Genomic DNA, 69150 nt, shown 5'->3' on the forward strand with positions numbered 1-69150 from the left:
TGTCCTCAAAGGATTTTTGTGTGTGACTTTGTGTGGATTTCAGTTAATTACAGCTCAAACCTTACTTTATGTAAGTATTTTTGCACCGTCTATCAGTAGTTATAACATTACACTCAAAAGATAATAGCTAAAATTTGGGAACACAGAAACATCACTAGGGCTGCAATTAAAGACTAATTTGTACTTGAGGCTTTGACTATTTTCTTGATTCAATACTCTTTCTATTAATTGCAGATTTTTTTATTGGTTATCACAATTTCTCTCACCCGTGACAAATGTTTACCACAAACCGAAGTAAGTATACAATAGGCCTTGATTTTCTCTTCAGGTAAAGTTTAGAGAGTTTGTTGTAACCTCAGAGATTTGTTACAAAAGACCTCAGAAATGACTTAAAAAAATGATGTTCAACGCTTTGAAAATAACATCCACGATACATTAAACCAGAATTACCCTTTAGAACATTAGAGTATGGTGGTCCCACTTTTTCTGTTGCCACTTGGACACCTTAAAGTTAAAGTATCCACATAAGATAGAAATAGTACACCCCAATAAAGACGGATTGTGCACATGCCATATCTTTCACAACCTCGCTCTGAAAATAATGGCATGCTTTGGGGGAAAGTAAAATGGCTGATGTGTTGGAAAGCTCAAGAAGAGATACTGTGCAACTCTGCACCGCACAACAAAATGGTCTCCCCAGAGGAATGCTGGAGACAACAGCAATCACTTCCTCCTCCTCTTTTTCCTCCCGTAATCATACTTCAGATCTGCCAACTGTTAAAAACACGCTGTGGGCTGTAATGGATGTCTTTTCATCGTCTTCTCCCTGCTAATTGGAACAGAATCTGTGAGGTAAATAGGTGCATTTGGTCAGGCTAGGGGTTTCCACTCCAGTTAATGCACAGGGCTGTTTGTCTGGACACATGATCTAGAGTTAGAGTGGAAATGTAGTCAAGAAGTGACTCAAGGGGAATGTCAGGTTGCTTCCATCATGGAGAGTGAGGATTTGGCTTAAGAAACAATTGCTTATAGTTTCCCTTTGCTTTGGGGATTTCTCACTTTTGTTCTAACTAGACTGCCAGAGGTGAAGAAAAACCCAGGGCATCGAATGTTTGGGAAGAGTTCTGGTGTTTTTTCACTGGAACCAAAAGTAAAAAAAATAAAAAATAACACATTTTCAGCTTTATGTATAACGTGTCAAACACTGATCATCAAGAATGTGATTCAAAAAACAGCACAATCTAATCCAGCAGCTCTGATGAGTGACATGAGATAACGGTACGAAATGAGTGTAGCCCTAGACAAATCTTTCCCCCCTTTTCTGTAGCAAAACACCAAGATTAATAAATAATGAATGGTGTCATGTGTAAAAGATTGTTTGTGCATTATTCACTACTTATAATAGTTCATTGCAGAGGTCCGATGTTAGTCGAGCACAAATAACAAATCCAGCTGATACATTTTCTATGAATTTTTAATAGGAGCTGAGCTGTGTCAATTATTCATGTTTATTGTAATGACATCCTGACATAAAATCCCGGACAGAGTGTGTAGAATCATTCAAGGTTCCATGAAGTTCAACTTAAAAAAATATATATCTTTTTAGTAAGAGTTGTACATCAAAATCAACACTAGCAGTGTAATAACAGATCCAACATAACCCTACAAGGAAGTAGTACTCAAAGCAGGTTTTAAATTTAAACCTGTAGGAATATATGTAGGATATGGTTAGTGATGTTCTTTAATTTCCGTATTATCGAAAAATCCCATTAAAAGACCAAAACCAACGATGAACATTTCCAACTAGACTATTATTAAAGCCTCTACACAGCCATGCTCCATCCACATAGGTGTTAACACTGAAGTTGCTTGATTGGACCTATTCTCAGAACTGCATGAGGATGTACAGTTGTGTTCAAAATAATAGCAGTGTGTTTAAAATTTTTTGTAAAGATCAAAATCCGTATCATAGCTTTTATTTCCATACACACAAATGCATTGGGGACATTGCACATTCTATTCCAACTCCAAATATGAAGAAACATTCGTTAAATGTTTCTATATCTTTACAGAAAGTGAAGAAAAAGGAATATTAGACTGTTAAAAAAAATAGCAGTGTCTGCATTTTTCTTTACAACTCAAACATTTAACTGAAACATGCATGAAGATTTAGCTTTCCTATGAATCACTGAACTAATAACCTCTGTTTCTGAGCATCTGTGTTGCAGGGAGCCGACCAACTTATGGCACCTGTGAACAGGTGTTTCAGCCCAGGACGATTGGACTACATTCCACAATTCCTCTGCATTTCTTGGTTTTGACTCAAAAACAGCATTTTTGATGTCAACACATAGGTTTTCTATTGGATTAAGGTCCAGGCATTGGGCTGGCCACTCCATAACGTTAATCTTGTTGGTCTGGAACCAAGATCTTGTTCGCTTACTGGTGTGTTTGGGGTCGTTGACTTGTTGGAACACCCATTTCAAGGGCATTTCCTCTTCAGCATAAGGCAACATGACCTCTTCAAGTTTTCTAATGTATCCAAACTGATCCATCATCCATGGTATGCGATAAATAGACCCGACACCATAGTATGAGAAATATCCCCATAACATGATGTCTGTGCCACCATGCTTCACTGTCTTCAAAGTGTACTGTGGCTAATAACAAGCAATTGAGTTGAAAAGAGAAAAGCTAATGTCAGACTGCGAATTGCATTTTACATTTCGGCAAAATGTGGTATTTCTGACGTCTCCTGCTGAAGTAAGTGTCAAAACGGGTAATATGACTGCAAAGCCTCCATTGCTTTCTGTTACATATCTAACACAGTTTAAGAAGTAAATGTAGGCTATTAACGTGGTGTGGCCGTAGGTGTAGCAATCTTGGAATAATTTGAGAATACCTCCGAATTGGATTAACAGTTTTTTTTAGATGAATAGGTTTTCCTGTTAAGAATCTGCCGACACTGCGTGAATGCAGCGTTAGGGGAGAACAACATACACCATTAATATTTATAATAATTACTTATACCTTTATCATTCAGTGACACACAATTTCCAGCGTTCTTCTCAAGCAACGTTTACCTCAATAGGGTCGAATCAGCCAGAATGGAGAATACCTCTGTCCTCAAGAATGCACCATTTTGTCCTGTTTGAGTATAATTTGATTAAAAAAATAAAAAAATAAATAAAAAACAGGTAGGCTAGTTGTGAAATACTGAGAGAGAAACAAGAGCATTGTTGGTAAAGGTCTTCCCTATGGATTTATTATTAATAATTCAAATTCATCCTTTAAGGACCTGTACACAACTCCTAAACCTGAGCGACTAGGACACAATCCTCTAGGTATTTATGTAAATCCATACGCTGAAAAGGCATATGTTATAAAAAGAGGACGCTGTGAAAAATAAATATGGTTCATGACACTTTTGTTTTCACAGTTTAGTCTCCAGTGAGTGTATTCTCTGGTCCTATTTCTGTCTGCGTCACAAAGTGCAATTTAGCCACATAGGGACCAGCTGAGAAAACACTGCCAATCCAAGGACATCCGTACAAGCTGCCGTTGTGGGGGGGGGGGGGGGGGGGGGGGGGGTTGATGAAATGGTTATGCGATGTAGTAGTGTGAATAATGTAACAGCATCCACACATAAGCTCCATATTCCATTTCCGGTAGAGAGAAAAAAAATACACATTTGAATGAGGAAGGGACACATGGCAGATGTGGAGCAGGGAATGGAATAATCTAAGCTCAGTGACCATGCAACCTTTCGAAAAAATAATAAGCTGACTTGAGTTGTAGGTAGGCGGGGAGGAGGGGGGGGCGGGGGGGAGTGAGATTTGCGAGATCTTATCACATAAGGGAAAAGGCATATTAATCATAGTCCGGGAACACATGAGCACAACGGTAAGGAAAGAGCTCGGGAAAGGTTAATGTGTGGAAACGGATGTAATAATGTGCGGCGTCTGAATACTGAAATGGTATACGTTCAGTATGCAGCAAAGCAATCACCACGTTTCGTCACTTGTCATTGTACGCAGAAGGCAAATGCAAAAGAAATGTGACGAACAAAAAATTTTTACATCATTTGCCAAACATCATGAAGTTAACAATAAAAAAAGGGGAATTGTTTGTGTGTGGGAAGCTCGGCTGGTTAAGGCCGTCCGTTTGAATCTGACTCAGCCTTTTTTCCTGCATGTCATACCCTCTCTACCATATTAACTGCATCTCTGTTCTGACAAATCATTTCAAACTTTCCCTTGATAAACATTTGTTACGACCCTGGTCGTATGCTCTTCGTTTTGTTTGAGAGTGGTGTGGGAGTGAGACCTCTTGTGTGTGTGAGTGAGCTTTTCTATGCAGGTGCAGGTGCGGGTGATTGGCTCCTAAGTGGTGGAAGGTGATTGGCCCACTATCAGCCTCCGGGCAGTCAAAGGCTCCTTCAGATTCACTCAGCGGGTGGCATGATTGGCAGCAGCAGCTCGCAGATTCCCGAACCACTTCCTTTGTTATTTACTATGTGTTAATTATTACTAGTGCAGTGCCCGTAGGAAGCAGGTAAACAAAGAAACATATTAGACAGTACAGTTGGCTGCTATCAGTGATGGCTAATTTTACACTGTTAAAGGTTATTATCAGTAAGTTACTTTGTAGAAGTTGGCTATAGAGTAGGGCAACATTCCTTAGTGTATTGTGTAAAGATAACCACAAACTAATTCCATGTGTTTTGTTAAGTGAAATGAAACAGAAAATGTGTTAATTAATTAAGTGTTGAATCCTAAAGAAGAATCGAGCTGTACAGGTGTTACCTATACAATCTGATATTATGGTACCTTGCAAACTGCCATCCATACTGCACAATGCACTCAAACTTACAATCAGTTGCCTATATAGTAAATGGCTGCACTGTGTATAAAAGGAGGCTATGCTGCACGCCATGACAACATTGTCAACCCCATTACCATTAGGCTACTGTTAGGTATTTGAAAGATAAGACAGAGTTTGGACAACTGTCAATTAACGTTACTGTGTCAGTAGCAGTCAGCTGTGTGTGTGTGTGTGTGTGTGTGTGTGTGTGTGTGGGGACTTGTGTCCGCACGCGGGCGTCCGCATCCGAGACCGTGCTGTCAATTAACGTTAACGTGTCAGTAGCAGGCAGCAGTGTGTGTGTGTTTGTGGGGGGGGGGGTGGGGGACTAGTGTGCGCGCACGCGCGCTCGGTGTGTGGGAGCGGACTTGTGTGCGCGCGGTCGCGCTCGGGCTTTTAGTTTAGATTTTAAACGAATATAAAACATTTTGTGGAAGCATCCGAGACCGTGCTGTATTATTACATTGAAAATAGCGTGAAGTGCAGTCTTTACCACTAAATCGGACAGGTGGAGCAGATGAGGAGTTGTTGAGGAAGTAAGGCTGTGTCGGTCTGCTGTGTGTGTGTGTGTGTGCGTGTCCCGCTCGTCAGAGGGAGGCGGGGTTTAGTCGGCTCTGTGCACAGTCTTTACCACTAAAGCGGACAGGTGGAGCAGATATAAATATGATAACTTCTACAACTTCAAAATGAAGGATGAAGGATGCACACCTTCGTGCTGTGTTTAAGCAATTTCCGGAAGCTCATGCCGATCTGACCAAAACTCAGAGAGATATGCGAGCCACAGACACACAGACACACAGACAGACGTTTCTTGCTTTATAAATAGATAGATAGATAGATATTCAGTTGTGTCCGGTAGGGGTGAGTTGCCATTTATTTTCCAGAGTTTGTCTCATTTGTTTATTCTATGTTAAGGTTAGGGTTTCGCTCGCTTTTTGTTTTAGGTTAGGTCTTTTTGGCAGTAACTCACCCTGAAGCTTTTGTTGCTCTCATTTGCGCACTGTTCAGTTTAAATACATTAATACCTATTTTGCTTTAGAAGTCTGTGCGTGGTGGTTTGGGGATCGGGGAGTGGGCATTTTTGTATTTGTGTTGTGTCTCTGGGTTCCCCTAGACCGGGGCATAACAACATTACAACCCAAACTTCAAGCACAAAAAATGTATCACTACACTTCTACCAGACGCAGACAGAAGTATAAACTATTTTCTGCATTTACAACCTTGATAATGACAATAAAGAGCCTCTGTGGGACAAAAGCAAAGCTGGCACCAAATAAATTCCATCTTGAGTGATTCAGCCCGGCTTCTTTCTGACAGTCCGGCGGGCTACAAGCTTTACATCTCTGTTTCAAATGCAAAAATCAAAGAGACTGGGTGTACTCATCAGCAGGCTACAGAGCCAGCCATCTCACTCATTGTCTCGAGGCATGGATTCCTTGGCAGCTGGCCCTGGTGCTCATGGTGCCATTGCTTTCCACTAATGAATGCAGACAAGAATTCAAAAGGCCATGTTGAAAAGTAGCAAACACAACTCGGGCATAGACTTTTCGAGCAGGACATTTTTTGCTGACGCAGTCGCAGCAGACAGACAAAAAAAAGGGTCCAGGAAGAGAGTTTGCGTGGAATAAGTACGTTTTCAACTCAAAAACGTATTATTTTCACAGCTTTTTCATTTCAATAGCACCTGCCGCGTGGCATCTTTATGTGATCAAGGGCGTTTAACACGGATGTAGAGAAAATGTTCGATCGGCGGGCTGTGAGCCTTATCCCTTTCACTTGATAAAGAATTTCATTCACCTTATGCTTTTTAAAGATGTTATTTTAGCTGAGTCATAAGAAGACTGGACCTTGACTGTTGCAGCTCCCACCATGGCTCCTCTAAAACCCTTCCAAAATCAACCAGGTTTGCGGCTTTTCAACTGACAACACTGGCTCAAATGTAACCACTAAAGCCCCTATCTCACTGGGCTGCGACAGTGTGCGACAAGTTGGAGACACAAAATTGCGACAAAATATGCGAATTAGCGACACATTTCACTTGCAGTCTCACTGAGTTGGTTCCTCACGACACGTTTGCGAATGTCCTGCCCAACACTTGCCAGGAGGTCGCATTTATGTCTCGCGAACGTCTCACGACCGTCTCATTTTTGTCTCAAATCAGTCGCAATTTAGTTTCATATGTCGCCAACCCCTCGCAAAGTTGTCTCACATTGCTCGCACTTTCTGACTCGCGGAAACTAAATTGAGAAGGGTTTGCGACGCGTGCGACACACCCGCGACCACTCTGAGACTATTTTGAGACAGATTTGTCGCACACTTTTTTTGAACATGTTCAAAATTCATGCGACAGGACTGCGCGGCTCTGCGACTCATGCGAGGAAATTGAGACCTCCGCGAACGTTTGGAGACAGTTTAGAGACTCGTTTGCGAATGAAGTCTCCAACTTGTCGCAAACAGTCGCAGCCCAGTGAGATAGGGGCTTTAGCAGGCTCTGAATCAAAGGGAGGGTTGTACACCCTGTCAGTCACAGTGCAGGTCCTGTTCCACATGAGGGAACTTATTCTCCAAATTAAAACAAGAACCATCCTATTATCTAAACTGCCCTGTTTTTCGGAATCATTACTTTAGACATGGTACATTTGCAAACAACTGCCTGAAAAGCTAAACATTTGAGACATTTGCCATCGATGCAAATCGGAGCCTTGCAAAAATCAGCCCTTTTCCCTTTTTTTTTTCTACGGTGGAACGTGTTGTAATAACCATGTCGCTGGCTCAGAATAACAATCCTAGCCTTCCAAAACAGTACCGTGCGACATAAATCAGGACGGTGGCTACTAATAGAGCTTCAGTGGCCATCAGAGAGGGACAGCCCACTGATAGATGAGGGAACACGGCACAAACAACCCCGAGCACACACACACAAAAACACAGCCATCCGTAATGATAATGACTTACGAGGGGCATTGATGGTCCACCCAAAACACTGAGAATCGCAGTTATGGACAATTTAGGAGAAATAAAAATGTGAGACAAAATAAGCAAACATCTTCTAAGTGATCTCACACTGAAAACATTGCTGTAATGTATTGGAAGGTAGTCTTTTTAATTAGACCCCTATTAATCACAATAATTGGTCCTTCCGCATCCCAGGAGTCTAGCTGGCCAATAGCTGTTAACCTAACGTCTCTATCTTCGCTGTTGTCCCCTTAACTATTAATATACTGGTGGGGCATCATTTTCAAATGGCTCCTGGGAAGATTTTTTTATTGGTTCGCAATGAGGGGTTGATTATCTTCATCTGTTTATTCATGCAAGGAGGATTGTTCCTCAAGAGTACTTTGAATTGGTATCTCACACAAACACACACGTTTTGTTTTTGCTGTGTGAACACAAGCGAGCATCTCAGGGATTACACTTTGCTTGCAGAACAAAAACACATCTAATATTATAAGAGAAATGTCAGCGAATAATTAGGTTGTTGCTGTGTGTTCTTTACCACCTTGTTTTGTCAGATTACTGCAACATTATATAAACTGTTCAGAACCGTGGAACACCCGCGCAATGGCCTTTGTCAAGTGCTATGCCCGGTGAAATTGGTTTTCATATTGCGGCGCCATGCAAGGCTTCACATTATTTGCAACTAAATATAGTGTGAATGTTAAATGAGAGATGCATGCGGGCCCAGTCTGTCTTTACATACAGCTGGTGCCCCCCCGCACAGACCGGGAAATGACTGGTACACCAGGCCATCTGTCAGGAAGCAAAGAGCAGACACACACCCAAAAGACCACCAAGGCCACAAGGGTCAACAGCAGGGAGAGAATCTGTGGCCAGGGATCAGTCCTAATGGTTCCTCCTATAAGGACACAATGCAGTTAGAGACCATGTTGTATTTCTGCTTTTAGGTTGAGCTCCGAAGAGACTAAAAGTTATATAAATTCTGATGACATGGCAATGAGGTATTGTATACTAGGCCGTCAGTCATATACGTCTTCAGTATGCCCTATTGTAACTTCTACCTCAGCCGAACATTGGATTTTAGAACATACTGTATTATCATGCAGGGAACACACCTCCAAATGAAACAAGAAAATAAACAGTTTTTAATTGCCTTTCAGCACAACAGATACAAGCTTTTTCTAATCTTAAGCCCCTATTGGAAGAGCGGCAGGATTTGTTAGAGCCTTCCAAAACAGTTCCCTGATGTGACACCACTGTAAGTTTGGTAGGGTTTAGGAAAACACAGTTATTTGGTAAAGGTGGGTTGGGGTTACAAAACAATCGAACTAATCTTGACTGTCGGCAGGAAACAACAATAAACAGCAATGTTTTGTTGACGGCATCCACCCGCTCCAGCCTTCTCCCTCTCCGGACTTTGAGGCTCCATAAGAAAGTCCCACTATCCTCATTTTTCTTCCGACATACAAGAGTCATAATAACTATATGGCCGCAAGAGGACTCTGTCACTAGCACATAAACATATGCTGTTGTTTTTGAGCATTTGTTGAAACAGCCAATGTTGTCATTTTTCATGGGTGGACAGTTTCAGTATGTTAGAATGAAATATTATGAGATCTATATTTTCATGTCACTGCCTTTGTATATTTGTCACTGAGTAGCAGCGCTGTTTGTGTCCCTGATTCCTTCCCATCCACTTCGTCATTCAGTCCTGTTAATTAGTTGTGTGAATATTCATTGCAAGAGCAAACGTCTGATATACATGTAACTGATGCATTATGAGTCAGATGTTTAGGGGTAAAGGGTACTAAAACAGCTTAATCAAGTGCTCTTGCTAAGGGCCATAATTGTACTCTGTCTGTTTATGTGCCACGGAGCTCTTCTCCCCCCCCCCCCCCCCCCCCCCCCCCTCCACTCCCCCTCAATCCCCTCACCACCCACACGAGTTCCTGTTATCTGAAGTATTTAAACTGCAGCATTGCTATGCGAGTGATTAATTACAACGCTGTCGCATTTTGCCCAAAACAACACAGACGTTGAGACGACTCGGCTGAAATTGATTTATAGAGCTCGGCTTTTGATGGCATACTTTTTGTGGGTTTGCTCTATGAAAAGCTGTGAAATATATATGATTATGTTATGCAGAAACACTTCACTCGTTACGGGTGAAAGTACATCTCAAACCACCGCGCCTTTCAAAATAATAAGCACAATTAGCAAAGCTGAACTAATTAATATTGCATATGCTGGTGTAAACAAACAGCATCAGCAAAAGCTAGAAAACTTGCCAAGTGTCTGTGCATTAAAAGGCATATCAATCCAGTTGAGCAGGATATAAGGATCCAGTCTTGTGTTATGGTTTTGGTGAGGAAGGACACCATTTTTATTTGTATTTTTTTTTTTACAGCATATTGTGCCTATAAGGGGAGAAAAAAGTCCTTTGATAGATTTTAGACGGCCAATTTGTAGAGTCGAACTTGTCACTCCCCCCAAGCACATAGCACTCTCACCACAGCAGCGATTAGAGGAGCCATGATAATAAACTTCTCCACCAATAAATGGATTAGATACTGAACCCAAAGCCATCTATTATAAGGACTCTGTGTGTGGATTGTCTTCTACCCATTGTATAAAACCTATTGCAAGCGGGGGAGAAAAAAACATGCCCATTATGCGTCAAAAGCCATGTTGAGCTTCCAATGAAGCCAGTATTACGGGGAAATAACTAGTGTGTGTGTGCCCGCTGTGTGCAAGACAACAGCCATGTTTCAAAGCAAAATATGAAAAAGGTACCCTCTACCAGAGAGCTGGTTTGAAGTAGGGAAAAAGGGAAAAAAAAGCCTCAGTAATGTCAGAAACCGTTCTAAACCCAGCAATTCATCTCATATGCAGAAGCTGAGTCTCGTCTGTCAGAAAAACGGAGCCCCATTATTTCCTTCAATGGGAAAACTGTTTTCAGCCCAACACATCGGTATGCGGCTCAGCTGTTAACCTGAGAATATAAAAATCACGCAAAAACATATATGATCTTTTATGAAAGAGATTGTTTGGCTCCAAAGGTACATCCATCGCCAGCACACAGGCAGTTTATGGTTTTTCGGATATGTAATCCAAATGATCAAGTGTTTGACAATCTAGGACTGCGTTGTGCTATCTATTTGTGTAATGTTGTTGTTTTCTGTATGACCTTGTTGTTTCTTTTTTACATGTTATATATATATAATAACTTAAATCAAATCCAATCCAATGAAATGTAGCAGAAAAAACATAAACCAGAGAAGAAATCAAGCTAAACAGTAACACGTGATTACGATGTGAACGCTCATAAAGTAACCACCCATCCTCCACGTTATAAACGCCTTGTACAACTTGGAATGAAGCCAGTATTACAGAGAAACAATTATGTGAAAAGCAGGGTGTGCAAGGCAACAGTCATGTTTACATCCCCACGGCAACACAAGCCTAGCCTCTATTAACAGGTGTACAATGAGGCAGCAGGGAGTCTCTGCAAGGATGACAACAACCTGCACAAGCTATCCAAGTTATGCTTCTCCCTTCCCAGGGTATCTGCAGGTTTCAGCATGTCAAATTTAAGACTTTTTAAGACCTTTTTAATACCACCTTGAATGAAATTTAAGACCTAAGAAACAATACATATAGGCGATAGTTGGGGGGTCCAGCTGTATTACAACCCAAGCATAGCTTGTGTGTCACTCAATGAGACTCATTCAAGTTTACTTTTTGTCTGTTTATTGAACATAAAGTGATACTCATTTATATCAGAAGCTAGGAAGAAAGTGGCCTCTCTCAGGGTATCTGCACATTTGAAGACCTCTAATGAACACCAATACCTTGGCAACATAAATCAACAAACTACACTACAGTATATGCTCTGTAGAGTTGTATTAAGTTTGAATATCAAATATTCAATGCACTTTAGCTAACAACTGCTGTCTAATTACAGAAAATAAAAAATGTTCAGCAGTCTGAATGAAGACAATGTCCCCCGCATTTACCATCAAATAAATATAAGATCACTGTAAAGGCAACGTGAAAACCCATCATTACCACCTTTTCAACCTATTATAGAGCTGTATCAATTGATTGACATTTTCTGATTAATCGAGTCACAAGAACAGTTTAATCAAGAAAATGTGTTAGCTGCAGCATTAGAATGAAATACAAAAACCTGGTAATTTATGGGGAAGAATGTCCTTCAAATTTTAATTAGCCTACTTATTCAATAAACAACAAACTTAGTCCATTAACTTTATTTTTCAGAACTTATGGCATAAACTATTTAAAAATTGGTTCCACAGGTGAATGTTTTTGCACTTTCAAAATCGGGAAATAGGCCACTGTAAAGTAGGCATAGCATACTGTATACAGGTTTGCATAACTGGGGGATGCCCACGGGACCAGCGGTAATTTGCGAAATGTTTTATTTTCTTCATATTGTTACAGGCAGCCAGGTTAATAAACTGCGGGTATTAGGGTTGTACCGAATGGTGATGGAAATGTAGGCTACTGTCTAAGATTGACGGGACGATCGGCAATAGTTCTTAACTAGCCGTCAGAGAGCGAGGGCAGAGTGGAGAGAAAGAAAGCGACAGACAGAGAGAGAAGCAGAGACTCGCGTCTCACTCTGTGGGCAACGCGACCCGAATGACCGTCTGATGAGCAGCTATTAATTAATAAATATAGATACATAAACATTTTTACTAAACACAATAAATCTGTTTGTTTCTGTGTGAGTTGCGTTTGGGTCAGTAGCCTACCTACATCGCCAGCGGGCGGGTGGTTGCACACCTACGGATAAGCGGCAGTGTGTGGTCACGGGGTGAAAAAAGCCAGCCATGATATTTGTCGTCCACCCTCCACCTCTCACTGAATTTATAATAGCAGGGCATGCATTTCGCTGGGTCGTTCTCATGGTCGTTCTCCCCTTTCTTGCTTTCACGCGACCGACTTCAAATTCGGAGGCAGGGGACACACATTCTTCTTCTACGCTACGTTTAAATGCGGATCACAGCCACACACGGCCGTACTGCCTCTAGCGTAGTGTCTGACTTTTATATGAGCAGTTCGTTTAAAGTAGCCTCTCTCCTTCTCGGAAAGTCGCGGAAGAAAAAAAAAAATGTAACATTGAATAGTCCTGCCCCGACAAATTTAAGACCTTTGAGTAATGGATTTAAGACCAGCATATCACATTTTTAATGAATTTAAGACTTTTTAAGGCCTTAATTTTAGATACTTGAATTTAAGACTTTTTAAGACTTTTAAGACTTCCGCGGACACCCTGCCTTCCTTTACAACAGCATTGAAAGTCACTATACACACGCCAATCAAAAACACCAAAATATGCTCGGCCACAAGAAGGACACAGTTGGCATTGATGGCAACATAGGAATAAATTGAAAACAGGAAACATTATACTGCAAGCTTGCAGAGAAATACAGAAAAGAAAGAGAGCTGATTGTAGCAGCATGGGGCACTTACCTTAGCCTGGCATTTCTTTGGAAAGAGTCAAGGTCGTGGTCCAAGAAACCCCCACTTGAGGTACATCATTGAGACAATTGATGAAAGACCACCACCAACACAATTATATCTCCACACAGCAGCCCTGTAGTGACATTTAACGGAACATTAGCGGGATAGCTTTCTTTTGAAATGAAAACAACAGTGTAGCAAACAAGTTGGCAGTGTTTTGACAGCTTACACCTACAATAACACATTTAGTTGTTGTTTTTGGCAAACATTTCTCAAGTTGATATTTAAAAATCAAAAACAACTTGTACAGTTTTTTTTACACATCCAGCAGTTAGAGCAACATTAGATATTAATTTAGAGTCAGTTTCTTCCTATGTTTTTGATCTCGAACAACTCCTGTGGGAAATACCTGGCTCTTTAGTGGCTCAGCTATATCACCAGGATAGAAGCTAACTCGTATCTTGTTGGTATCGTGGGGTTTGTATTTTTCTTTGAAAAGAACGGTCCGCAACGGCCTGAAATGGCGGCTATGAGAGCGATGAGAGTGAACCAAAACAGTAGAATAGGCAATTACCTTCTTTATAGGTCCATGGCAATTACCAGTTAATGAGCTCCGTGATGATGTGACACGTGTCACGTGTCTCCACAGGTGGTGTGCACCGACCGCGTACAGTCCATGGTATGGAACCCCCAATGGGACAAAAGCCAAAGGAGTTGAAATCCAGGTGTAAAATAATAATATTAGTGATTACTGACAAGGCATAGTGTATATCCCACATTGTGGTACATACATAAGTAAATAAATGGTTACATTAATACAGAGATGTACAGAAATTAATTAATACTGCAATAAATACACAAATAAATCAACAAAACAAAAATTTATAATAAATGATTTTTATTCTGTATTTATTGATTTATCTATATTTTTATTAATGTATTCCTGCCTGGAAATCTTTTTTTATTGTGTTCTGAATGAAGTAGTGTAGTAATTGTGTGGTTAAGTTAAATTAAGTTAGGTTATTTACTGTCAATTATCACAAGCAGATTTCGTTACAAATGACTTTGGTATGGGATTGTGATTTCATATTGTTTCAATATGTCCTCATAATGTGGAAAAGAAAATTAATATAGTATATATAGCCTATTTGCTGTTACAAATAGTAGGCCTGGGCTATATAAACTTAATTTGTCAAATTTGTTACAGGGTTGATCAGTCTTGAGAATTTTTTTTTTCAATTAATAAGTGTTACATAATATCATACATTTATAGCACCTTTCAGTATGTGTTATATGCAAAGTTTTTAGAAACTAAGTCAATTAAAACAGCAATGTATTCTGTTCAAGCCTCTGAGCATTTCCTTTACAATGTTTAAATACTGCTGTTCAATATATTTTCAGTGGCAATGTTCAGTGATGCTTTTTGTTCATGGTCATTGGTCACAATGAATGCAATTAGATTTATACAGAAACAACCAGAAACATAACAGATGTTTTCTCATCTAATGTAGCAGAGCCAAGGTAGTAGACGTAGCAGTTGCAGAGGGAAGTCGATTATTTTCTTTTTCTCTCTTTTCTGCTCCTCAACCTGAATTGTGGGTTTTATTACCCTCATAACTGAGAGAAGCTTAGCTCCCTCATTATAGCCCATAATCCAATCTGTGAGCACCCTGAGTTGGAGGTGCAAAGACACATCAATATTGTCCCTGGTAACGAGAGAAGGTGAAATAGTCACAAAGTGTCACAGAGGAAATGTTAACAAAACTACTGTGAGGGAAAGGGGAAAAAATAGACTTTTCTATCTGTAAGTGGCTGGTCCACTCCTGCATGAGCATTACCACTACCGCTATAGAACTGATATTAATTCTAAATACTTTGAATGCCATTAAGTAAAGCTGCTGCTGTTAGAAAAAGCTTTTAGTGCAAACTGAGCTCAAAAGAGCTGTAACGGGAGTCAAAAGTCTAACCGGCTACAATGGAAATGAATACGGATGAAACACTGTTGTTGTCATGTATATCTAGACAGCATGCAGCATGATTCACAGTTATCCTTAGGCTCCTTCTACAGAAACAGACCATGCATAAAGGAATATTAAAAGACAAATCATGATAACCAAGACACCATAGCGCCAGAGCCACTTGGAAATGACATGGAGATGTTCTGCCAGACTGCATCCGAAACATTAACCTTTTATTGTCCTGTGACATATTATTCTTGTATATTCATCTCATTTCCTCCTGACTGTCAGGAGCTTTGGAAAACATTTATCAGTTACCGGCAGCCCCTGTGTCCCCGCAGCAGGATCTAATATAATCTGTCTTGATGTGGAAAAAAAGACGTTTTGTGATGACATTTGTTATTAAGGTAACACTTTACAATAAGGTACACAAAAAAAGAGTAGTTTACCTTTTGAAAGGTAAACTAACCTTTTTAAAAGGTAAACTAACCCTTTTAAAAGGGTAACTACTCTTTTTTTGTGTACCTTATTGTAAAGTGTTACCGTTATTAAAAATATACAACTTTCGCATAATTTTCTTAATCTGGATCAAAAGATGCCAGATGTCACAGCTTTCAAATGCCTTATTAGCCCACAACAATTCAGGCATATTAAGACCCACACATATAGTCGCTCCCCTCAGCTGCCAACCAGTTAAATACAGTCAACCTTTATGATTAAGGGGGTCAATAATGGATTTTTCTTTTTATAGATATTGTTGATATAACTGATTATGTGTTCGACTGAAGTCTTCTTTCATCCTGATGGAATTTTCCTCTACTTTCAACATTGTTTGTTTTCTGAGTGTTTACTTGCTAATAGGTGATTTAATTGCTACAAACAAACAATATCTCTCTGAAACACATTTCGGCACTGCCCAGTGTCCACATCCTTGAACAATGACAAGCTTTCAGAGAGGACGGAATTAAAATTCAAAGGCTTGGCGGTTCATTTTAGTCCCAGGAACCGCTGGGTGGAAAAACACTTGACTGATTTTAATCACATTCTTATTTATTTCAGCTCAGAGCTCGGTATGACATTTCAGAAGCCAGTGGTGATTTTTCACCGTGGTCCCATAGTGCAACAGCACCATCTAGCAGGTCACTTTATGTACTAGTTTTGCTTGCAGAAGACATTAGATATTGACTTCAACAAAAAAAAAATGCCTTCACAGCACTGATGGAGAAGCAAGCATTTATTTGCAGAATAGATATTTTTTCTTTCACTACGAAATCTTTATCTCCTCGTCTGTTCTATTCTCCACTGACTCAGGGTTATTGTTGTCTAGGCTACATGTGTTATGCACTGTTCAGTTATACGCCTGTCAAACCAGGAGGAATGAGTCATGAGATATGATTGGTACTGGGTAAATGCCACAACATCTCTGTCTGAGAGTCATCGTGGCATTCTTCTCGGAAACAGAGGCAACAGAGTGTAAACAGAATTTGCATTAAAATAGCTGGCATCTTTTGAGAGTTATGACCTTGCACAGAGTCATAAAGCAGAGGCTTCCGCTGTCTGTAGTTCAATTAGTTTGCAATGAAACATTTGAAATTTAAAGGATAAGGAATAAATGTCAAACTAAAGAACGAATAATAAGACATGTTGGAAATTCAACTAGGCGTTATTACTGTCGAGCACTTGGATGAACTGGTCCTAAAGTACTGAGCACAATTAATCAAAGCTATAAAGCATAACTTTTTCATATAAATGAGTGTCAGTTACATTCAAGCCATCACCACAAGGTTGATTATGCCTATAAGCTCCACACAACTCTGTATTTCAGTGGTTGATTCTACTGCTAAGAAAAAACCTGGACACACAGCAGAAGGGAATAAAATCTGTGTATGAACACATGGGCTTACCTCATGATGTAGATGCGGTGACGGTGTTGTTGTTTTACTCAGATTTCCAAATGGGGTTGACAGAAGTTATGCACTTTATCTTTAATATTTCACACTTTAAAGATATTTTTGGGCATTTTCAAGCTTTATTTGACAATACGGAAAGAAACAGAGTTGAAATGGGGAGACAGTGAGAGGGGGTGAAGGTCCACGGGTCGGATTCGAACCCGCGACCACTGTGTCAAGGACTGAGTCCACATGGTATGCCCTCTGCCAACTACGCCACCGGAGGGCCCAATACTTCACACTTTAACCCAACTTTTCCGTCATAGAACACTACTTTTTCCTGAACCACATTTATTGGACAGCTGCAATGTATTTCACAGAAAATTATTTTGTGTGTGTGTGTGCAAAACATAGGATGCGGGTTAATCGTTTTTTAGCCTGTGGTCGTGTAGGATGCAATTTTTCTCCTTTACTCAAAAACAAGCTGCAGGTGTAAGCCTCAGTTCAGCTGTGACAGAAACAGCAGAGACAGGAGCCATTCCTCACAGCAGGTTCTTTTATTTTTTTTATATTCAAGTGCAGAGGCATCTCAGACGGAAACTGATGATTAAGGTGTTTGTTTGTTTTTCTGTGTCACACTACTCCCACAAAGATGAAGAAATAACGTATATGCTCAATAATATAGCATACTCATAGGATTCGCTGGATGTGCAAAAGAAAACCTGTGGTAGCAGCTACTATATTACAGAATAATAGCAAAAAAAGCATTTGATGCCAACTTCGTATAAAGGTCCAGGCACATTTGTGCATTTCTTTATTGACGTACAGTCCCACTTAAAGTTAAGATGTGGATGTTTTTGTGCCCTGCTTCAGCTTCTTTTAAACAGGGAAAAAAACAGCTAAGTCTGCACAGTGCACCTCTCTCCATGACATTAATAGGGCTGGGACTTTCTCTCCCTCACACTGCTCTAATGAAGCCATTTATACCAGTGACAAATGTGCTCATCTTCCTCTCTTTCTTCCTCCCTCTTTTATCCACTCCACTCACTGCTTGTTCTCAGTCTTTCTGTGTGTGTGTGTGTGTGTGTGTGTGTGTGTCGGCCTGACCATTAAAAATGTATAGCATCTCTCCAAACAGTGTCCAGACAAGCCGCTTGTGCTCATTGGATATCAGTCATTAAAATTTAGCGAAGAGGGCAACGCAGGGGCCTGGTTGGGTGTATCAGGTTACCTCATTTCGGGCTGTGGATGAATTTTTCAAAGTCCTATTGCCTCTACAGGCTCCACTGCTGATGTCTCAAGGCTGCGTGCTCCTGACACCGCAGTTGTCTGTCTCTGCCGGTATTGTAGCCGAGGCGTGACAAAAGCTGAATCAACAATAACAACATGAGCATCAGGGTGGCTACGCTGATGATTCATTTACTGCTACTTGTCGACAAGGCTGATCCTAAGAAAGGTGAGTTGCTATTTGTTACCTTGATGGAGCAAAAGCCCTTAACTTGGTGGGAGTGCTTCATCATATAGGGGAAATATTCACCGGTCAATTCTTCACTGTCAGCAGCTGGTAATACATTTTCAGAGGTTGTATCAGGTTGCTAGAAGAAAACAGGTCACATCAATAAATAAGCAAGGGAAGAGCCATAACCTTAACTCAGTATATTTTCTTTTTTTGAGTTGAGATTATACTGTGCTCTGTTATTATCAGGCGTCAAATGTGGAGGAATCCTCTCTGCTCCATCCGGCAATATCTCCAGTCCAAACTTCCCGGGCCTGTATCCCTATGACATTGACTGCTCCTGGCTGATCGTGGTGGCCGAGGGTTCGTCAGTGCTGCTCACTTTTCACCACTTTGAGCTGGAGTTCCATGCCAGCTGCTCTTACGACCACATCAAGATCTATAACGGCATTGCTGAGGACGAGGGGAACCTCCTGGGGACATTCTGCGGCGACATCTCCCCGCCACAGTTCACCTCCTCTTGGAATGTCATGTCCATCATCTTCCATTCGGACCGCCATGTGTCCCACAGGGGCTTCAGTGTGGGCTACAGAAAGGGTAACTCCCTTCTGTTTGATGCTGTATGCCAAGGGATCAGTTGGCCAACTGCCCACAACTTGATCTGATACTCTCTGGCAGTGACATAACTCATGGCTTATAGCTGATAGAAAATAGAAATAAAACAATAGTTCTTGACCTCATCCTCGCTGAAAATCTCACCACAACATCAGAGAAACATGACCAATAATCTACTGCCATGCACAGGCTGCACTTTGCTAAATGCGAACATGCATTATTATCCTTATCTTGTATAATGTTTACCTTGTTTATCATGGAGTTAGCGTGTAAGCATGCATTAGCATTGTAGACTTAGCAATAAACACAGAGCACATCTGATGCTGATTGATGTATTGTATAAGATGTGTATTTGACATAATGCAAGTTTGACTTGATTAGATAAGTCTTGGGAAGTTATTACAGTTCGTCCTCTGGCGACCATGAATATGTTTACCACATTTCATCCAGTAACTGTCATATGTATTGTTACTCCTTTAAAACAAAACAAAAAATATGAGTAGACTCTGAGTTTTTCCTGTCTATTCTCTGTAGATATGTGCGGTGGAGTCCTAACTGGCCTATCAGGTGTTATCTCCAGTCCAGGATACCCTCGGGAGTACAGCAACAATGCAGACTGCTCCTGGGCCATCCACGTGTCCAACACCAGTGTGGTCACCTTTGTCTTCTTGGACTTCCAGCTGGAAAACAACGAGGGATGTAACTTTGACTTTGTGGCCCTGTTCGATGGCCCGACGGTCACCCATCGCCACCTGGGCAACTACTGTGGGGCAGAAAAACCCCCCAACGCAGTCACCACCTCCAACCAACTTCTGGTAGTCTTCAAGTCTGACTTCAACATTGGTGGACGTGGGTTCAAGGCCTACTATTACTCAGGTGGGTCGGTGAGAGTGGTGTGATTCCACAATAACACACGTTTGACACCTGCATGCACCAGTATTTGACTCCATCAACATTACGTGTTCTTTGATATAGCTGCAGGAATTGTAAATGAAAAAAAAGGACTTGGGTCTGTCTGACTTTCAAGTTTACATAAAGCAACATGTGTTCGCATGGAATCCATGCGCCTAGTCAGAACAGAAAAGCTACCGTGAAATCAAAGTTACTGTCAAGAGCAAAAAGGAAGAGGAAAAAAAACTGAGTTCATCACGATGAACGTTTGAAATGAAGGACATGAAAGCCCTAGAATATGACACAAAAGATCCTGCCATCTGCTGAAGTGAAAATTGAACACTTTGCTACAAAGCAAATCACCCATCTCACTCTACCCCTTCACACGAACAGGGGAAAGGTAATAGCCCTGAGTGGTCTAGCCAAGCCCAGACTTGAATGCAATTGAAACACAACAATTGAACACAGAATAACCTCACAAACTGACCTAGTTTGACATTGTTTATTTAAGAAAAAAATGTATCGAAGAAAGCTTTTTGGAGTTTTTCACTTTATTAGACATACTTGGAGAGACAGAGATTAAATGGGGCAAAGAGGGGTGACATGAAGAGAACCGATCGCTGGTCAGATTCAAACCGGGTCTGCTACGAGGAAGATTGAGCCTCTAAGGGGACGCTCTAGCCACTACACAAAAGGCGCCCCTCCAGTTTGACATTGTTGAGTGTAAACTTATTTACAAGAGGAGGAAATCCTAAAATAATGTTAGGATGCTGACACCGATAGTTTACTGCTTTATAAAGTCATTACTGTGTCACTTTAATGAGTACATTTAATGCACAGTGCAATCTTATATACAGTATATATTATAATTATACACCAATAGGAGTGGTTTTAATCTGATCTCATTTGTAGCAAATGTGAATAAGCAAAGACCTTGTTTTAACTTCAATTACAGACTATGAATCACTTGCATCAAAAGCAGCATACTAAAATGCCAATAATGAACTGAACACACGGTAGTAATATAACATCATAAATAACCTTGACGAAATTATCTCCTCTGCCTAAACAGGTGAATGCCAGCAGGTCCTGACAGCTGTAAATGGCAACTTCAGTAGCCCCCATTTTCCAAACATCTACCCAAACAACATCAACTGCCACTGGAGCATCACTCTTGCAGCTGGATACAGCATCAAACTCTACTTCTCCGTCATGGACTTGGAAGAGCGCAATAGCCTGTCAGGAGAGTGTGACTATGACTCGGTCTCAGTTTATGACGGGGACAGCCAGACAGACGGCATGCTGGGACGCTGGTGTGGCAGGGAGACGCCTCCCTCTCTTGTCTCTAAGGGCAACACGATGCTAGTTGTGCTCAGCACAGATAGAAATGGAGCTCATAGAGGGTTCACTGCTTCTTACCTGGGAGGTAAATGTTCCCAATGTGGACATCTGATTGAAATCTTTTAATTCTGTGGGGACTGTTTTAATCATGTGTTAACTGCTCACAATGTTCAAAGTCTAAATCTCAGTTAAATATACTATTGGTGATATTTTCTTATATATGCTGCAGAGGTGGTAGGCAATGCTTTACAGAAGGTTAAGCTCTAAAGAAGCTTCAATATGGTACAAGGTCACTGCAACCTGACAATATAGGTCACACTAACCTTTGACCTAACAATCTATTCAGCTGAACTTTAAGTCAGAGACGACGTTTGTGCAGACTTTGAAGAAAATCCGTTGAAGATATTGCATTCACATTATGCAAGATCACATTGACCTTGAACTCTGACTTTCAAAATCGTACATATGGACAAACCGAAAACATAATGCCTCCAGCCTTCAGCTAACACCGGCACGGAGGCATGAAAAGTGTTAACTTGTGTCTTTCTTCCTTCCCACAATCTAAGCGGTACCTGTGAACGTTACCTGCACAAGATCGGAATTCACCATCTTGATTCCCCTGCAGTCCTTACCTCAGCTGGAACGTGACAGAATATACCTGGGAAACCCAACCTGCATATCCCAGTTGACAGCCACCTCATACAAGATACTTGCTCAGTTTGTTAACTGTGGTACTGTTGGCAAGGTGACGATATTTTCCAAGCCTCTGTATGTCCCAGTTTAATAGGCAAAAATGTACTATACATTAGCTGTCCTGGACATTGATTTGTGACTTGCTTCTTGTTTCCCCCCCCCCCCCCCCCTCTCCCCTCCCCTTGCAGAAATTTGGGAACATCACCAAGCTGGTAAACAAACTCTACATTGATTTATCTGATGAGAAGCAGCAGAACCTGCAAGAATACAAGGTGCTGTGTGACGCCCAGAGGAAAGTGGCATGGGTGTCCATCATTTCAGCAGAGGAGCGTCGTCTGGAGGAGCTAGCCCAGCTGGCCCAGAAAACTGACACTGGCAGCAAAGAAGAGAGTCCAGACGCCGAGCCTCATGACCTGAGCGATATTGTCTTCATCAGCATCTGTGTTCTAGCTGTTATTCTCATGGTGATAGCAATTGTGTGGCTGGTGCTGCTTTAGTACATTTTTATATATATACTGTATATACTTAGTTCATTTTTATACATACACGTATCCAACGAATAAAGGACTCCAACGCTGATTTTTTTTTGTCATATTGTCAATTATGTTTTGTATAAAAATGTCCATCAACAGTATAAAAGCAGAGCTCGAATCCACAACAACAACAAAAACGTCACAATTACAGTACAAAGGCAATGGTATTATTCTATATATACACACATTCTGGGCTTTGATTGGTATGAGTCTATAAAGCACTGTAAGGGTTGTTGATATGCCACAAAGATTAAAAGTGTTTTATACTCCTTTAGAGAAAAAATGGAGATGGAAAACATTTTAAAAAACAAAACAATAAAAAATCGATTGTATGCATAAAAAAATCTGTACAAATAAAATAACCAAAAGCCTTCAATATGCCTAATTCATCACGTGTTATTTCTTGTATTTAGACACCAGCGTGTTGACAGTCATTGTGTTGTCCTTCACTTGCGTTCTGATGTCGGGGTTGTGTTTGAAGGCAAACACTAATGCTCTGACAGTCCGTCTATATGAGCTGCTGATTAGCCGGGAGCTCTGGTGAAACACTTCTCGCTCGATGTTGTCTATGAGGCCGGATTCCTCCTGCAGGTCGGATAGGAAGAAAAGAAAAAAGTATGAATGCATAAGCAAACAGATGACAACAATGGACTTGAAGCCAACACACTGTATTTTTAGTGACACAATGAAGAAAGACAGTTTTTCTAAATGTTTTGGTCATGGAATATATATAAATTCAATAAAACATTAAAACAAGTGATGCATGGATCATGTGTGCTGGATTTTGAGCGGACCTTATTTTTTTTAAAAAAAGGTCTTCAAACAGCTACAAAATATGGCAGGTTTTCTGGTAGGACATTGAAAGAAGTTACCATGTATTGTGTTTGATGTGATTTTATCTATGATGCCATAGAAATTGTGACTCAAGCTATTATTATTTTTTTTTAAGTGTTTTGCCATTACAGTGGGCTTCGCTGAGGTTCTCTTTCTCACCTTGACCTCAAGGGCTTCAGACATTAGTCTTTTCGCATTGCTCCGGAGTCCTTCAGATTGCTTGTCGGAGCGCACTTCAATGGAAGGCTTATTGGCATTCTCCTCAATGAATGTCCTCCACTCCGTGTAAACCTTTGCTGCCATTGAACTCACTTCAGGGTCCAGATGCTTTCGCATTTTGTTGACCGTGTGACCTTAAGAGGAGAAAGGTTTACATAAAGGATATGAACTGCTTTGGGAAGAGTGAATTTCAGGGCCAGATTATGTATGACATAAACACATTACTGATGACGGTCTTCTCTTTTTGATTAATAATTCTGCTGTAACAAGGCAGTGAAAGCCAGCTCAAGACTTGTTACCATGCAGTATGGCTAACCTTCGAACAATCATGTTTACAGCATTGCAATACACTGTATGTTTATTCTTTTAACATAACTAGTGGATTGTGTCAGTAGTGTATGCCTTCACAGCAACACGGTAGAATACAAATGATCAAATATCATAAAATAATGTAAAAAAAATCTCAGTCTACCTATTTTAGTGGACTTGAGCACCTCCCTGGATGGAATCTTCTTGCTCAGCTCCGTAAGAGCAGAAAGCAGGTTTTCCTTGGTCTGTTCTGGCAGCTCCAAGATGGACTTGTAGCGCATGATGTCTTCTATCACGACCACCCTCTGTAAGAAACATGGGGGTTACCACAAATTATGGCAAGTTTGATTTAAGACTTTTTATGATGCCACAATAATTACCAGTTTTACAAAAAGAGACTTAAAAAGCCAAAATTATAAATGGCACAATGTGACCACATCCAATCAAAATACCATGCCAGTCTGCCTGATTTGAAAGAGTTTAAATAGTTATTTTTTAATTATTTCAAGAATAGATGCAACAATGTCTTTAAATAGCAAATTCAGGAAAATAATGATACAATCTTACTCCCCATGCCTAATTTTGTAAGACTGATGAAGACATGTTAACAACAATTAAGGCCTTCCTTTTATTAATCAGTTAAATGCTTTTAAATACATTTATGGATCTGTATGAACCCTGATAAGAGAAATGAATGACTAGGTAATTGTGTAACCATCACACAGTAACATTGACTACCTGGACAGAAAGCTCACCCGTAGAGATTCAATTGTAGCTTGTTTGTAAACCTTATCATTGCTTTTCGTTTTTTTAGGAGACTCCCCCTTCGCAAGCCGCACTACAAACTTATCCATCTTCAAGATCTTCAGTGAGGTTTTCTTCACTACTCCCAAAAGGGAACCAATGCTAGATGTTGTTAGCCTTTAGCTGCTTGGTTTAGTTCACCTAACTAACTCTAAACTCCGTGTGAACTTTCTAGAATTAAAAGCATTGCTGGCTTTGGTTTAAGTCATTCCTCTATAATATACACTAAGAAATAGCTGTATTCACAATAGTAACGTTGACACATCTGTTTGTTTAAGCTACCTGCTAGGCTAGCCCATTGCTTTGGTAAATATCTATCTATGGTAAATATAAGCGACTACTGTTGCCTTTAGGTGCAGTCGGAATTAACCGACAATACTGTGGACTAGGTGCCACCCGTGCCACCATAGACTGTAGGGTGCCACACTAATAACTTATTTTTAAAATAGAAGTATAGTCTGCTCAAAAGTCATGATAATATAAGATTATTATTCTCACAATAAAAAACATGACATGTTTACACTTTATTATGTCATTATCTAAAGAATTTGAACATGGGTATTTGATGAACGAGCCTGTCAGACGAAGTGAGAAGTTTACGAGCAGCACGCAAACACAGCAACAAAACATATGGTAAGAGTCTCGCGCGAGGTGTGAGTTCCCGCGAGATAAACAAACGATTAAGCGAGGAGGAAGAAGAGCGTGTTATTTGTTTAGATTTTCGCAGGCAAAATGGGGACTGTTTCCTCCTTTGTCCGTTTTTTGGGACTGTTTGTCCTTTTCGCTTTGACGGCGGCGTCCCCTGAGATCTTCGACAGCGTCTTGGGAAACACGGCGTCCTGTCACAAGTCATGTGAAATGACATACAGTTTGCACACGTATCCGAGGGTGAGTGAGTGACTGAGTGATTGCTCATCTCGATCAGGAAACTAATGTCTGCTAGCCATGTTAGCCAATGTTTGGGAAGTTAGCGACGCGAGAGTTCGAATACGTATTTAACAAGTGCGTTTTGTTTGCCAATGACATCTAATGAGTCTTGTTAAAAGTTCTAAGGGCGTCATTTTCCACGCATTGTGGAGGGTTTAACCTGGGCATCGGGTGTGTTTGTTTTGTAGGAGGAAGAGCTGTACGCCTGTCAGAGAGGCTGCCGTCTGTTCTCCATTTGCCAGTTCGTCCGTGACAGCGACGATCTGAATCAGACCAAATCTGAATGTGAATCAAGTAAGCTGATGCATTGAGCCTTCTGTCTTGTTTAATCTATCTCTGCACAGTGTCATGACTAATGTCCCTCTATGATATCCGTGTTATCACCTACAGTAAAGATGAATACGATTTAAGAGATGATATTGCTTTATTCGTCCCACAGCAGTTAAGAGCAACAAAGGGACAATGCAGCAGAGTAAAAGTCATAATATAAGTCAATAATAGTGAAGTAAAATAGTAAACAACAAAGTTAGTAACAGTGTATAAGTAACAGTCAGTTAAATGAGTGCAGGTGTACAGCAATAAGTGAGCCGAATGACAGTGATATAATTATTAAGTGTAAAATAACACAGTAGTATTGGACCAAGTAAATATTAAACAATTATATTGTACAAGCCATAGACAGTAATATTTTGAACTGTGATATTGCACACTTAGCGAAACAGCAATATTGCACATGAAGTTTAATACACTTTATTAATCCAAAATGATAATTTCACCCTTTTGATATTATTTTGACACACCCATGCATGCACAAACGGGACCTGTAATTCATTTGTGGAGTGATATCAGAGCAAGGGGGCTGCCTGTCTCTATAGAGATTGTGCTTTGAGCTGTTGGGGGTCCAGTATCTTGCCAAAGGGTCAGATCGGGGTATGGCAGTGTTGACCTCCATTGTTTACACAACCAATGTCATAAGAAGTGGACGTGCTCTAAATGCCTCTTTATCCTTGGTTTCATAATCCTGTGTTCCATCTGTCCTCTCTCTTCCTCACCAAACTCCTGCAGCTTGTCATGAAGCCTACAGTCACTCTGATGAGCAGTACGCATGCAACCTGGGCTGCCAGAATCAGCTCCCATTTGCTGAGCAACGGCAAGAACAGGTACGAGTATGTTACAGTCTTTATGGATGCGCAAGTCTCTTAATAAAGAATTGGTACTCAGTATGGCTTTGTTATTATTTGTACATACACTGGCACAATTTTAGCTGATCATTTATTGGTATGAATGTTGGTTGAATGTTGTTTGTGGATGACTGATATTTTTTTAAGCACCTTAAGGAGAAGCTCATTTTAATCTTATTGTCTATTCAATTTTGTTCTTTTCAGTTGGAGGCCATGGTGCCTAGAATTCACATGCTGTACCCGCTGGCTCTGGTCAGGGGGCTTTGGGAGGATGTGATGAGTCAGGCCCACAGCTTCATCACTTCAACGTGGACGTTCTACCTCCAGGCCGACGACGGCAAAGTTGTAATTTTCCAGGTAAGGCACTCAGTAGGGGGAAGGGGGAGGGGGAGGGGGAGGGGGGGGGAGACTACAACTAAGTGATCCAATCTATCATTCTGTATTATGCAAACAACACTCTTTATCTTTTCAGTGTGTAAATGTAATGGAGAACATGGTTACAATTCCGGTTCTGTGTTCTGTTCAGCAGACTGAACCACAAATAATTTTTTCCCCCCCAGTTTGAAGTCGAAAAAGACATGCAAGACGTTAAAGAGGAGCAGCAGAAGAGCTGTAAGTCCTCCACTTGTTTTTGTTCTTTAAAATATACTTAAAAGGTTAAAGTTGGTGATATTATCTACTTTTCTTATTGTAAAGAAATCTTTCTAAAAAAGAAAATTGCCATCCTGCCGCTATAGATGCTCGCTAGCACACCAAATTTCAATTAATCCACAGATAAAAATATATGACTGATCAATTGCAGCGTAAGGTGGGTTTGAATGACAGATCTTATATATTGAAAGGTTGCCGAACCAGTCAGACACAGTGTTCCCTCCCCTAATCCTACTTTGCAAAAATGTGGGGGAGGGGTTTTTTATGAAGTTACTGGACCAGTTGACAAGTATTTCTGACAGGGTCGATGATGGACAATGGAAGGTATTGAGAGACAAACGAGCACATTGTTTTAACAGTGCTCTCATGGATTTTTTCTTTCAATACAAGAACAATTCAAAATTCCTGCCTTATCGTTCGAAATAGACGTTCTTAAAATAATCTGCATACATCTTCCAATACAACAAGGCATATAAACAGATTAAATGTGTGTGCTTGCATGTTGCGTAACCTTTTCATTTTCTCATTTTCAAGTCCCCGGGTTGAGCAGCCCAGTTTACAAAGAGTACCGCCACGCTTTAATCCAGGAGAGGGACAGAGATATGACCGGCGACCGCAGCTACGACGACGAGTACAACCTCTTCAGCTGTCTGTCCAGGTTGGTTAGCAGTTAGCACACACGCCTATCTACATATTCAAGGAAGTGAAGTTGTTTGACTTCTCGCTTGGTGGAGCGTGACATTAACAGCGCACAGGATCGCAACACAGTCTTAATATTTGCACTTCTCTCTTTTCAGAAACCCTTGGCTGCCAGGGTGGATCCTTACCACAACCCTAATCCTGTCTGTGCTGGTCCTGATCTGGATCTGCTGTGCCACCGTGGCTACTGCTGTAGACCAGTATGTACCCGCTGAGGTAAATACTGAGATTCCTGGCATGTATTTAACATACAAGGTCTATCTAGGCATGTAAAGGCCAGATATGTGTCATTTCCGGATGTGTGCTGTAGTTTTTGTTTTTAGTACTCCTTATTGTTAATCTATAGTTGGTAATTGCTTTTAATGTTAGTGATCCAAATAAGTGAAAATAATTGGTTGACATGTTAAGTAAAAAGCCCTTAAAGCAGTTAGCTGAGAAGATCTATAACACTCTTGCAGTACATCTGCAGTGTAAATAAGTGGCTGGAGTAACCAGTTGGGTCACATAGCTTAGCATAAAGGGCAGACACAATGGTAAACAAATAGCTGGGCGCTTTCCAAAGGTAATACAATCTCTTGAGCACCTCTAAAGCTCACACATGATCAAAATGATTTCATATCTTGTTTGTTTAGTCCATACAATAACTAGTGGAAAAACATCAATATGCATTTGATCAAATCTGTATTTAAAGGTGCACTGTGCAGTTTCAAGAGGGGCATTTGTTTACATTTGCAGAGCCCACAGTTAGTTTAAAAAACATATTTACTCTACGTCAAAAATCACCTTGAACCAAATGAGCTCTAAAATATATTCTTAAACAAAACCGTGGGCCCTGCTGCTGTGAACAACAACAGTAGTGAAACAGTAACTTTTCAGGTAGCTTTCTAACTGTAAACCGTTTTCCAGGGATCCAATTATCCTGTGAATAAAATGTGGTTATTCAGATATGACAATATTTCTCGGAAAATGTTCACTTCTCTGACACACCACAAAATGACATAAGCTCTCTTATTTGTAAAATGGATGATCGTTCTATCCGAGGTAGTGATCAACTTAACTTTTGAGTACCATTTTTGTCAGAAATGTTAGATGCCAAAACAATCTCAACAAACTTCTATTGACATTTTTTTTTGTTACTCTTTCAGAAATTAAGCATTAATGGTGACGTGGAGTACATGAATGAAAAGAAACTGACTCCATACCCAGCATCCTCTCTGCTGATCATCACCACCAAGGGGCCAGAGGAAGAGGCCGGCCCACTCCCTACCAAAGTCAACCTGGGCCAGTCCGACATCTAGAATCCAAAGCTGTAGCAGAGAGAAAGGAATTTCCTCCTTTACCAATAATCTTTAGTTAATTTTCTTACTATCCTGCGGCCTGTGCTTCCCCGTTATCTAAACAGGAGTAACTACTCGCAGAACATTTTGTACAACTGATGGTGTTCCTTTTGAAGCTTTTAAAATTGGAGTGATTAAAAGTTGTTGTTTTTTCTTTGCATTTTGGTACAATGGAGGCATTATGGTGTGGTGAAGGCAGCACGCGTAAAAATAGATTTTTCCTAAAATCCTTATTTGTGCAGCTTCTGTCGGTGGGTGTGTTTTTTTTATTTGATTGAATAATTGTTTAAATGAAATATTTGTGACTTGAAGTGATACAGGTTTCACCCCAAACCCCTCAACTCCTGGTGAAATATACTGTGCTAATGTTCCAGACTCTCCCCGTTTGTTCCTACTCTAATTCCAGGTGATAATTTAATTTCACAATACAATTATATGCTCTTAATCTGAATTAATAGCGACAGTACATACGGTAGGTCTTTTCCGCTTCACTGTTGTTTCTTCTCATAATGATGGATCACAAATAAATACAATGGAGTGAAGTTGTTGACATTGGTGTGACTTTTTTTTTGTCAATCAGTATATACTTTAAGGGTGCAACGAGGAACTTTTAAGTATTTTTTGAAACAGTCTTTGATGTGACCATCAGTGCAAAAAATGCTATTTTTATATAAAAACACTACCGCTTTTGTCCAAAGGGGGTGGAAGAATTAACGCAAACTGAAAGTTCCTTGGAGCCACTTTAAGTAACTTGAGGGTCTATCGTTTGACAAAACTGTCAACTTAGAATTTAGTGTAGGGGGAAAAAACACCAAAGTAATCAAGGCAATCATTTCCAAGTCATGATTTCAGAAAATACCCATTGCTTTCAATCTTACACATGCTATCCCTGTCACTTGTTTTTAAAAATATAGTACACACATAATTGAAACCATGCACTACTGTATGATATCTTACTCGTTAAGGTCATATTTCATCTCCAGCACAGTGCTTCTTTTTGCTTAACTAATGTTAAGCTCGCTCCAGTGACCATTTATTGTTAAACTGATTTCAACCATAGTCCTTTTTGGTTTGGTTTTTCTCCACTGAAGACTGCAGAGAAAAGCACTAGTTCTCTCTGTGCCCGTTTTATCACTCTAATAATCTCTGTAATGGAGTATTGAGCTGTCTGAGGCTGCTTGCTAATAGAGTCATGCGCCATCACACAACTTGTTTATGACTGGAGTTGGAGGTGAAACGTCTAATCTTAAAATCTAAAAATTCCACAGCTACGTGTTTATGGTCTATAATTTTAGCATAATGTGCTCCTTTCTTCTTTCTTTACAGCCAGCCTACCCTGCCATTCCTCTGGCTTTTTATTGTTTTGGTGTAAATATACTCAGAACTGGCTCTTTTTCACCTGAACTAACCTGCTCACAGGGCTCGAGGGCAGGAATAAGCTCCTAGGACCTTGATTAAACACATTTGTCTTCCACTGTGTGCTGTGCGTAGTTATTGTGTTGGAATACATCCTAGCCTTCAGGTTGTTATAAAAAAAAGCCCTTTTGTGGCTTTAAAGGGAGTGTGATACATTTCCTCGATTGTTGTCACTTGGTTTTGGCTGAAAACTACTAGTTTGAAAGAAAAAATAAAATAAAATATGGAGGTGTTGAGTTGATGTGAAAGCTTACCAGACCTCTAGTCCGCTCCTTATCTTAGCATGAGGCTAGCGGGCTGAGGCTACAATAGTCACTACAAACACAACATGCCTGAATCTCAGACCAACCTTTAGGCAGTCAGATTGCATCTTGGGTAATGTATGCACCAAGTTTTCACAAGGCAGAAAGAAGTGTATAAGAAATATACCTTTGCTTCCAAAGAGCAAAATGAGGAGCAAGGAAGTGGATACATTCGAAACTCTGAACTTTATTTATAAAAAATATATACATAAACATTGCCACCTGTATCCAAGACAAAAAAGGTCAACAGTTCACCAGTGTGAATCATTTTGGAAAATGTCCTTCGTTTGAGATGACATACACATACCCAAGTGGAATGCTACATGGCTGCATACCTCAATAGCTGTTCAACAAGTCAATGTCCTCTGCAGTAAGAGTCGATGAGGGCAACCGTTTTGTTGGGGGGCTTTGGCGTGACCCGTTGCACGTTTCCGACTGACGCGGCCTTTTCTTGATACTGTTCAATGAAGGCCTCGCTTGATGATTTGTCATAGATGGAGTCTGTTTCTCTGGTGCTTGACTGTTTGCTGCCGGTCTGTGGAAATGCAGTTTCTCCTTCTCGGCCTCTTCCTTGCTCTCACAAACCAAGGGTGCTGCATTCAGTGCTTCTCTGACAAACTTCTGCCTGCCAACTAGAGGAAAAAGGGAAACAAAGAAAATAAAAAACATCTCAAATAAGGTGCAATCATTTTGAGCCAGATTTTTCAAAATAACCTCTGCCAATGTGAATGTATGTAAAATGTGTAACGAAAAAATACATCTTAAATTACAACATTCACAAAAATGACAGGCAACAGAGGTGGGATGTCATAAAAACAATCACAAGTTTATCCTCAATTTAGTCAGGTCCTGTCCTTACAAAAGCGAAGTGCCGATGTTCTGGATTCCTCAATTTTCTTCTGTTTTGGCATTTGTGAACTATTTGTTTCCCACTGATTAACAACCTAAAAATGAGACAATCTGTGTGTTAACGAGATGTCAAACATGTAGCCTATTATAAAAGAATAGCTCTTATATTAATGAAACACATGTTTACATCAATCAACGTCTGAAAAGATTTACCTGCTCTGCCCAGCCTTCTGTTTTACATGTCGAGTGATCGAAGCTGTCCAGCGGTTTCTCAGAGTAAATGAGTCCCAACCGTTCTCGTATGGTTGTTTTCAATCCAGGGCCAAGCTGTAGCAGGTATAAATTACATTTAGATGTCAGTATTAACAATAGGGTACCGCCAAGCATTACACACAGCGTTGACTTGCGTACCTTCATGTTGGTCCCAGATACATCAAGTTCTTCAAGTTTTGGGAGGCATGTGAGGTATCTGAGAGCCCTCTCTGAGATAGGGTTAACTGTATTTTAGGGGTTAGAAATAATTGACCAACATAAGTGATGGATGTCAACCTTTTTGCCAACTAAATTTTTCTGATACTACAAGATAAAAGCAGGTCATATTTTGGTTACTAACAGGAAACATCAAGGAATCTAAGACAGTCCAGTCCCTTCTTCATCATCCGGATGGGTGCAGTGAATCTTTGCAGGCCCACATCTGACAGACCGTTAGCGCCGATGGAAAGCTGAATCAGGCTGCTGGAAAAGTGTTAGTGACATATTTTTCTTAGAAACGACACATTTGTGAGTAATTTCATTTTATATGTTCTTTTATATCATGTTTTACGACCAATATTGTTTAAATAAGTTTATGTTCCTGATTTTGATTTGATAGGTATGGAGAATGGAGCCTTAATAGAATTTATTTTTGATAATGTTTTTTGCATTATCTGAATGTGTATCTAAATTTGGTACAGGAGGAAAAAAGTGCTGTGATCCTCAGACTAACGTGTTTCTATTGATATGTTATGTCTTGTTTGGATTATTGTATCGTGTCTTGTGTGCTGTTTGTTTGTGTGTATCTGTTGTATGTGGGAAAATATCAGTTTCTTGCTTAGATGTTTGTGTTAATGTGTATTTGTGTTGTTGTTGTGGACATATTGTGTTGTTGGATGAGGATGACATGATACGCCGGAAGGATTGGTTTATTTGTTAGTTAATGTGTCTGTATAATTCCATATGGGACAGCTAATGTAAATTACCATGGCAATATTCAACATTCATTCATTCATATCATGTGTTGTGTCAGATGTCATCAGTTCTTACCTTGCCAATGAGCTTGACGTTAGATGCAGGAATATCTCATGATCATCACCCAGTCTGCAGCCGAACAGGTCCAGACACTTCAAACTGTCAAATGTTTTGATTTCTTTCATTCGCTCGTGCAAGAGTGGAAATCTGCAGGGGTGACGTGACAAAATAGATGTGGCTGTCTCTGCAAAAATGAGCAAATTTGGAGGCTGGGAGGATAGGTGTTGTTGGTGTCACTGTAACTCACCTGTTCCTTAGACAGAGGGATCCAAGCACCATATCCCCGTAGGCATCGCTGAATAACTGTAGGGCTTTTGGGGAAATGTCAGCGTTTAAAAACACACGATTCTCCTCCGCAGCTGCAAAAAGCCTGTCCCCTATTTGCTCGGGGAAGCCCACCAGAGAGTCCACGTGGTGAATGTTGTCAGCAACGAAAAACAGGGTGATGTCAAAGAGGGATTTTGTGGTGTACCTCAGGCTGCCCTCTGCGTTGTAGGTGAATATGAAGTGCTCTTTTCGCAGCACAAACGGATTTGTCCTTCTGCATGATGACACCGGCTTTGGCTGTGCCAGCACTATGTCACCCACGCGACGAAGGGTACCTTTCTCTCGGATATAAATGGTGCTATTGTCCATACTCAGGCAATGGGCTATTGCAGGTTTAGTCAGCTAGCTAGCCGGTTAACACCTGAAGCACAACAAAAACTCAAGGTAGCTCACTAGTAAGCTAATATATAGTCGTTATATGAGCTACAACCAAGACCACTACGTCTCAAATAGGACTCTGTAATTACCTACTATCGTTTCTCATCTTATCCCGCACTTTACCACACGTTATGGACGACTTGGGCGTTTTTAAAACATGTATTTAGAGTTCCTTGTCATAGCTAGACTAGAGTGCAAGTTGTAACAGTTACAGTGATGGTCTTTGCTGGCTAACTTCAAAATAAAAGTCCTTTGCTTATGGAAATTCGGTTCTAGATCCCCAAATACAATATTAGAGGCGATTATTCACCTAAATACACTTCTAAAACATGATAGGCAAATATATAATGATATAGAGTTGTGTGTGTATTAAATATAAAAAAGTTCAAACCCTTACTTTGAAATGTTTAGTAACCGGACAAAGTCTTGTTTACATGACTGGTATTTCCTGTTCCACGCTAACACTAGCTGATGATGATAAATGATTTTTAGGAGATTTGGAAGATACTTTGGTAAGTACGCAATGTTTAACGAAAGCTACACACTGTTTTTGTCTTCTTCCTTACAACCAATGCTCTTGCTGTGTCAGTTATAATGTTACGTTTGGTATTTCATGTAATTAGTTGTTGTCGAGCTGTCAAGTAAGGAATTGGCGGCTAACTTTAAGCTAACTTATAACATCGTATTTTATATAAGTTGCTGTATTGCTTGGAGTTTACTAAGTTGTAAACCAGCATACTAAGAAGTCATATTAAAGCATCGAAGATAAAATAAACGAAATTAGTTATATTTCTTTCCTTCACAGCTTTCTAAATTGAAGTTGTTGCCCTAGTGCAACATAAACTCGCCCATAAGTTCCTGACAGACCAACCTCATCACTGAGAGTGAATCCGTATAAATGGCGTCGACAAATGATCCATTTCAGTTTCAAGGTGAGTGTCATCTACAATCTTCAGTCCAATCATGAACGGAAATTGCTTTATTTGGTGCAGCAGTTTTATTGTTTTTATTTCCCAGCCTCATATGCCACCTGTAAACATCACAGAGCTCTGTCTGTGCTCCTGCACTGTGATGCATCGGTTCCACCTATGTTTAAATCACTTTTAAAACAACAATAACAAATAAACCAGCAAAGCTTTTGATACATTTGTTCCATTTATCTATGTCATGATTTAGACTTTGAAGAAGGTGGCAATATGTTGGGAGCTGACAGAAATGATACCACCATCAACATGGAAGATGATGATACTAAACCAGAGAAGCAAAGAAAAGCGCCTGGTTTCACTCCTGATCTTGCCGACGAAGAACCACTTGCCAGTGACGACCAGACAGAGGTCCGGACAAAACTTAACACTTACTGAGAAAAATGGGTGGATTTTTGCTTAACTATTCAATGTTGTTGCATCAAGAATATACATTTGGTTTAATGTTGTTCTTCTTTGTTTAGCTTCTCTCTGGCCAAAAGAAAAGTGTTCCTTTCTGGACGTTTGAGTACTACCAAAGATTTTTCGACATTGAGACCCATCACGTAATACATTTACAACTATTTAAAATGACTTTTAACAATTTTTCTCTTACTGTTGTGTGCTTAAAAAAACCAATGGTTCTGAATATTTCTTTCAGGTAAAGGAAAGAATCATTGGATCAGTGTTGCCATGGCCTGGGAAGAACTTCATTCACCTCTACCTTCGTAGAAATCCTGATCTTTATGGTTTGCCCTTAATCACTTAGGTTGTCAGATATTTTTGTGGTTTGGCAAATAAGATAACCCCGTGCTTCCCATACTGTAGCTGACATTTTTTATAATTTTGTCCACTAAAACCAAATGGGTGCACAAACTGATGTTTTAATGCTTGCTATTTTTCCTTTAGGACCATTCTGGATTTGTATCACCCTTGTGTTTGCCATTGCCATCAGTGGAAACATATCCAATTTCCTGGTGCACTTAGGCAAACCAAACTACAAGTACACCCCAGAGTTTCGAAAAGGTAAGTGCTGTTATCGTTTGGTATTCATGGCCAAACCTCTTTTTGGGTTAAATGTATGATCTCACGGTCAATTTTTCCTGTGTTTTCCAGTGACCATAGCTGCTACAGCGATCTTCAGCTATGCTTGGCTCGTGCCCCTTGCCCTCTGGGGTGTCCTGCTATGGAGGAACAACAAGATCATGAACTTGGTCTCATATTCTTTCATGGAGATTGTCTGTGTGTACGGATATTCCCTCTCCATTTACATTCCTGCAGTGGTGAGACCTGAATTTGCATAACATTCACTGTTTCATTTCGTACGCTACATTTGTGTCATGGCATTTTGAATTACAATATAGTTCATTATATTCCTCAAAAAGTGTATTTATGTTTTATCAAAAAAAAATACGCCCTCTTCTCTGTCTGTGGCAATCAACCCTACTGTAGACTGTCTTGTAGTATTGCACATTATTTAATGCACTGTTGTTTCTTACATAAGGTCCTATGGATCCTGCCTTACGAATGGCTGAGGTGGTGCACCATCGTGGTGGCTCTCTGCCTCTCCGGCTCCGTTCTGGTGATGACTTTCTGGCCTGCAGTCCGTGACGACCAACCCAAAATTATGATATCGATCTTGTCGGCCATTGTTTTGCTCAACGTACTGCTTGCCGTTGGTTGTAAGGTAATTTCCTGAGCTAACATGCTGATTTTAAATCTCTTCACTTCAGGGATTAATTCCAAAATAAATCTGTTTTTGGGGGGAAATAAAATACAACACTGATTGTCCTGCTTTGGAAAACTACATATAATTGAGTAAGGCTGGCTGTCTATCTTGGTTTAGATAACAACAATGCTTGGCTCACTCCCATTTGCCCTCAATGATCTCAGTAGCATGGATGAAGCCGGACCCAACTTGTCCATGTCAATCACGGACACCGCACTAGAACACTACATCTTTTTCCGACTCCCCCTGTGTGTTTCTCTGAATGACTAAACCTGATAGTGTCAAGTTAACTGCCTCTGTGTGGACTCTCTTTATTGGAAACTTGGGCTATTAGTGGTCTTCCTAATGTGAGTACTGTCAGGTCCACGGAGGTATCGAATGTCTGGTCACGTTCAGGTAATTAGTCTACAAAGTGAGCCCGTGAGTAAAGGGCCAAGGCTGACCAAGATTAATGGATTGCAGGAACACTGTCTTGTCTTGTCTTGTCCTCTCTTCTCTGACACGGAACATTTGCTGCTGCACTTCACTTTACATTTTCTTTCTTTAACATTTATTCAACCAGGAATATTACCATTGAGATCTACCATCTTTTTTTTCAAGGGAGTCCTGGCCAAGAAAGCAGTATAAAAACACAAAGATGTCACTTTTTAAATTGAAATACAACACACACTACGTAACACAATTAGACAAATTCCAATTCTGTTTAAAACAAGTAAGAGCTAAGCAACAGTACATAGACAATTTGTGATTGAATAGTCACTTACTCCCCGACACTAGGTTTAAGCTTTCTCCATTGATTGGTAGAGTCCCATAATACTGAAAAGTGCTTATTTGCTGGGTTGTTTTAAACTCTCTTCCTAATTAGTTTTTTTTTTTTTTGTTTTTTTCAGGCCAATTTCTTTAGTACACTAGAACCGGAGCTAGTACCTGCCAAGTCTGCTGTAACACAGCAGGCGGTGAAGGCATCTTCTTTGACATGAAAGCCTTTCATTGTCTGAAGGTAAGCAATAGTGACACAGGAGCCTTTTAAGCCGTGATCCCATTGTACATTGTGCACTAATAACCTGATACACTTAAGTCTTGTTTCATCTTGTACGTTCTCAAAGCCGTTTTTATATTTACATTTATCAGGAATGATGACCCCCGTACTTCTGCTGTACATTGTTGGCGTATTTTAGTTGCCTTGTTTCGAGCATTTTCTTTTTTGACATCTGACACCGGACTTCCTTTAACATGATTTCTCCTTCCCAAAGCAAAGATTTATTCTTTTTTTTTTCAATCGCAGGTTCTCCTGTTGCCCTATTAGAGGAATCAGGTTGCTGAGGTGTTGAAGTCATCGGGCGTCTGGATTTCAGCTGCACTCGGACCTTCTGGCTTAACACCTTTAAACCCAGTGTCTTAGCTCGGTTCCGCTATAGGATCTCTGTAAATCAGCATGCGTGTCAAGTATGTTATTTCTAATGGGATGGGTTCCTAACTTCCTTAAAGATAAATAGGATATGGTGTTACACAGCATTTGAGATCTCTTTTTTTTAGTGTGGTAGCTCTTCCGTTGAAATGTTTAGATGAACAGTTCATGCAGTAATGTTGGGGGCATTTTGTATATGCGTTTTTTTTATATCCGTTAATGGGACCGGCTTGTATATTAAGTGTAAAGAAATGTCAGTATAAACTGTACAATGATTAAAGGTATATTTAAGGGTTGGACTTATATGTACAGAGTTTTTGTATTTTCGTCTAACTGATATAACCATGAGTGCCCTCAACTAATGCCAAAGACCAACTCTAAATGTACAATATATTAACAACTTGTATATCTTTTTTATTTGTATTAATTTGGATTTATTGTGAGAAACTGCATATGATCAAATGTATGGAATTTGATATGTCCATTTTAAATTAGTTTTTCATGGAGAAAAACATGGTCTTTGTGGGACCCGTCTTTCATTAATGAATTCATCTTTAATGATAATGATCAATTTGTAAACCGGAGCCTATTTTCAAGCACAAATTAAACTCTGTAACCAGATCATTTGCATACTGTCTTTATCTTGAAAAATAAATAAATAGAATTTTTTTAACAGTAAGGCTAGCTGGTTTCCATCTGTTTCAAGGCTTTATGCTAAACTAAGCTAGCCAGCTGCTAGATATAGCCAGATATTTCATTGGCAGAATATGATGGTATCAATATTCCCAACTAACTCTTGGCAAGAAAAGCTAATCAACCTATTTTCCAAAATGTCCAACTGTTCCTGTTTTTGTTGACACTTTTTACACTACAATTTAAAACATGTTGGCTGGACAGCAATGGAAATTCAAATCAATTTAAAAACAATCTGAAATATTCACACATCAAATCTGATCACTGCAGGGTTGTTTATTTAGTTTTTGAATAATGATAAGCATGACGTTTGTCATCTGTCAACATCAAAAGTCCTTGCAAAATTGGATAGTTGCAAGAGTGAAAAAGAAATGTCACCCTTTTTTTGTCCTAAAGACAAAAAGAGGAACACCTGAAATCAACCCAGCAACTACAAATGCAGACAATCCACTACTATCCACTCCTGGACGCTTTTAAGGCTGTCAGTACATTTCAACGGTTGGGCATTTTAAATATTTAACAGAGAGATGGTAACTAATAGGTGTAACTTCTTTTTTTTTCAAAGAGAGCGTCCAACTTTAAAAGTGGACATTTGGCTGCTGCTAGTGTTTTTCCAACTAGTCCATCCAAACTGTCACGTGGATCGAGCAAAGTGTGTCACTGTATGGATGCACAATTTTACTTGTGTTTATTAAACCTTGTTTCTATAGCACCCTTACACCCAGGAGGGGACACCTGTCAAAATATTTGTCTAATATTTCAAATGTATTACTAAAAGGTTGCTGATCAATAAACAAAATAGAAACAAACAAATTGTGTCAATCGAAACGGTGTCAAAGGGTTGGTGGTGCCCTAATTAATGGTCATTCTAGCCCCAGCTTTGAGTTACAGGAGCTGCATGTCACCCTGTAAGAGGAATGTCAGCTGCGTCAGACCCAGGCATGTGTGTGGCTGCTCGTGCCTGTGAGGTAGATTGACCAGAACACCACAACACAATGCTCAAAGAACAACTCGTGGGGACTAACATTTTTTAATAGAAAAATGCCTTTTTAACTGTTTTTTGTTTCTCTCTTCATTTTTTTAAGATTTGGAGACCTTAGGCCTACCTACAAAATGATGGCAAGTGCAAATGGGAAAAGTGACAAAGTGTCCAAATTTGAGACATTTAAACTTCTGGAGAAATGCAAAGCAGAAAGAGACGATGCCATTCACAGAGAAAACATTCTCAGGGAAAAACTCAGGCAAAATGAGACCAGGATGCGTTCGACGGAGGCCGTGAAACAGAAACTCAAGACCTTGACGATGGACAACAAGGAGCTGAGGAAACAGGTGAAGACCCTTCGTACGGAGATCGGGCTCGAGTGCAGCCCCAAGTTCAACGGCAAGACCACCAAGGACATAATCAACGACCTGCACGAAAAGGAGCAAGAGTGCAGCTCCCTGGTGGAGAAGACTGGGAAACTGTGTATGACCATTGATGATTTGACATCACAGCTGGCAAACACAGTCACCTCCAACACACTTTTGGAGGATCAGGTGCAGTCGCTGCAGCAAAATCTCAAGGATATGACCAATAATCAACGCCGGCTGCTGAAGCTTTGGGAAGACAAGAAGGGCCAGAGGGAGCAGCTCGCCCTCCCTGCAATCGCCCAGAAACCTGGACAGAAACCATTCACCCATAGAGCATCTCAGACCGAGATGTCCATCGGTTCATCCCAGAAGCTCCCGGTCAATGCCTTTGAGACCAAGCCATTCTCCCGTGACCAGGATAAAAAGACTGTTTTCGAAAAGCACAGTTTCCCAACGTATGGGAATGGCTATCATCATGACAAGAACGGTTTCTTGCACGATGAAGCTGAAGGGATTCAGAATTGACTTTAACTCTAACTGACTGAAAGGCTAGCCCACATTATAATGGGACTCATGTTTAATATATCTGTAAATGGCAACAATTAAAATAGAAGAAGATACAATTGAAGAGCTGTTTCATGGCTTTTGTTGGTGCGTTGTGTAATTCACTTCAGTAACAATGGTTTGACAAAATTTGAGTACTGTGTTATTTAACTATAGCCTATTACTTTATATGTGCAATAACCACATTTAACTGAAAAGAAAAACAGCAAGCTATTGTTTATGAGCTTTCCAGTCTGAATAAGCTTGCACTGGCCAGTCAGTCAGATTTTCATACAGATGTTTTCATTTGCAAATGAGTTTCTTGCAAAGTTCATTCCAATAAATGCATGTGGTTGTGACACTGGCAGCAGGCAGTACCACGGGCAGCCTTCATACGGGGTCCTTCGGAGGTCCTTTGAATGCATGTGTGGCGCGATATGGCAAACAGAGGAATAAAGTAGTTTGACAGCCGCAGAGCCGAGGAGATTATTACTGCCTTGAGGCTCTCCAAATCGCCGAACGACATGTTTTCCGCCGAGCAAAGTTGTTGGTTCGTCCGAAAGGTGAGTTAACTTTAAACTCGAGCTCTTCTTTCATTCAAAAGAGAGACCTTTTCGCGTGTGCTAGCGTGCTAACTTCAAGTAGCTTCAAGTCTGTTTATGCTAGCGTACGTAAGCGAAGCTAACATTTGTTTGATCTATTTCTATAAAAAGACACAGAGATACAAACAAGTTATTTACGATTCAAGAACTAAGGAGTAGACTTTTGAAGGGAAAGGAGACCAGTTGGAGAAGTCTCATGCATTTTTACCATGTTTTGAGCAGAGGAGAATTACTCGGTTTCAAATGTTGTAGGCTTAACAGATGCCTTTCTTTTCAGCCGAGTTAAAGTTGGTGTCAGCAATCTGGAGAATGCGTGATGTCAAACTCACCTATTGTCAATATCGGTGAATGTCCGCTACCTGTCCGTACTGTGTGTGCGCTGGGGGAAACATGCAGTGTTAAAACTGCCTAGGCTCCAAAAAACCGGCATATTGGGCCCCCTGTGTTTACATATCCGTTTACAGACGCAGAGCCTGTGAAATGACACACAGTAAGGACAGGTAGCGGATCGGGAGTAAACAATCACTGCTTCTGAAAAAGTGATGTTGACTACACGTGTCCTCCAAAATTGCCGACTCCCCCTTTTAATGCTTTTGTATGTGTGTGCCATGTTGATAATGCCCAACTTCTCTGTTCAGGTGATTAGCTGGAGAGCTGTGGCCAGTATTGCTTGGGCTGTCCTGTTGCTGCCGCCCATCACAGCAGTTTTTGTTTTCCTCAGTAGGTTCAGTCTCATCCACCCCATCCAGACGATATCAGGTCAGTCACACACCTCCACATGTTCATTGTGTGAGATCTGACTCTTAGCTTTCTGTAGTTGTGTGAAGCTTATTTTGGACTGTTTCTTTTATTTTCTCATTTGCAGAATGCCTGTCCCTCTTAACGAGTGCAAGTTCCATCTTTTCCCTAATCCTGCTGTGTGGAGTTGTCATCTTGGTTGGATTCCTGAACCTGGAGAATTATACAGGTGAGCCACAGGTTGCTGCATCAAGCAGATTGACTATTTCCTTGAGCTTGTCATTGTTTGTTTTCTATTAAAGGTGGAGTCAGCGATTCTGGAGACTGATTGTTGACTTTTTGTCCAAATCAGTGAATATCTCCTGATGATCCGCTACCTCCGTCTGTATTGTGTGTCCTGAAAAAAAACAAAAAAACAGGTGTTAAATACACAGCCTAGGCTCTGTAAACTGGTATTTAAGCAAAGGGTTTGTAATCAAAGCGGGCCCACCGTAGCTATTAGCTACCAACATGCCAGTTTACAGAGCCTAGGCTGTGTATTAAGACTGTTTTTTTTTCAGCGCACATACAGTGTAGTATATCTTGAGGAGATATTTACTGATGTTTGACAACAAGCATGCTCCATAATCAATGACTCCACCTTTTTAAGCCAAATCCGACAGCTAGCACACATTGCACTGTGGTTGTAACTTTGTATTTTTTCTCCATTTCTCTGCAGTCTTTCCAACTATCGCATGTTCTAAAATAGCCCTGTTGGGTCAGCTGCTTCACCCTCGTCAGCTGCTCAACTCCCTGGTCTACTGCATCATGGGAGTCATCGTGGCTTGGTGTTGTGTGGTCACCATCGGGGGCAGATATGAGACACTCGGCGGCCCATGCGCACAGAGTGATGGGTAAGCAGCGCGCCCACATAACGCTATCACATTGAGCATTACATGATTCACCCAGAGTCTAATTTGCCTCCATTTTGTTTTCAGCGCTGACGGTTCCCCTCAGACATGTCTCAATGAGTATCACCTCATGCTTCTGCTGGCTGGAGCCTTTTGTGGATTCTATCACAGTCTGCTGGGTGTGATCCACAACATGAACTATGTCTCTTTTCAAACTGTCCAGGTATGTGATATACGTTCACTCATTTATCTGACTTAATATTTAAGATCTATTTTCACCTGAATGTTTTAGGTGTCAAATGCAAAGTAGATGCTTTTTGTAGTCAGGGGCCGACTATACGCTATACAGCAATTTATGATTAGTGCTAAAGTTTGCCCATTCATTCCTATTCCACAGCAATACAAATACCTTCGCTTTAAAGGATCCCTACCTCTGGTGGTGAAGTGCAGTGCCACTCAAGCACTTTACTCTGTGAGGAACTACATTGTTGTGTATTTCTTTTTGGGTAAGTGATCTGTTTACAAATTAATTTGTAGCTCCTGAACTTTAGAATAAAAGGAGTTCCATGATCTTTACTTTTACTTCTACCAAATAAAACTAAGGTTTACAAGCTTTTATTTTTTTCAAATATTGTACCTGAGCTCTGTTTTTTCCCTTTTGAAGCACAAAGTTATCAGAGGTGATTTAAAAAAAAAATATTAATATAATTTTGTCTTAACAGGCTACATTCCAAAAGCATGGATTTGTAATACCCTGAATCTTGATTTGAACGGGTCAGTATGGATTCTTTGTTTATACATGAGAAAAATAGTTTTTTGTTTTTCCTGCCACACATTAATGTATTTGTGTGTGTGATCCCCAGCTCCGTCCAACCCCTGGACAGTATAGCTGGACTGCTGGACCTCTCCCTGCTCTACCACCTCTGGATCAGCACCAGCTTCCTGCTCGTCACATGGCACGTCACACTGCTGCTCTTTAGGATCTTTGTCACTGAGGTATGTGTTTGAATAAAAGACTACATCAATTTACACAGTGCCTGGAATTGAGAAAACAAAACAAATATTCCACTGTTGTACAGAAGCAAATTTTCCACTTTTTTTTTTTTTTTTTTTTCTCTAAATAATCAATATTTAATTTAAATCCCTTGAGCACATCCACACGTTGAACCAAGGTGCCAGCTGTGCTGACTAGAATTAAATTACATTGACCCAGCCAAATTCTACTAATCTAATCTGAACCTAATCTTGACTGTAGTTGCTTTTCAAAGTAGGTGCTGTGTTGCAAAGACACTTATTATTTAGAAGCACTAGGGGGCACTGTTGTCATAGCTTTGAATGATCAAGTATCTGAACAGCATCAGCACTAACTGGATCATAATATTCATGGTGAACAGCCCAGAGTTCATCAAGTGATCAATAAATAAATACTTGTGAGGAGCTTGACTTTAAGGTAGTATGTTTTTTATATATAAATATTTCCTTGTTTCTGTAGGTTTTCAGTTTTCCTGTCCAGTCGTCCTTTACTGAGGAAGCCCACCAGTGTCTTCCTAAAGTTCTGTCCGACAAGCAGCCAATGATATTGAAGGTAGATAAATCCCTTCCTACCTTGCTTCTTTTTAAATTGTATTTTGTACTGATGTTCTGAAATCGTGTGTATTAACTTGTCGTCTTCCCCAATTGTAGTTTCTAGCTCTGCAGGACATGGCCCTGCTGTCCCAACACTCCCCATCACGACGCGCTGAGGTCTTCAGTCTGAGTCAGCCAGGTCTGTTATGTTGTCTAATGCAAAATAAAGCTGGACACTCCCAACTATTCAGATTGTATTTACAAGTAGCTTACAACCTAGGCCAAATGTATGTCTTGTCCAGGTGGACATCCTCACAACTGGAACGCCATCAGTAAGGAGTGTCTGTCTCTGCTGGCTGACCTGACCCAGAGACTCGTAGCCTATCACGACACCGTGGCAACCAACGGCAGGGCCAAACCACTGTCTACTGGGAGTGAAAGGAAGACGTCATCCGAGACATCAAGTATGTAACTATATTTTTTTACATAACGGTGCTCCGAGGAACTTTCAGTTTGTGTTAATTGTAGCACCCCAAATGGACAAACGTTTTGTGTTTTTACTACGCCAGCTGTTGTTCCTGGGTGAGCGTACCCATGACAAAGGTATTAAGGAAAACAATAGACAAATAGCATTCTTTCCACTTATGGTCTTGTTTGCTTTAACATGTAATTTATGATCATCAGAGGAAGAGTTAGTGTTTCAGAAATATTTATAAGTTCCTCGTAGCACTTTTTTTTTTTTTTTTTAAACAAACAAAGAAAAAACGTCTCTTTATCCTTTTTGTCTTCCACTTATGTTTTTCCCTCAAAGTGACCTTGGGTTCAGACGATCTGATGAGTCCTCGGCCCACGCTGCTGATGAAGACTCCGGCGTCGGTCTTTGCGCGCTCCATCGCTGGCGGCCCTCACAGCCCTCTGACGGCACCGTTCACTCCGGACCTGGACAGCCCTTTCTCTTCCCCCGCCCTGCGACGTCTCACCGCTCCCGTGGAACAATGCTCCCCGTGGTTCGGCACAGTGCAGAGCCCGCACATCATGAGGAGAGTCCCCAAACTCTGGTCCACCTCCACAGGTGAGAGGAGGCTAAAGGAAGACATCGGGTCACTTAGATCGTACATATAGACACTTCAAAGGTGGTGTCAGCGATTCGGTAGAATGTTCGTTGACTAAAGCACTTTTTGTCAATATCGTTGAATATCTCCTCACGATCCACTACCTGCACTCTGTAGGCAAAAAAAAGGTGGTGTTAATACACAGCCTAGGCTCTGTAAAAAAAGGGGGGGGGGGGCCACCTTAGCTAGCAACTTTGTTAATTAACACAGAATTTTTAGAGCGCGGACACACAGTATAGACAGGTAGCGGATTGTGAGGAGATATTCACTGACTTTGACAGCATTATTTTTGACAACAAGCCTCTTCCAGAATCGCTGACTCCATCGTTAGGGTCCAATTTTAGCCGGATAGAGTTTCCAGAAATGAACAACAGGAACTGCATTTTTAAGGGGCATTCTATCAACTTGCCAACAGGTTTGGGCATTACATGAGTTTAGTAGCAGGTAAATGAATAATGGATATCTGATAATCATGAGATTTTTGTCTTGGTGCAGATACTCAGGCTAATGGCAGTCCCCAGCCGTCCCCCACCTCACTTCCCAGTCCCAAGCAGGAATCGTCCAAACCAAGTCTCCTGGCTCAATTCCTCCAGAACAGAAAAGAACAGGTACTTAAGTCTTCTTGCTACAATACAAAACTGCAATATAGGTTTATACAGCATTACTAAAAGGCTTTTCATACTTGCAAATGTATTAACCTTGGCCTATCAATAGACATACAGCGGGGTCAGTCTCGTCAGATTTTTGAAACTTTCCATAGCCAGAGTCACTCGTCTCTGGATTTGCACAGGTGTGAAAATGGACACGGCTCCATTTGGCAAAAAAATAAAAAATTCCACCCTCCTCAGTCACAGCTTGTTCACACCAATTTCTGTCACTAGAGAGGTGTGCTTCAGAGATGAGACAGGATCCAGCTTTTAACAGCAGATTGGAAAATTGTGCCTTCTCTGTAGCCTAGTTACTGCTTCATTTGACATGACAAAGGTTGAAGTTGTTGGGTTGGGTCTTAAGCCTGCGGTTAAATGTGAAAAGCTTTCTTCATTTGTGTCATTCTTTGGTTTTCTACTTTAAAAAACAACTTTACACTTGATTGTCCCATTCAGGTTAAACATTTCTTGGCAAAGCGGGTGCTGATAATGTATTTATTTAACAAGGTAAGGATGTGTAGCATGTGCATGTCGTCTCCTTTGGGCTTCTGTACTCTGCAAGGGGCGCCCTGCATGAACTCGTCTCTCACAGTAGAGTTTCACCAATAACAACCTCATCCTGCACAATCATTGATATAACTCTGGGTTTGGGCTCAGTCTTACTTATTTCTTTAAGATGATTTGAATTAAGGAAATGTGTAAGACACAACTTGCAAGTCACTTGACTGTTATAAAATCATTGTTATCTGTACTAATCAAATGTCGAGAAATCGTGTCTTTGCGATCATATTGGAAGTGTGAGGTACCGGTGAGTTTATCACAGTCAAACATCATACTTCATCTATCATCATTGCATTTCCTATCAGTAGAAACTAGTTTGCTTAGTCTGCTTTGCGTCCTGAGGCTAGTGCATCCTTCCTTTTGATCACACATGCATGCTGTAGTTTAGTCTAGTAGTGTAGTCAGACTAAAACGTGTCTTAACATTTCCCCAAGGCATCAGTCTTCTGTAATTATGCATTTGTCTGTTAAACGGGGCACTCGTACTAGTTAACATTGTCTCCAACAGGTTCCAGAAGCCTCCAGTCAAGCTCTGTTTGCAGACAGCCAGGCTCACATCTGGGCTTTAGAAGGTATGAAGAGATTTCATCTGATTCATATTGATATCACATATTGATGCACCAACATCTACTTTACTATAGTATGTCCTTTTGCTACCATCCTCCAGGGCTGTCTTACCTCGTTCAGGCTTCCTTCTCAGAAGACCAGTTCGGGGTGGTACAGACTGCGTTACCCAGCATCCTCAGCTGCATGCTGGTCTTACAAGAGGTAAGCTGTCATCCTTCACTCCTACCCTGAGAACACATGTTGAGCCCAGCCACAATGCTGCTATCAGATTTCATAGTGCAGGTATATTTTACTGTGTGGGAACTGGCTATGCATACCACTCTGTGGGTACATGCTAACCGCACACTCAACCTTGTGCCTTGAAAACAAACATGCAGTACTTTAATGCTTAGATATGTGAAAATGTTCATGTTAATCATGAAAAAGTTTATCAAAGGAAGTCTATTGCTGTTTTGATCAACACATATTCAATTTGAAAGATTTTTCTATAAAGGCAATAGTTTCTCTCTATTTGTGCAACAGTCAGTTATTGTTGTAATGTAACTATATTGACATTCAGTCTGTAAAAGCAAGATAGCAGATGGAAAGTGTTTTTGCATGAAGACTTAACTGCTTTTTACAAAAAAAAGACATGGAATCAGAGAAACAAGTTTGTTCGAATGCTGTATTGTACACAGTGACACAGACACAAACGGGTACGCTCTCAGGACATTATAACTTACACTGCAGTGTGGATGTTTGAAAAAGAACAACAACTATGTTATTGTTGCGTTGAATCATGAGCCCACTTATAGCAGCTGTCCCTCCCCCCATGTGTTCAGGCAGTAGACCGACACTTCAAGCTGCCTCATGCCTCCAGTAAGCCTGTCAGGTCAACCAGCAGCATGGGAGACTCGGCTTACAAAACACTGAGATTTTCTCTCAGGGCCTCTCTCAAGACCGCCATCTACAGGATAACAACTACATTTGGAGATCACTTAAAGTAAGGACTGCCAGTGCCATTACAATTGACTTTCTTGAGATGATTGTGAAAAACAAAATGTATGCCGAGTATAAAATTTGAAAATATATGTATATTTTTCTAAATCCTCAGTGCCGTTCAGATGTCCGCAGAGCACCGGAAAAGATTGCAGCAGTTTCTGGAGCACAAGGAATAAGACAACAAACACTTGGCTCTCAAGCCTTCAAATTCCTATTAGCGTGTGTGTGTGTGTGTGAGTGCACATCAGCATAAGTGAAGCAACAAGTGAAAGCTCACATTAGTGCCTCTTTTAATATTTATGTGTGCACTGTGTGATGGCGGATTGAATTTGATAGGCTAGATCACGTCTCTCCTACGTGCATGAGGCGAGGGCAGGAAGCGATGAACTGAAGCAGGTTAGAAGGCTGTTATCGTCTGTGTTGAGGAGATTAACACTGCCTTCCTGTAAAGATAAGCAACTCATGCCAAAGGACGTTTTGTTTCATTTGTATTATAGAAGAAATCATTTCAAGTAATTATATTTGACTTGTCTAAATTGGGATGAGTTGCAAAGGGCTATTAGTGCTGCTTTTGTACTAAATTCTGTTTTCACATCTGGTTTTCTGTTGTCTAATTGAATGCGATAACATCTTTGGTGTAATACATCAGGTGTTATGAATGAAAGACAGTGAGATATGTCTGATGTGAAAGAAGCTGTGTCTTTTGTTTATCTGTTGAGTTTAATAGGTGTCGGAGGGTGTTCTCTGATGTATTTTCAAAGATCTGGTTTTGTTCTAGACACCAGCCTGGAAAAACAATAAAGAGTACAACACATTCAGATTGACAGATCAGACACCTTTGTTTGTAAATGTTCATTTGTCTTTGTCAGTTTTGTTCATGTGTAAGGCTGTTATTAATGTCAGATCAAGAATGCTATTCCATTCTTGATTTTTCTACAAGTATGAATACATATGTTGTGTCACTGTCAACTTGCATTGTGTTTTATATTCCCTCTCCATGACATGTCGAATAAAAACATTATGTAAAAGATGACTTCTCAGGTGACATCCAACGATTTTCTTCACCATAAATGTTCAGCTCCTCCCATAAATATCAGGTCTGCAGGTAGATTCATTTTGATATACATCTATTTGATATACATATGGAAAACAATGTAATGCAAGAAATCATGGGGATTAGAAAGTCGAGAGCATTGGCTGAACAGGAGGCAGCTCTTATACACCAAGGTTACACAAGAGTGTAACCTTGTGTGTAACCATCTTGTGCCACATAAGATGAAGAACGGCACATTTCTGTTTTATATTGTACATAAAGGTTGGGTTTTTTTGTTTGAAGTGTTTAATACATTAATATGATAGGGCGCTTTTACAACAGACAATTGGGACTCGTCTTTGTCCAAACGGCACAAGTGCTACTAATGGTCCCAGTAAACCATGACGTGACAGCGAGCCTACAGCCGCAGTACAAGAACCCTCAAACTGAAGCAGCTAAACAAATCATCTGCACCTGTGCTTATACCACTGTCCCTTGTTAAAAAATAAAATTGGTTTGTTATATATGCATGAAATGAGTCATAATATTCTAATGACCAAATAATTCTAAAGCAAATCATTACAGGTCATTACAATTTGTCTTTAGTTACAAACTGCCCTAACGGTAATACTGAAATGTTAAATTTGGGGAGGTACTGTAGTTGTAATTAGGGGTGGGAAAAAAAATCGATTTTCCGATTAATATCGATTCTCTCTCGAACGATTCTGAATCGATTCAGAAAAGTTAATAATCGATTTTTTTTTTTTATATATAATTTTTTTTTTTTTATATATATATATATATTTTTTTTTGTAAATACTAATACTTCCTGCGCCATTGCGCATGCACACCACACATGTGCGAGTTGTTTCCAAAGTGGCTTCAAAAGGGCTGAGAGCAGCTAACCCATGACCTGCACCGGCTTTATCTCTGTTTACGTTTTTGTATGAGAGCTGAATTCCAAGCCATACTTTTTGTACAATGTGTTGAAATGACATAGTAGATAATAGAATATAAATCCTATAGAAACATGATTTACGAGATTAGAAATAAAATAAAACTGAATCGGTTTAGTTTTTACATACTTCCATATTGTGTTGAAATGAAAGCTGCATTGATTATTGCACTGGTCATAGAAAGTCATATTTGTGACAAAAAGCTTTTTCTCTAATATAATATTAGAGAAGGTAATTCATCTGTTGATTGTATTTAATGGTCATCACATAAGTAGGAAGTGATTAGCAAACTCTGAGTAGCAAACTCAGATGTGCATATAAATATATTTTTGAAATTCACACATGGGTATGTACATAAAAAATGTTTTGCATTGAGATGCATTGAAAATCGATTTTGAATCGAATCGTTGACCTCCGAATCGGAATCGAATCGAATCGTGAGGTGCCAAGAGATTCCCACCCCTAGTTGTAATGCTGTGGTATTGGAGTTAAACTGGTCAATCAGGGCAAACACATGGATCTAAATGACTATATAATGAAGATCCATATGTAAACTAAATATACAATTTAATACAACAGGTGTATGCTGGCTCTGACCGTCATTGGTTATTTGGGTTGGGCTTGGTACCATTTTATTGTTTTTAAAGGAAGCCTGGGGAATGGATTTAAAAAGATAAATCTCTCTCACTCAACTTGCTGGAATATATACATGCATATATACACAGTTTATGCAAATCCTTCTAACAGCCTGATAAACTGAAGACAAATACAAAAGTCTTCAAACATAAGGATAAATAAATAGATTAAATAAACACATTTTCACAACAATGAACGAGACCATAAATAACCACATCAAGAGCACTGTCTTTTTGTTTATTGCACGAATTGTACATATTTCCGACTGAACTGGTAGAACGCAATATTAGGCAGTGGTGGAAAATAAATTGTTCATCAAAAGCCTCATTATGTATACAAGATGCCAAAAATAGCCAGTGGGAAAATCTGGATATAACTGTCTCCAATGATAGATTAATATCTAGAAAGGAAATACTGTTTTTTTTTTTTTTGTCTGGAACAAGATATACTTGAAATGACAGTGGTTCTGTTCATAACAGAGAGATGTCATTCATAAAAGGAAAAACTGAACAAAAAACTGCCTCAACTTTTTTCTTACTGGATTTTAAAAGTACTTTGTCCTCATATCGAATATAAACCTCTGCATCAAACCAATCAAATGTTTTATAATCTTTTTTTTCCTTTTTCGAAGTCAAACATCATTTGCTAAAGTTTTTTTTTTTTTTTTTTTTTTACAGTTTTAATATATATTTATATATTTACATATAAATTCAACTAAGTAGAGTTCTCATAGAAAATGAGAAAAAGCTGGACTTTATCGCTCTCACACAACAAATGACTGGCAAGCATATTGCCCCCCCCCCCCCCCGCTGCCCCCTCTGTCCTCCTCTTTGGGCCAATGTTCATACAGCACAAAGACTGAAGCTTCATCACAAGTGGTTTGCTGGCTGCTAAACACACAACCTGGTCCAAATGTTTTGTCTGAAAAATGTTCCTCAGCAATTGATTTGAGACTGTTAGTATCACAGAGGGATTTTAAGGAACCAAATGGACAAGGGGGAGTCCTTTCACTACTCCAATCTCAATTGGCACATAAGCAGTCATTCAATTTGTGATTTGAATCCAGGCCTTTTTAAATTGTATTACTGTTCTCCAATAGAGCCCAATACCAATCCTTAAATCCTATACACCATCTGCCTCTGTATATGTATGTTGACTGAGAGGTCATCTACGTAAGGGTTCCTTGTCAAGACGGAGAGTAAGTGAGGAAAAGGACAGGTAGGAAGGAGGGAGGGAGGGAAGGCTGGTGGAAGCTAAAATAAACCTCGTCTTCTATTGTCCTAAAACGCTTACGTGCAAAATATCCCTCCACTCAAAACAAACAGAATAAATGAACTGAACTTCACTGTAGGTTTGTTGAATAAGAGACAACTGCTCTACCCCCCCCCCCCCCCCCCACCTCCTAAATAAAAAATCACACACGGTGCACGTTTTGTCTGTATCTCAAACTAAAGCATCCCTGATTCAAAGTGCACTCAGTAGTGAAGGGGAAGAGGGTGACGGAAAGAGGAGGGTGTGGAGGGAGTAGCTGAGGGCAGCACGTAGGGATTTTTTTAGTAGTCACAGGAAGTAGAGAAGATAAGTTCAATGCATCTAGCTGCACAAGCTCAGGGCCAGAAATCAGTAGGAGACCGAGGCAATACAGTGAGGGAAGCCACTGGGGTTTCGCTCTGTAGAAGTTCAAATCTTAAAGGAAGTCACATTAAGGGTCTGGTTTGAAAAGTACCATTCTACAGCCCCCCTCCTCCCTGCTGAACTTCTCTTCGACAGCACAGAAAAGCTTTGAGAGCAACAAGTGTGTAACTAAGAGGAAGAAGGTGGGATTGTGTGCTGGTGATGTATAGCTTCCTACAGGGCGCCTAAAGAGGAGGTGCTTGTTGCCATACACGCACAGTACATTGTTCGGGTGCTAGACAGCGCATATAGATACTGTATGGACAAGCAAGGGGCCTCCAAAGTGATTCATAGGGATGTAAGCACTCACTAAACCTCTTTGTACAATTCTCAAAAACAAAAAAAAAGGATTCTGGAAGTGTGCATGCAGTCTGTCTGTCACCGTTTGTACACTCACAACAGCTGGGAACACCAGGCATTATGCATCACTGTCACTCTGCTTCATCAGCATGTTTAATTAAATGAGTGTGTTTATCTGTTTGAGTTTGTAAGTATGTGTAAAAAAAAAAAGAAAAGAAAAAAAAAAGTCTGTTGTTCGTCTGTGTTTGAGTGTGCCAGTGTGTCAATAGTGCTTGCCTATGTGCATCAATTCAAGGGCAATAAAGTGTGTGTGTGTGTGTGTGTGTGTGTCTGTGTCTAAGTGTGTTGCTCAGGAGGACATGCACTGGACGTGGTCTGGACCTCCTTCCTCTTCATCGGAGGAATCTGGAGAGCTCCAGGACTCGTCTGTGTCTGCGTCTGCACCCTCACGGCGGGCCTGTGTTGAGGCAAAAAAAAGAAGAAAAAAAAGAAAAGAAAAATAATGAGTCTATTGTGGGCTTTAGAAGTAGGCCCTTAATCTCCAAAACCGTACAGTGCATTTTATTCAGTGTAAAATGACCACTTAATCCACACTGGAATGCATTTTCCCCTCCAAAAAACCCTGCATCCAGATGACTAGAGTAATATTAATTCAAAACCCTCAATCAGTGGCAAAGTGCTACTAGTAGTCATCCGAAACAGCTTCATTTTGATCTCTGATTGTCATAGGACCAATGACCCAATAGACGGCCACCTAAGTTTAGTCTCGCACAGCCAGACCAAACTACAGCTAGTAGTATGGTCTGGAAGTACGCTGTATCATTTCAAGGATTGGGGGGGGGGGCAAACTGGGCTGGCCTGTTTTTATTTCTTTTAAACCAATCACAATCGTCTTGGGCGGCGCTAAGCCCAGGAAGCCGCAATGTGTCCTTTCAAAATAGTGCAATTTGATGGCAACCATGTGGAACTACTATAAAAGATGGCGACCAACACTGTTAAAGGCCCTGGCAACCCACAGACATAAATATATGACATTAATGTTGGGTTTCTCTATAAGCTGTTTACAGTCATCCAATTAAAAATTAATTTTCATAAATATTATAAAATTTAGTCTAAAAAACTGCTTTTTTGCTGTCTAGAACATTTTGCAGGCGGTGTGGGCGTGGCCAATAACGTTCTGTAAGGGAACGTTCTCTCAGTCACGGCGCTGAGCAGGTTAAGCCCAGTTCAGACCAAAGATTCACCACACAACGAGACGCAAACTTGAAAATGCTGCACATGCTCACAACGAGCCTGACTGGCAGTTCACACTGCTGCACCGGGCTGTAACGGTAGCTGGTTTCCCTAGCAACGGTGAATGCTCTGGCACAGCTGAGAGCGCAAGCTCAACATCACTTGCAGAAAGTAGCCTAACTTATTATTATTATTAGGCCTATATAGGATTGCAATTAGTTATAGGCTATTTTTTCCCACCACAACCGCAACCTATTTAATTGTAACAGGTGTCAGTGTCGCAATGAAAATATATAAAAATATCTCTGTCTCATATTTATTGTTATCTCTTATTAGTTTATTTCCCATTTAACTTGCAAAAAAATCTGCTATCTATTTTAGGCATATGCATTTTTTAATTTTTTTGAGGATAGGAGTGGGAACAGAGAGAGGAGAGAGAGAGAGAGAGAAAACGGAGTCTGATTATGTTTCTCATCACGTGAGATGATGCGATATGCGGTTTGAAATAAGAGCACAAGGAGTTATCTCGTAAAATATAAAAAAGACAATCAAATGAGTTCAAACCAGCCGGCCAGTTGGATCCTAAACATGCAGGCTAACGTTGTCCAGACAGATCAACAGTGTGGAGACCCGCTGTTGAAGTAGCCTACGCTACAGGCATAGCCGCAGAAACATATTCTCAGAAGGGAGTGCTGACAAAAAAAAAGCTCTGCCTGCACTTAAATAATAACTCGCTACATTGATAAAAAAAAAATGCATCACCAATGCAATATTGTTACATGCAGCGGTGACACATGCCGCAGGGCCTATTGGGCCAATTATAATAAGGGATTTCCCCCTGGGAATAAGTCGTAAAAAGTCGGGTCGTTTTATAGTCGCTGTAATATTCAGCGTCCAGTTATGGACTGACCAGTGCGATCATCAGCTTAAGGGCCTGTGTCCAACTTGTGTTTGTTTATTTATTTTCGGGTGGAGCACGAGCTGCGCACTCAGATGCGGCCGGGACAGAGGTGTGTGCGCTTGGATAGAGAACGATGTGACGAGAGGAAAAAGAGGCACGGGAAATGGCCAAAGAGCTCCACATCCCCAGCACTGAATTCAAAGCCTTGACTTATTATGTTGCGAGTCGACGTGTCAGAGGCATGAATCGGTGCAGCGATCGACAGTGGCTTTTCTGCTGTGGCAGGCGTAGTAAGGAGAGCTTGCCAACTGTGCCGTCCTTTTTCGCCCCACCTCTGCCATCGTAATGTTCAGATTTAATCATTTGCATCAAAGCCCTTATGATAATAAGAATGAGAGGCTTTATTTAAACGTTGTCAATGCGCAGGTGGTGATTATATTAACCGTGTCGGCTGTAGACTGAAACTAACGAAGCGAGGCGGTTAAGCTAAGGCAACATTTGAATCAGGATTTTTCAAATGGTTGACCAACTGACATGACAGTATGTTTGCGGGGGGCTAACAGATATTCCTAAAACCTTTCATATACATATTAGCACTGATTTTACCCCCCAAATAACATAGTTACAAGGATTTAGTGGATTTGGGTTGCCAGGGCCTTTAATGACACGCAACATGTGTGTGCAGCAACATTATGAACTGGATACTAACAAACTGTACCAAACACACGCTCGCACTTTCTATTGTCTCCCGTTCTGAGCGGAGCATAAACGGTAGGCTACAGCGGGGAAGGGGAGGAGTTTAACAACGCTCCCGGCTCCGTTTGCCGAGAGCGCGATACCAGTTGTCTATATCAGGCCAGCCAGACTACCTAAGTTTGATACCAACTGCAGCCTACAAACTACTTTATGGGGCATTACAGATATTTAGTAGGAAGTTTTGGTATCAATGTTTCCGTGGTGACATTGTGTTGTAGAGCTCACCCTGGCGGGCCGTCTGTTCCTCATGTGTCTCATCAGGAACCACAGCAGCTGGGTGTCGTACTGGTCGCCATGGCGCACGCTGTCCTCATCGCGCTCTCGCTTGTTTTTCTTCATCACCTTGACATTAACACAAACAAATCCTTTATTACAGATGTGATTCCATGCTCTGCACAACAAGGTTTCAACAACCTGAAGAGAGGCACTTGAACAACCTAATGACTCACCATAACTTTAACTTTTTTTTTCTTTTCTTTTGGCCTTTTTATGCTTTATCGATAGTGCAGAGAGACAGAGGTGAAATGGGGCAGAGAGGGGAGTGACATGCAGAGAACGACTGCGGGTGGGAATCAAACCCGGCACAGGGGGGGGGGGGGGGGGGACGCCCTTCCAACTGAGCTAAGGGCGCCCCAATAACTTTAACTTTTAACCATTAAATATTGCCAGCCAATAAATCAGAAAATTACAACAACAACATTTTTTGCCACTAAACACAACAAAAAGTAGAATGGAATGAAATAAAGCAGTAGAGTACTAACCTCTTTCAGACCCTTGAGTCCTGTGGGGGTTTCGGCTGTAGGGGCCCACAGTTTGACGTCGTGGTCCAGCCCACTGGTGGCCAAACCTGGCAGATGGGGATGTGGCTCCAAACAGTTCACCTGGAGTTGTGGAGTGTAGAGAAGAGGAGTGAGATTTCTACAGAGAATATTCTTGGGATGGATTTCTCAGCAGCAAAAGCGAAACCCTTCTAATACGATAAGATAATGTACAAAAGTATAGAGTATATTCTTTTATCAGAGTGAAATATTAAAAATAGTTATTTGCTTCAATTTAAAATCTATAGCACTAAAAAAAATAAGATTACTGAAGAAAAACAACCAACCAATATATATATTATTCTGTCTATCTCTTTGACTCACCACTCCTCCTCTGTCTCCCTCCATAAACTGGACGATGCGGGCAGAATACTTGTCCCACAGGTAGATGTGTCCGCAGTCACTGCCACTGACAACAAACTCACTGCTGGGCCCGTAGAAGTTCACACCCTTCACTGTGAGGAAGAGGTGAAGATGAGAAGGAGGATACACTGTCAGTTCATATGCTAACTCCATAATAAAACTTGTGAAATTGAGCTCTAACTGAAAAGTTTGAATGGTAAAACTGTGGGTAGATCCAAAGAGCACTATTTATTCATCGTGATTGGGAAGTGAATTAAACACCTGTAGCATTATTGCGGTGTCCCTTGTATCTCCTGGTATAGTCGGCGCCGTCACTGTGGTTGGAGTCAAACAGATAGATGTCCTCGTCATTGTAACTGACGAGGAGCTCTGCAAAGAGAAAAAAGGATCAAATGTTTCATTTCCTTTAAAGCCATGATGGTAGGCAATGATCATGGCTTTTTAATGTAGATGTATTGAGATGAATCAGTCAAGCTCTGCTTAGTTGCTAATCTTAGAAAAATCTAAAGTAATTGGATGGAAGTAAGTTCCTGATACTGGAGCTAAACCAGACTTTTCTGGTGTTCTTCATAGATGAGATCAGACTAATGCTTTTTTTTTTTTTTTTTTTTTTTAAATCAAGACTAGACGTCATTCGGTTTGAGAGTCAATGATATTGCATTGCGGTTGTGTCAGGAAGGCTATGAACGGCAGCAAATTAATTTTTAAAGCAATAACTCAAGCCAGCACCAAGTCTAGGGATGATTGTTTTTAAAATTCTTAAAAAAAAAATCATTACAGAACAAGAAATAAGGTAAGGATAATCCAATTGAATTCTAATATATACAATTTAAAACAGGATTATGGACTACATGGAAATGATATCATGCAAAACGGGATATTACATTATGTCTATACATGCTGCATGTAAGCTGTTCAATGTCTTTTGTTCAATGTACTGTTTTTCTTAGAATGTTTTCATTGTGAAATTGTCTTACCTGTGCCATCGTGACTATACACCAGGCAGGTTATGTTGGTTTTGGACTCACTGGACACCAGATGTGAAGGACAAAACTTTTTCAGCACTCCATTGTTGTCATTTTCATTGATCTTCCTCTGGTCATAGATCCTAAAGAGGATAAGGGAAGAGAAAGTGAGAGACACAAAAAAGAAAGTAGTAGTAATATGTAGGAGACAGTGGGAAAAAGCTGTTTCCTTTGCACACCATAAGTAAAATACTCCCGACTAGTAGTGCTACAACCACGGTTCAACTTCATACCTCACATACTGATCTCTTCCACCGACAGCAAAGTGTTGCGTCTTCGCTGGGTTAACAAAGATGGTGTACAGTCCAACTTTCTTATCACCTTCCTTTACAACCACCAGTTTACTGCCACACAAAGGGAAAAACAGGTCAAGTTAAAACACAAAGGAAAACTGGCAAAGAAGAAGTTTTCTTAAAGGTGTAGGTTTTTGCCTTACAACACTAAAAACTATGGCCTTTAAAAGGACAGCGTTGTACCAATACTTCTGACTCTCTCCCTATAAAAATGAAACAATATGAGTGTATTGTGACATTTCAATCAAACAAGTCAGTTTAGACATTCTAGAGTCAATCCAATTCATGAGGTGACCTAATTTAAACTTGGTAAACTTTAATAATGCTGGTATCACTCACTTAGCCGGACGGTCTAGACGCAGGTCAATACCAAACACCACAGCATCCTCTCCAGCAGACAGAAAGGAGCAAGGGGAATCTGGTTCCAGGGCCAGCTGCAACAAAAACAGGTAGGAAAAATAAAAACACAGACAGGAGGCTACTGAATTATCAGGTTGTCAGAGTCATTCATGTATTGACCACAGCTGCAGTTTATAGCCCTAACAACTACATTCACATATTCAGTTTGGGCAGGTATATGGTAATACTGGATCCAAAAGTTGGATAGAGCCCAACCCTAATTTACATAAAGTACAAATACTGACCTTGTGTGCTGCCCCTTTATGCTGTGCTACTCGCTTGGTGTTCTTGCAGCGCTGCGTGGCAGAGAGCTCAGCCACTCGGATCTGTCCGTCTCGAGCACACATGGCCAAGGTGGAGTCCCCACTGTGAGGCAGGAACTTGGCCTGTGTTCACCAAGGATAAGGAGAAGACTCATTTTAGGTTTCTCACTCCGTCACTTCCATCCATGTCTAGTGTCTACCCTTTTGTATTGAAACTCCACTTTGTTTAAAATTCTTCTAACCATAAATCAACTCTAGTCCTTAAAAGGTGGATCTGCGTTTCTGGAGCATGCTTGTTGTTAAAATCACTTTGTTAAAAGTCAGTGGGGGGTTACTCTCAGCAATACACCAAGAACGCCCCCTACAAAAAGTGATTTTGACAACAAGCGTTCTCAAGAATCACTGACTCCAACTGGATCTATCTCCTACTTTGATGTGATGGTTTTCACCCCCCCCCCCCCCCCCATTACCTGAAAGACATTGCTCTTGTGGCCGCTGTCAAACTCAAGCTCAGCGCGGCGGATGGCCCAGTCCCAGATGACCACCCGCAGGTCGTCGCTGCCCGAGGCCAGGCGCGTGCCCGAGGGGTTGAAGTGCAACGTGTTGACGCAGCCCGTGTGCCTCTCCAGACGGCCCTGGAGCTCCAGCCTCTGCACCAGGCCGCGGGCCCCGCACACCCGCCGCACAAACTGATGCGACTCCCTGCCGATCTCCCTGGACAGCAGCGAAGGCACCGCGCGCCACGTGGGTCCGCGCATGTCGCTAAGCTCCGCCCCTAGCCACGCCTCCATCGCCTCATCATCATCATCATCGTCGTCATCTTCATCATCGTCTTTGTGTTCGTCTTCATCATCCTCATCGTCCTCGTCTGAGCTGGTGGAGTGATTGGTGCCACCGCCGCCTCCACCTCCTCCACCACCACCCCCACCACCCCCACCACCGAGTCTATTTCTCTTTCTAGCGGGCCTATTCCTGCCATCTTTCTCCTGGGCTCTCTCCCGTCTGCCTCCTCCCTCGCTCTCTCTCTCTCCGTCCTCAGTCAGGGAGTAAAGGCCGCTGCCGTCCATGCTGTCCGTGTCTTCCTCCTCCTCTCGGCTTTCCCCCGTCTCTACTTCCACATCCGGCATAGGCTTGTCTCCAGACGCCTCGCCGGTTTCCTTGGGAGCTACGGAAATAGGGAAAAGCCACAGCCGCGGAGGATGAGGTCGAGATGGAGAGGATGTCTCATAGGGAGATTCAACAAAAAGGTGGACAACTGCTGTTCACATTGAAACACTTTACTTTAAAAGTATAAGTCCTATTAGGCTGCAAACAAGTTTGAGAAAAGTATACTCTTACACTGAGTATGTTTACATGAACAGCATTACTGATATCAACCCGGTTAAGATCATATCCCAAATAAGACGTGGCCATGTAAACAGCAGTTTCTGCTCATCAGAAGAATACGTTCGTAATCTGAGTAAGGAATAATCGTATTTACACAGGTTGAGTATTCTGATTTTAGTCGCATTATTGAGATATGTATACACTTTAATCGCACTCAATAGTACGACTGCAGTTTTAACTTCACAGCATATTTTAGCATTTGCCACAGTTTGCGACGCATGCCCATGTCAACGGCTGCTTAACTAGCGTGTGTAAACATGCAAGATGGCTCTTTCGAAGAAGGTGTGTCATTTTTGGCTGAGAAAACAATGCAAGACATTGATCATGACATAAGGAGTGTTCATTTTCTTTGGATGGGACAGGAATTATTGACAGAAAAGAACGCGTCAACATCATGACACTTCTACCACTACTAGTGAGTGTGCATCACTGGTGTATTCAGATATACTGACTTAGATGTAAACGGGAATATTCCCATAGCTGCTGTGCATTTTAACACCTTATTTGGGTTATTGTCTTAACCAGAATATGAACCGTGCATGGGAACTTAGTAAGTGTAAGGAACAGGTAAGATACATGCATTTAAAAGGAATTAAGGAAAGTTTCTTCCACACCAAACAATTCTTGCAGCATATGGTTTTTAAAGAGCTGAAAAAATAGAAGAATGGGGTTACCTTCTTGAGAGGAAGACTGTGGTTGTCCATCTTTGCTTCCAGAGGCATCTCCCTCCCCATGTTGATTTTCTCCAGGTTCCTTCTCTTCAGAGCCACCTAGTAGAACCAAAACATGTTCTCTGATAACCTGGCAGTCCACACAACCACATGTCTACACACAATACGTTTTGATCAAGTTATTTTATGGCATTGGTCCTTTACCGTTCAGCTCAGTGGGTTTACCGTCAGCATCAGCCATCCTGTCTCCTTTGACCTGCGTCGACCCGAGGGAGAACCTAGTGAGTGAAACACACACAAATACAATATTAAAGCTGTTTATTGACAGAATAGACAACGGAGCTATAAATAACAGCAGACAACTTATATGTACATGTGAAGAGACGTCATAGCACTTTCTGAACTGTTACTGTTGTCAACTGCGCTGCGTGCAAAGGGACACAAGTCACCTGTTAGCTTTGTAACATCCAGGCTAACTTCACCATAACGTGTCCACCGACATAAGCACACCAACTTGACTACAAACGGACTCATGGGGCCTTGACTATAATGGTCGCTTTTGCTTTGTGATATTTAATAACAGTGCATTGTCCACTGCAGTGTTCCCACTGTCTTGGCACACTGCTAATAACGAAAGCTAATGCTAAGCAGTCCGCGCGAGGCTAACAAATATCGAAACTAAAACTGTCAGTCGAGCTAACCAAACCAAACAGCTGCTTGTCATAAAAAGCGAGCAGGCAGCTAGCATTGCTTGTGTTGGCCAAACTAGCATAGCTACAGTTACCTCTACTCGAAGGCCCGACGAGGCGTACTTCTCAGTTCAGTCCTAATCTTTACTGCAGATTTGTTTTCTCAAGCAGCCCCCCCCCCCCCTCTCGATACTTTGCTATGGAGCTAAGTGTCTCGTCTAGAAACTCTCAGAAGGTGAACACACGACATTGGCAATGCGTGCGTCAAGCTTTGTTCTTCTACTTCTTCTTATTCTCTGTAAAAGACCAGACCAAAGCAAGCTGCGCCGTTCACACAAGGTTGACTGCTCTGTTTATGTTTTGACGGTTCAGCTTCTATTTTTTTTTCGTGGCTCCATTTCCGGTGTCGTGCTCGTTTTTTTTTTATTCTCCGGAAGTTTACAGAATAATAATAGATAGTTTATAAAAGGTAACAATATGTATTATTATTGCCATCGTTATATTAATGTGGAAATTATTGTTATACTAATCATTTTTAAAAAATATTGTTTATAGTGTAATATTTAAGCTACCTTGTAATTCTTATAATATTATCACACTATTTATTTATTTAAGTCTAGTATTAAATCTATTTTATTAGACATCTTCTGAAATATATCACCTATGATATGTATGTAGCTAGTGTGAATGAGTGATTTTGTCTAACTAACTGAACAAATGCCACATAAAGCCATCTTTTAATTCCACTTAAGAATTTAATTTTTGTTCACTTATTTTTCTTGGCTATAGCTCAGCACTCTGTGGGCTTAAAAATAAGCTAGTAGCCCTCTCTTCTAATTATCTTAACAATATGTGCAGTGATTTAGTAATATACAATATATTACAACTTTAATAATGAAAGTCTTAAGTCTAGATTGTTCCCCAAATCATTTCTCACCTTCTTCAAAGGGGGCCACATTATCAGACAATTAACAAAATCCTAAATATGCATTTTTCTGGCCACTAGTGGGCAGCAAAACAGTTTTACACATAACATTGACATATTAAATGTGCACCGAGGAACCTTCAGTTTGTGTTCATTCTTAAACCCCCTTTGGACAAAAGCGGTAGTGTTTTTACCACGCCAGCTGTTGTTCCTGCATGAGCATACCCATGACAAAGGCATTAAGAAAAACTATATCAAAATAAATAACATTCTTTGCACCGATGGTCTCGTTTGCTGTTGCATAAAATTCATGATCATCAGAGGAAAAACAAGACTGTTTCAGAAATATTTAAAGTTCCTCGTAGCACCTTTAACACCTGACATGGAAAACATATGCCTACCTACAAGGAGCAAAGTATTTATTTGGAATCATGCCCACCTGAAGCCTGAAGAACGATTCCAATAGTCACTCATCTCCCTGTTTTTGTCTCCACCAACTCCTAAGGAAAACCTCTCACACTTAAATTGCCAAATACTACACTATGTTCAGCAGCTATAGGCGTTGACTCTGTCTATCTGCCATTTGGTGCTGAGAAAGAACAGTTGCATGCAGAGCCGGCCCGAGGCATAAGCGAACTAAGCGGCCGCCCTTAGGGCTGCCTGGGGGGCCCCCTCCAAAACATTTTTTTTATTTTTTTTTTTTATTTTTTTATTTTTATTTTTTTGTAGTTTGTGTGTTTGATATTAACATCATATTGTGCAAATGTGAGTTATCATACAAAAAAAGGAATAAAATGTTTTGGTCTAGATCAGGGGTGTCCAAACTTTTTTCACTGAGGGCCACATACAGAAAAATCTACGAAGGGCCGGGCCACTTTGCAAAAATAACACATTTATCAGGACATGTAGCTGCTCTGATGTTTAGTTTCATAGTGTCTTCGTCAATTGTAATCCTTCTTCACGGCAACACTTTTCTTGCACATTAAACAGACACATTCCCTCTCTTGTTAAATGCCATTGATACACCCAGTGTTTTCCTTTTTTGCGTTCAATGTCCAACTGGGTGAAAATAGTAGCCAGCCCTTGTAGGGAGGTCCGGGGGTATGCCCCCCGTGAGATTTTTTTAAGTTTTTAAAGTGAAATGCATGAATCTGGTGCACTTTGAGAGGGAAATTAAGAGGCTAAATCCGAAGAATTTTGTGAATAAAAATGGAGACACTGTGTCAGATGAATTAGAAGCTATTGGAGAAGGACACAGATTTTCCATATTAATATTAATTTAAAATAAAATATTATGCAGGGTCCTCTGGGATGGGCTTGTTGCTCTTTTTCTTTTATGGGACATATTTCTCTGTAATATAATGAGTGCATTTAAATTATTTAAAAATTAAAAGGGCCATATTACATTACATTTTTAAAAACGGCCGCGGGCCAATAAAAAGCGGGCCGCGGGCCGCAGTTGGCCCGCGGGCCGTAGTTTGGACACCCCTGGTCTAGATAATTAATAGCCTAAAAATGTAATCAGTTCATCTGGGAGGAAATCCGAAATTATCTGATCAGGTCACGTTCACATCCATGCACAGTGTGTATTGAGTTTATTTAAAAACAATTGGAAATGGGGCTGCCCTCAGTTGCCCATGCACTGTGTATAGTCTATAGCCTATTTCAGCCTTGTCTGTGGAAAAAAAGATACAGTAGCTGGACAACAGAGTTCTTCTGCTTAGTTCCTCACACTGCATTTAAATGCATTCACTATATTACAGAGAAATATGTCCCGTAAAAGAAAAAGATCTCCAAGCCCAACCCAGAGGACCCTCCATAATATTTTATTTTATATTAATTTACATTTACAATTACATTTTTATGCTTTATTGATAGTGCAGAGAGACAGAGGTGAAATGGGGCAGAGAGGGGAGTGACATGCAGAGAACGAACGCGGGTGGGAATCGAACCCGGGTCTGCTGCTGGGCTCGGCCCGGGAGGGGGACGCCTTACTATATTAATATTTTATGGAAAATCCATGTGTCCTTCTTCAATAGCTTCTAATTCATCTTACCCAGTGTCTCCAAATTATTTGTTCACACAATTTCTCATATTTAGCCTCTTAATTTTCCTCTCAAAGTGCACCAGATTCATGCATTTCACTTTAAAAAGGTTACAAAAATCTCCCGGGGGGGCATACCCCCGGACCCCCCTAGGAGGGTCTGAATCTCGCCTGTCAAATATTTTCGCACAGCCGCACAGTGGAGGCACTAGCGGAAAACACTGGGTGTGTGAATGATATTTAACAAAGATCTATAGTTTCAGCAGCACTAACATTGGAGAGGGGCCCCCTAATCATATTTCGCTTAGGGCCCCCTGAAGGCTTGGGCCGGCTCTGGTTGCATGGTGCCCCTGGAAACAGAGTTATTGTGAGCGGTTACATGGAATCAAAAACATTGGAGTTTCTGGCTGAACTGATGCTAAAGCTCCATAGACCTGAGAAATTTCAGATGAGAAACGTAGATGCTTCATAATGTGGATTTTTATCAGTTTTTATTTAATCTCAATGACCATTTACAAAAAGTTTAATTTCAGTGAATACAATGGTCGAGAGACTGTCCAATTATGAATAATGTTCTCAATTTAAATATATATAAGGGTTTTGGACTTGATCTATTGGGTTGGTTCCTGTCTGCCTATAACCTACTTTGCTCTCATAGGAGCTTCAGTTTATGAGTGAGCTCAAAATATAAGGAAACATCTGGCTCCCTCACTCACTCGGGTTAAAACAAGATTGGATCCCTCAGCTTCCTTCCTGTGTTTATGTCATGGCTATAATGACAGTGGTCTTCAGTAAATCCCATGGAAGGAGGATGTCCTTCTCCCTGCCATTCCCCTTGATTCTCTCCCCATTGGTTTAACTGTATGACTGTATTGAAACCAAATGCATCATAGCGTCACACATGCCACATAGGGCTAAGATTTTCACCTATCAAAGCTGTTCGTAATCCATATGGAATGTCAGTTGAGAACAGGGAAAGGGGATTACAATGCAGCAAACACACACTGTTCTCACAGCAAATAACCCGTAAATCAATTAGAAAATGATTGCTGTCATTTGTTTTGTTTTGTCATTGCCAACATTTATCAAGCAAATTGTTGAATACTTTGCTTCCCAAATTGGAAGTTTCGCTTATTATGATTTTGTTAAGAGTTGTTTTTGGTGAGAAAATACAAGTAATTTGGTGATGGGACCTTTGTCTCTGGAACTTTTGATGGCCATGTTATACTATGTTGTATATTGATTCAGCATTATTTCAATTACATGAATGCACATTAATTGTATCTCTATGTGGGTGTGAAATGTCATGTCTCTACTTGCAGCCAACACCTGGAGCTTCCATATAAAGTTGCAAAAATATGTCAAATTTGAAATCAGATCAACAGTTGTAGCTTATGGTTATAAATGAAAGTAGACATGAGAGACACATTTCACCTTATAAAGTAGCTTTGATTCAAAACATGTCTGACAGGAGGATGTTTGCACGACTAAGGACTATTTAAGCAATAGGATAAACTCGCAACTCATGTCAGAAGTAAAGTGAAATAAAAAGCTTATTTTCTTTATGACAGTTACGACCACCTCTGTGGAAATATGACAGAGGAAGGAAGGGGAAGTTCGCTCAGACAGAGAGGGGTTTCACCGCAGCCTGCCCCATGCAGCTGCGCGCGCTCTTAAGGCGCTCATAATAATATAAGCTGCAAGCAGCTCAGTCTGTCCTCCAGTGGCGAGGCTGAAGTTTGGAGAGACGAGCGGTCCGGCCGGTGCTGAGCGCAGCAGCTAACATGACGCGCACAGGCTTGAAATAAGGACAACGTTTTTTTTTTCTACTTTTTTCTCATTTATCCTGCCGTTTCCACGGCAACATGGAGTACTGGAGGCAAGGTGCGTTGTGGCTCATCAGCTGCAACGTGCTGCCCGCCAACCACCGGGTAACTGCGGACACTGCGCAGGTGTTCGACCTGGCGCAAACCCTGCGGGACGGGGTGCTGCTATGCCAACTCCTCAACAACCTCAGACCCTCCACCATCGACCTCAAGGAGATCAACCTCAGGCCACAGATGTCACAGGTAGACTGGTCATTTCTTGTGCTGCTTTAAAAAAGTAATTTATGGGAGTAATGGCCTAGGCCTATGCAAGAAAGAACTGTGGAGGAATTTAGAGGCAATCCAAAATGAGACATTATTGTAATTTGAAAGCATGCCATAAAAGTAGATATAACAGAGTGGTGGATGTCAACAATAGTCGAGGCCAGTCCATGTTAGGTGATGATTTATAATCCGGAGTTTCAGAGTCAAAAGGATTAATCAAGTCAATTCAAACAACTTTATTTATCCCACCAAGGGCAATTGCTTATCATAAGCAATGTACGTTGTACGCATGTCACACAAGAAAATAAAATGGAGACGCCAAGAAGCTTAGATGTGGAATGAATATATTACTAAATAAATAGATAATACATAGTGTTATCAAATTAAAGTGATACTTAAAACCACACTAAAATAATAAGTTAGTTTGTGGAATGCATGCCGCACGAAGACTTAAAGCAACAAGGTGCCAGCTGCCTTTCAAAGGAGTTACATGTTTTGGAATAAAATATGAAATAAGGCAGCTCCACTAAAAAAACAAAAAACAAAACTGCAGGCAACATTAATTTGGAAACAGAAGCCTTATTCCACAAGATATTTCATAATAAACTGTTAAATCATCCAGATTTGCAGCACAGGACAAGCTTTTGATCTTTCTCCATCTGTAACACACATCAGTAGGCTACATTTGAGTCCAGGATTTGGGACCACAGAGCCATCCCGTCTCCTCCAGGACTCTGTCAAACTGATAAGGGTCCATGTCAACATTTAAGACAAGAGGGCAACAGTGTGACTGACCTTTGGCAGACTCATTTGGAGATTATTGTCTGCTGTTGACAGTTTTCTTCCTCTAACTATGTTAATGAATCTAAACATATTCAATGGATACTTTTTATGTCAGCATTTAAAAAAAGAAATGAATTTCCCCTTTTATTTAAATTACACTCAACCAAGGGAGTGTCATTGTAACGCAGCCCGTGAAACCCAAAGGAATGGTCCAAGGCTTGACCTCTCTTTACCCATAATTCCTCCACTCTGCCACTGGAGAGGTCTGATAAAATCCTGGCTTTGATCCACCCCTTAGCTAGGGAACTTTAACCATGTGTTCAGATAGAAGCTTGTATAGTTTGTTTTCGACGGAGTAACAATCCCAACGCCACGTGCAGTTATCTCATTAGTTAAATACATGTACTCTATGTTAAATAAAACAAAAACAAGTATAAAAACCAGGCCTTCATGTGGTAACTTGATTTAACAGATTCAGACATCTATAGAAATATATCTCTTATAGGTGCCAATGAACTCAATGGAAATCTATCACGGTTTCCTAAATACTCACTCATTTTCATTTTCATGCCTTTTTAGCAATGTGTCACTTTAAGAACGAGACTTCCTGTGCACCAACTCGTACTCAATTCATTCAGGAAACACTGGAGATGATAAGATCTTTAAAGATATGACAAATGTATTTGATTCTGGGTAATCTCCAACACACGTGTTGGCATCTTATTCTATTCAGGTCATAGGACCCATTAAGAAAAAATATAGTGGTATGAAGCACACACACAAGGTGGCTTTTTTTAGTCGTCATGAATGTGTGAATAATATGCCACGTTGCCACACATTCCTGAACAATTATTGCATTGATACAATATTGCCCGTACACTCACTCGCCTTACATAAATGTAGACATTTACACAATATGTTTATTTTTTCCCCTTCAAAAATATTTGCTCTCTTAATAAATGAAAGCTTGTTTCCTAGCCAGTGCATTAGAGTGTGTATACTCTGTCTTGTACAAACTGCACTGTTATGTATGTTCCCTGTCAGTGCACGTCGGCCGGTCTTTTATATTCTTGACAGACAGTGAAAGCAAAGAAGAATGGACAGCCGTACCCTGCAGCTGTAGGCCATCTGAGTGGAGAAAAGCATGTGTGTCAGTGGGCTCCAGATTTTAAATGGCCTTTTCTTTCATTGTGCCCTTCTGACCTATGCACTTGGAAATGGAAACAATAAGGGCACAGAGATAATGGACTGCAGGATGAGAGTGCAGTGTACTGGGACGTAAAAATTGGACTTTCTTTTTATTTTTGACATTCTGTATGTTAGGTCTCAATGCAAAACAGTGCGTACTGCAGTGCTA

General features: G+C 40.6%; 9 protein-coding genes across 12 annotated transcripts in view; 6 read left to right on the forward strand and 3 right to left on the reverse strand.

Moving 5' to 3' along the window:
• Positions 1 to 18544: 18544 nt before the first annotated feature.
• On the forward strand, positions 18545 to 22651 carry cdcp2 (CUB domain containing protein 2; the record flags this gene model as incomplete). Its single annotated transcript, XM_080034633.1, has 6 exons — positions 18545 to 18614; positions 18864 to 19211; positions 19764 to 20105; positions 21193 to 21546; positions 22028 to 22206; positions 22343 to 22651. 6 exons carry the CDS (start codon positions 18545 to 18547, stop codon positions 22649 to 22651), a joined length of 1602 nt encoding a protein of 533 aa, XP_079890759.1.
• Positions 22652 to 22786: 135 nt separating this feature from the next.
• tceanc2 (transcription elongation factor A (SII) N-terminal and central domain containing 2) lies at positions 22787 to 25160 on the reverse strand. Of its 2 annotated transcripts, none has more exons than XM_080033635.1 (4): positions 24805 to 25160; positions 24213 to 24354; positions 23681 to 23874; positions 22787 to 23272 (listed from the first exon to the last, which is right to left on the reverse strand). In XM_080033635.1, the coding sequence occupies exons 1-4, from the start codon at positions 24901 to 24903 to the stop codon at positions 23084 to 23086; spliced, it is 624 nt and encodes a 207-aa protein (XP_079889761.1). In that variant the 5' UTR covers positions 24904 to 25160; the 3' UTR covers positions 22787 to 23083. The 2 variants fall into 2 exon arrangements, with proteins under 2 accessions (XP_079889761.1, XP_079889762.1); XM_080033636.1 differs by having other exon boundaries at positions 24788 to 24927.
• A 372-nt stretch (positions 25161 to 25532) lies between these two features.
• tmem59 (transmembrane protein 59) lies at positions 25533 to 30190 on the forward strand. The gene is made up of 8 exons (XM_080034222.1): positions 25533 to 25741; positions 25969 to 26074; positions 26846 to 26940; positions 27166 to 27318; positions 27522 to 27573; positions 28147 to 28270; positions 28410 to 28527; positions 29457 to 30190. Exons 1-8 carry the CDS (start codon positions 25586 to 25588, stop codon positions 29607 to 29609), a joined length of 957 nt encoding a protein of 318 aa, XP_079890348.1. The 5' UTR covers positions 25533 to 25585; the 3' UTR covers positions 29610 to 30190.
• A 1403-nt stretch (positions 30191 to 31593) lies between these two features.
• Positions 31594 to 34385, reverse strand: lrrc42 (leucine rich repeat containing 42). 2 transcript variants are annotated; one of them, XM_080033835.1, is made up of 7 exons: positions 33750 to 34385; positions 33518 to 33649; positions 32829 to 32947; positions 32627 to 32712; positions 32429 to 32542; positions 32226 to 32310; positions 31594 to 31998 (listed from the first exon to the last, which is right to left on the reverse strand). In XM_080033835.1, the coding sequence occupies exons 1-7, from the start codon at positions 34136 to 34138 to the stop codon at positions 31703 to 31705; spliced, it is 1221 nt and encodes a 406-aa protein (XP_079889961.1). In that variant the 5' UTR covers positions 34139 to 34385; the 3' UTR covers positions 31594 to 31702. The 2 variants fall into 2 exon arrangements, with proteins under 2 accessions (XP_079889961.1, XP_079889960.1); XM_080033834.1 differs by having other exon boundaries at positions 32829 to 32950.
• A 267-nt stretch (positions 34386 to 34652) lies between these two features.
• Positions 34653 to 38927, forward strand: yipf1 (Yip1 domain family, member 1). The gene is made up of 10 exons (XM_080034807.1): positions 34653 to 34719; positions 35013 to 35139; positions 35384 to 35541; positions 35655 to 35735; positions 35831 to 35918; positions 36079 to 36195; positions 36286 to 36452; positions 36674 to 36856; positions 37789 to 37898; positions 38184 to 38927. Exons 2-9 carry the CDS (start codon positions 35106 to 35108, stop codon positions 37876 to 37878), a joined length of 918 nt encoding a protein of 305 aa, XP_079890933.1. The 5' UTR covers positions 34653 to 34719; positions 35013 to 35105; the 3' UTR covers positions 37879 to 37898; positions 38184 to 38927.
• Positions 38928 to 40112: 1185 nt separating this feature from the next.
• Positions 40113 to 40874, forward strand: LOC307255343 (uncharacterized protein; the record flags this gene model as incomplete). Its single annotated transcript, XM_080034024.1, has 1 exon — positions 40113 to 40874. One exon carries the CDS (start codon positions 40113 to 40115, stop codon positions 40872 to 40874), a length of 762 nt encoding a protein of 253 aa, XP_079890150.1.
• A 449-nt stretch (positions 40875 to 41323) lies between these two features.
• On the forward strand, positions 41324 to 49551 carry ndc1 (NDC1 transmembrane nucleoporin). 2 transcript variants are annotated; one of them, XM_080034207.1, is made up of 18 exons: positions 41324 to 41455; positions 42133 to 42253; positions 42360 to 42461; positions 42951 to 43125; positions 43210 to 43345; positions 43520 to 43628; positions 43845 to 43896; positions 43986 to 44118; positions 44615 to 44707; positions 44806 to 44887; positions 44991 to 45152; positions 45500 to 45760; positions 46296 to 46408; positions 46904 to 46954; positions 47516 to 47579; positions 47675 to 47775; positions 48396 to 48556; positions 48668 to 49551. In XM_080034207.1, the coding sequence occupies exons 1-18, from the start codon at positions 41417 to 41419 to the stop codon at positions 48729 to 48731; spliced, it is 2019 nt and encodes a 672-aa protein (XP_079890333.1). In that variant the 5' UTR covers positions 41324 to 41416; the 3' UTR covers positions 48732 to 49551. The 2 variants fall into 2 exon arrangements, with proteins under 2 accessions (XP_079890333.1, XP_079890334.1); XM_080034208.1 differs by lacking the exon at positions 46904 to 46954.
• A 2423-nt stretch (positions 49552 to 51974) lies between these two features.
• On the reverse strand, positions 51975 to 62310 carry dcaf8 (DDB1 and CUL4 associated factor 8). The gene is made up of 13 exons (XM_080034877.1): positions 62047 to 62310; positions 61467 to 61540; positions 61266 to 61361; positions 59676 to 60370; positions 59188 to 59328; positions 58883 to 58977; positions 58484 to 58594; positions 58203 to 58333; positions 57487 to 57594; positions 57187 to 57317; positions 56806 to 56925; positions 56270 to 56386; positions 51975 to 53611 (listed from the first exon to the last, which is right to left on the reverse strand). The coding sequence occupies exons 2-13, from the start codon at positions 61501 to 61503 to the stop codon at positions 53504 to 53506; spliced, it is 1890 nt and encodes a 629-aa protein (XP_079891003.1). The 5' UTR covers positions 61504 to 61540; positions 62047 to 62310; the 3' UTR covers positions 51975 to 53503.
• A 4475-nt stretch (positions 62311 to 66785) lies between these two features.
• The window catches only part of LOC307255344 (guanine nucleotide exchange factor VAV3-like), a gene marked incomplete at both ends in the record, with an annotated part of 82753 nt that continues 80388 nt past the window's right edge, over positions 66786 to 69150 (forward strand). Inside the window, one exon of the mRNA XM_080034025.1 lies at positions 66786 to 66989. Within this exon, the coding sequence (XP_079890151.1) occupies positions 66786 to 66989 (204 nt within the window). The remainder of the gene's footprint in view (positions 66990 to 69150) is intronic.

Source organism: Ammodytes marinus (genome assembly GCF_949987685.1).
Source record: "Ammodytes marinus genome assembly, chromosome: 9".
Lineage (NCBI taxonomy): Eukaryota > Metazoa > Chordata > Actinopteri > Uranoscopiformes > Ammodytidae > Ammodytes > Ammodytes marinus.

Bases quoted from the DNA above. Each gene is read 5' to 3' on its own strand.
- ndc1 (XM_080034207.1), top strand. From the start codon at position 41,417: ATGTTTTCCGCCGAGCAAAGTTGTTGGTTCGTCCGAAAG. The intron at 42,254-42,359 runs GTCAGTCACACA...TCTCATTTGCAG, and splicing joins CCCCATCCAGACGATATCAG to AATGCCTGTCCCTCTTAACG. The intron at 44,119-44,614 runs GTATGTGTTTGA...TTGTTTCTGTAG, and splicing joins TTAGGATCTTTGTCACTGAG to GTTTTCAGTTTTCCTGTCCA.
- yipf1 (XM_080034807.1), top strand. From the start codon at position 35,106: ATGGCGTCGACAAATGATCCATTTCAGTTTCAAG. The intron at 36,196-36,285 runs GTAAGTGCTGTT...TGTGTTTTCCAG, and splicing joins CACCCCAGAGTTTCGAAAAG to TGACCATAGCTGCTACAGCG. The intron at 36,857-37,788 runs GTAATTTCCTGA...TGTTTTTTTCAG, and splicing joins TGCTTGCCGTTGGTTGTAAG to GCCAATTTCTTTAGTACACT.
- tmem59 (XM_080034222.1), top strand. From the start codon at position 25,586: ATGGGGACTGTTTCCTCCTTTGTCCGTTTTTTGGGACTGTTTGTCCTT. The intron at 27,319-27,521 runs GTAAGGCACTCA...TTTCCCCCCCAG, and splicing joins GCAAAGTTGTAATTTTCCAG to TTTGAAGTCGAAAAAGACAT. The intron at 28,271-28,409 runs GTTGGTTAGCAG...CTCTCTTTTCAG, and splicing joins CTCTTCAGCTGTCTGTCCAG to AAACCCTTGGCTGCCAGGGT.
- dcaf8 (XM_080034877.1), bottom strand. From the start codon at position 61,503: ATGGCTGATGCTGACGGTAAACCCACTGAGCTGAACG. The intron at 60,371-61,265 runs GTAACCCCATTC...CTATTTCCGTAG, and splicing joins ACAGTCTTCCTCTCAAGAAG to CTCCCAAGGAAACCGGCGAG. The intron at 58,978-59,187 runs GTCAGTATTTGT...TTTTTGTTGCAG, and splicing joins ATAAAGGGGCAGCACACAAG to CTGGCCCTGGAACCAGATTC.
- lrrc42 (XM_080033834.1), bottom strand. From the start codon at position 34,138: ATGGACAATAGCACCATTTATATCCGAGAGAAAGGTACCCTTCGTCGC. The intron at 33,650-33,749 runs GTGAGTTACAGT...TCACCCCTGCAG, and splicing joins TCCCTCTGTCTAAGGAACAG to ATTTCCACTCTTGCACGAGC. The intron at 32,951-33,517 runs GTAAGAACTGAT...ACACTTTTCCAG, and splicing joins ACGTCAAGCTCATTGGCAAG to CAGCCTGATTCAGCTTTCCA.
- tceanc2 (XM_080033635.1), bottom strand. From the start codon at position 24,903: ATGGATAAGTTTGTAGTGCGGCTTGCGAAGGGGGAGTCTCCTAAAAAA. The intron at 24,355-24,804 runs GTGAGCTTTCTG...TGTTTCTTACAG, and splicing joins CTACAATTGAATCTCTACGG to AGGGTGGTCGTGATAGAAGA. The intron at 23,875-24,212 runs GTAGACTGAGAT...TCTCCTCTTAAG, and splicing joins GCTCAAGTCCACTAAAATAG to GTCACACGGTCAACAAAATG.